At 40.3% G+C, this 72089-nt stretch overlaps 1 protein-coding gene across 2 annotated transcripts; it reads right to left on the bottom strand.

The window, feature by feature from the left end:
* Window positions 1–27268: 27268 nt before the first annotated feature.
* SLC17A8 (solute carrier family 17 member 8) lies at window positions 27269–70995 on the bottom strand. Of its 2 annotated transcripts, XM_055396059.2 has the most exons (12): window positions 69108–70995; window positions 62793–63045; window positions 55427–55545; window positions 53497–53611; window positions 51862–51949; window positions 45025–45111; window positions 44301–44440; window positions 44018–44167; window positions 42930–43062; window positions 38509–38619; window positions 32076–32203; window positions 27269–30249 (listed from the first exon to the last, which is right to left on the bottom strand). In XM_055396059.2, the coding sequence occupies exons 1-12, from the start codon at window positions 69206–69208 to the stop codon at window positions 29905–29907; spliced, it is 1770 nt and encodes a 589-aa protein (XP_055252034.2). In that variant the 5' UTR covers window positions 69209–70995; the 3' UTR covers window positions 27269–29904. The 2 variants fall into 2 exon arrangements, with proteins under 2 accessions (XP_055252034.2, XP_055252033.2); XM_055396058.2 differs by lacking the exon at window positions 69108–70995 and having other exon boundaries at window positions 62793–63905.
* Between the last annotated feature and the right edge of the window lie 1094 nt (window positions 70996–72089).

Genomic DNA, 72089 nt, shown 5'->3' with positions numbered 1-72089 from the left:
CATGTCCTTATTCTTTTTTCACAAAGAACTGTTCTGAAAAGCAGTGAATCCACATGACTGACCACTCAGGAGATTTCCCACATTAGCTAGCAATGTTTTCTTGAGAAGGCATACCTAAACTTGGCAATACACCAACTTCTGTTGTTTTCCCTCCTCTACTTTGTTCCTTTTTTCCCCTCTCGCCCATGACCTCATGATTGGATCCTTTTCTCCAATAAGTGTGTAAATTTTGCTTCATACTCTCTTTTCTAGAGACCATACACTAACAGAATTTGCTTAAAAATTTAAAAACACGTGTTATCCATCAATAACTAAAATACAAAATTTTTAAAATTAAAACCATAAAGTTTTATTAAAAAATTTTAGAAATACAATTTGAAAATTTTGTAAATATTATATAATGAGTTGGTTTGTTAGTGATTTTGCTTGCTTCTATGGAAAGGAAGACAAAGAAAGGCTAAGATCTGAGTCTTATGCCTTAAGAAGACACATTGGGTTTGTGACTGACTAAATGTGAAGGTTAAGGGATAAGGGATGTTAAAGTTTACACCTAGGTTTTTGTTTTGGGCAACTGAATGAGTGGCAATATCATTTGTTTCTTTAAAGCAGAAGGAGGTCTATGTGTGCAATAGGGCAGGACCTTGGGGTTTAGGCAAAGGACTGTCAGGGAAAATGATGAGTTTATGGAATCTGAGAAGTGTGAGACAGATGTCTTACAGGTATTTGCATAAATGGGACTAAACTTCATGAAGTAGATTAGGGTTGAAGATATTGATGTTGGGGTGCTATCCTTGACATTATTAATTAACCATCCAATGACCGCTCCCTCCCATCTTCCTTGCTATCAGAACTCTAATTTTATTCATGTAGTGATGTACTCAGTTCAAAGAATAAAACAAAAATTGTTAAGTTAATCCTTGTAGAAGGAAATGGCAACCCACTCCAGTACTCTTGCCTGGAAAGTTTCATGGATGGAGGAGCCTAGTGGGCTACAGTCCATGGGGTTGAAAAGAGTCAGACACAACTGAGCGACTTCACTTTCTTTCTTTCTATAGTTCCTTTTTGAGAGGGAAATGGCAACCCACTCCAATGTTCTTGCCTGGAGAATCCCATGGACGGAAGGGCCTGGTGGGCTGCAGTCTATGGGGTTGCAGATAGTAGGACACGACTAAACAACTAACACACACACACACACACTTCAATCCTGGTAACCCCATTTCTCTTTGTTGCTGGTATGATACATGACTTACTTCTAACGCAAGTGAAGTCCACTGAGGAAAGATTTTCCTTTCTTATAAAGCAGAGAGCAACATGAGAAGAGAGCCCTCCTCTGCCTTCAAAACCCACTTCCTTCCCACTTTAAAAGTATTATGAGAAACAGGTTTGGAGCTTCAGCTGCCATCTAGAAACTGGTAAGATGGCTCCGTGAATGCCAGAGCTGAAAGGTGTAAAGAACCTTGGTACCTGATGACATCTCTGAACTCCTGAGCCAACCCTGGAACACACTATCTCCAGATTTCTTGTCCTGTAAGGTATCTGATATCATCCTCTGATGCCACCAAAATCTCCCTAAATAAAACAGATATCACTTGCACATCCTGGTAACTGGAGCTATAGGTTGGATGAGACCAAAAGAAAAGACCTTGGGTAGAAGTCTAAAAAATACCAATGTTAAAAGGACAGACAGAGGAGAGTGGAAATAGCCACGAGGTATGGGAATGATTAGCTCAGGAAATGTTAATAATCCCATATAACAAAGGTAACAGGAGTCATAATCTAGCAGCACCACAAGGAAATAGATGAAAAGAAATGTAACTGAAAACTGTCAGTTTAGCTCTGTTATTGCAACTCTGTTCAAATATTTGGCCAAAGATAAGGTAGAAAATGGGAGCTGTAGGCTTTTATCTAAACAAAGGGTTTGTGTTTTTCTTTCCAAATTCTGGGAACTTCTTTCTTTTTTCACCACATTATCCCAATCTAGAATTTGTTTAGAGTCATTTATTGATAAAGCAAGCATCAAGTTCCATGCTTAAGAGTTTCCTGTGGGCTTGGGTCATGAAATTCACTTGCCCTGCCGAAATTATCACTTGTCAGCATGAAGCTAGCCTGATGAATAATTCTGACAACACTGCACAACAAATCAGAGAACTGGCCAACTTCAAATTTCTCTAGTAGCTCCTGTTTATGCCAAGTTTTTAATTGTGAATGCACATGATAAGGTTATCCCTCTCCCTTTGCACAGAATAAATATTTGTAGACTCACTGACATTACATTATCCATATAATCCATTTGTTCCTTCATTGTGCTATGGGTGATTTAAGGGACTAACACTCCATAGGACCACAGCATAAGAGATGAGGTCAGAGAATACTTCATATGAGATAACAGTGCAATTTTAGAAATGTTCAAGGTAAACTAAGTTAGCACTAGGAAGAAAAAAAGGTCATGGGAAAGAGCTCTGAAAGTCAAACAGAATTGGTATGAAATTTTGGCCCCACCACTTAGAAACTGTGAGAAATTAAGCAAGATGCTTATAAATACTTTCCGAATCTCAGTTTTCTCTCTGCCAGATTGGGGACAAATAATATCAACTTCAATTAGTCCTCTTACTCTGAGGACTAAATCATGTCTGCAAAGAATTAGCACAGTGACTGGATTATAAGTACATTTTTAATAAATATGTTGCAAAAACATTCTCCCAAGCAGTCATACATTTCTCAAATACAGTGTCTTTCTTTGGGTAAAATAATTTCTATTTTTCTGCAGTCAGGTCTATCCATTCTTTCTCTTCATGGTTCCTATGTTTATATTTTGCTTAGGAAAGTTGTTCTAATTTTCAAGATTTAAATACATTGTCACATATTTTTTCCTAATAATTTCTTAGTTAAACATATTCCATTAATCTGAGACTTGTGTTTAATAATGACCTAACTTTTTTCTTTTCCAAATCAATATTCAATAGTCTTTCTTTTCCAATGCTATTGAAATGATAATTTTACCATAAATTCCATAAATGTATGCCTATGTTTCTAAATGTTGTCTGCTCTTTCAATGATCAAATTATCTATTTCCACACTAAGTGTCACTTTATTTTAATTAATATCACCTTATGGTACATTTTAATATGTGGAAGGCAAGAACCTGATTCTTTCTTAAAAATTTTTTATTCCAGCCCAATTTTTTCCAATCAGATGAACTTTAAAAATCAGTTCATTAGTTTTCCTTTTAAAAACATCCAGCTGTAATTGCTATTGGGATTGAATTAAAGTGATACTTTTATGAAATTTATTCTTCCCATCTAGGTCTATTTATTCAAACCTTCTCTTGTGTCCTTTAATAGAACTTTTTGTACATTTTTAGGTTTATTTATATATATATTTATTGTTTTTATTCTCTACAAATCTTGTTATGTTTCTGATATACTTTTATACTTTTGTTGTAAGATAAGCAGGAGTTTTATATTTTCTAATTGGTCATCACTGATACACAGGAAAGACATGGTTTCTAGCTTTTCATATGATCATGTATGTATCCATCTGAATTTTTATATCAGTCTTACTAGTTTTTCCATTGTTTTTCTTGGATTTTTAAGAAGAGGACATCAGCCTTTTACCAAAAGTGATAATTTTATCTCTTCTACTCAAGTGTAAATATTTTCTTCTTTTTCTTATTAAGTTGTATTTTTAAGCCCTCCAGTTTAATGTTGAAATGAAGCAGTGATAATATGCCTCCTTGTCTTATTTCTGACTTTGGTAAAAATTTTTCTGATGTATCACCATTATATACAATGATGCTTTTCTAACTAGTTTTGTTAAGCAATTTTATCGGGAACAGACATTGACTTTCATCAAATGCTTTTTCAGAATCTACTTCCATCTGTTGATAAATAGCTTTCTGAGTTGAAGCTTCCTCGTATTCCTGCGATAAACCCTACTTTGCTGTGATATATTTTTTTTCTACATTGTTAGGTTTAATATGTTGATGTTTTTGGTTTTTTTTCATCCGTTTATAATATGGGATGAGTGTAAATTTTCCTTGTGTATGTGCTCTCTGAGCTCTCTCAGCTCCAGTTCAGTTCAGTTCAGTCGCTCAGTCGTGTCCGAATCTTTGCAACCCCATGAACAACAGCACACCAGACCTCCCTGTCCATCACCAACTCCCGGAGTCCACCCAAACCCATGTGCATTGAGTCGGTGATGCCATCGAACCATCTCATCCTCTGTCGTCCCCTTCTCCGCCTGCCTTCAATCTTTTCCAGCATCAGGGTCTTTTCCAATGAGTCAGTTCTTCACATCAGGTGGCCAAAGTATTGGAGTTTCAGCTTCAACATCAGTCCTTCCAATGAACACCCAGGACTGATCTCCTTTAGTATGGACTGGTTGGATCTCCTTGCAGTCCAAGGGACTCTCAAGAGTCTTCTCCAACACCACAGTTCAAAAGCATCAATTATTCTGTGCTCAGCTTTCTTTATAGTCTCAGCTTCAAGCCCACTCCTCTATATGTTGATTTGTGATGCTAGGATTGGAACTGCCCAAACCACATTTCTGCTTTGCCAACTGGCTTCTTCTTAGTCTCTGACTAACAAAGGAGATGGCAAGGCTAGAAGAGGAAGAAGGGATTTGCTCCTCCTGACAGCTTGCCATGATCTTGCCGTCTGCTTCCTTTTCCTGTGTATGGTATCCTAGCAACGCTTCTTCACCCAGCCAGGGCAGTTTCTTCTCAGAGAAACAGCTGAATCCAGTTTGTTGTTTTTCTGACACTTGCAGAAGCAGCCTCAGCAACCACTACATCCCTCCAACTCCCTACAAGGCTGATACACCAGCACAGGTATGGCAGCAGCCTCTCTTCAGAGATCTGAGTTTCAGCTCATGGGCACTCTTCTTCATATGTCTATATGTTTAATATGTTCAACTTCTTTACTCCTTCACCATGTAAACTGTTTTATGCAGCTGCTACAATTCTGACACCTTAGACTTCTCCTTTTATCCTTTTGGTTACCTGGGTAACAACTTTACGACCAGTTATCAATTCTTTTCATTATTTTCAACAATTAGCAAGATTTCTGTCTCTGACTGGACCTTCATTGGTCTTCTGTGCTTGTCTGACTTTGTTAACATGGTCTGGTAGCCTCTTAGAATGAATGAGAAAGCTTTTATAATCTTTTCACCTGTTCCTTGAAGTTCAATAGAACTTTCCTATAGATCCTTCTGGGCCGGGTGCCTTTTAATAGGTATATACTGAATTTAATTTTCAACTTCTATGAATACAGGTCTATTTGATTGTTCTATATCTCCCTGAGTCAATTTTTATTCATCTATATTTTCCAAGAAAATCGTCAATATCAACTTTATTTTCAAAGTTGTTCCTATTAAGCTGTCCACAGTATTCTCTTAAAATTTTACTATCACTCATATTCTAATTTGCTGGTTGTAGAATTTTAGATTCAAAATCAAATTCTTTCAGGCCTCTAAAAACTTGGTCTGCTATCTTTTAGCGTTCTGGCAATGAGAATCCTGTTCCTACTCGGCTTCTCTTTCTTTTATACAGAAAGCTTCCCTTTCTCTTTTCTTTTCCTCCCTTTGTAGAAGTTTTCCATTTTTTCCTTTATTGTTTTAGAGTTATGAATTTTCACAGGGTGGATGTGGTTGCATTCACTCTGCTTATAATTTCTTCAGCCACTTCAGTGTAAGAGAAAGTGTCTATTCAGTTCTATTTTTTTTTCCTCTTGCTTCAATAATCATTGATAATGTTCTCTCTGTATCTAGAAGTCTTATCAGTTGGATATTGGACCAGCTTATTCACTTTCACATGCTACCAACAATGATGGGATAACAGGGACTGAATTTAAGCTCTTACCTTAAACAACTAGAAAAGCAGACAAAATATATTAAATAAAGAGGTTTTTTTTAGACATTGGATAGTAGAATTCAGGATTATCATCCCTGAGAAAAGTGAAAGAAATGAGGTGAATCTTTTGACTGGCCCAGCTCCTGCATGGAGACAGTTTCCATGCCACAGGGCAGGGAGGATGCAGCCAAACAGAACTCACTTGGCAATCTTGCCAGTTGAGGAGACATAAGTCAGAGTATGTGAAGGTACCATTCTCAGCTATCAGACTGACAAAAGTTAAGAATTATGACTGCACTTTCTATTGACAGAATGTGGGAAAACAGACAGGCACCCTCACACATGCTGATGGCTATACAAACTGGTAAAACCCTTCATGAAGAAAATTTGGCAACACATTACAGTAAATACATGTGTACTTATTTGTTGAACCAACAATCCCGATTCTACAAATCTACCTTGAAGATACACCTTAACAATAAAAAGTATATATACAAATACTCATGTAGTTATCCATTGCATCATTGTTTACAACTGCAAAATACTGAATAATCTAAATGCTCAAATATAGGAGACTAGTCAGATAAACTATGACATATTCACACAATAAAATGTTATGCTGCTATAAATAAAGATGGGGAAGATTTCTATGAGCAGATACTATGGTCTCCAGGATATACTGTCAACTGAAAAAGAAGCCAAATACAAAAGAATGTATATAGTATGATACCTCTCCTGTAAGAAAGAAGTGTATGAGAAAACATATATGCTTCCATGCAAAAGAAATTCAGGAAATATAAACCAGGAACTAATGAGATTATTTTCTATGAGGAGTGGGTGGGATGAGATGGGAAGAATGGGGGAAGGGGCATGGGGTAGCAGGGATGAGGTGGGCAGTGATACTTCTCTGAACATACCTTTCAGACAGCCTTAACTCTTAGAATTATGGGAATGTTTCAAATGCCAAAATTAATCAGTTAACATCAAGTAAGATAAGGGTATGAATGGAAGCAGGGAGGCAGTGGGTGGGGAGGAGAGACCCAAATGGAATATAAATAATAAGTGAATCTAACTGTATTTCAGATGAATAATATACCCACACTTGCTGCAACCCTGCAAAGTCGAGTCAGAATCCAAACCATACAGCAAGGATTTACTATGCAAGTCTAAGACTGCCTTTTAGCCACAGACCTAACTTTGTCCTCATGCTTCATGCCCAAACCTCTGGAGCCCTCCAGTAGTTTTACTGGGTTCCAGTTATTTGTCATCATCCTAACTGACATGCTTGGCTAGCATCCAGAGAAGCTGTAAGTTTAGGAAAACGTTCATTGTTTTTAGATTTGGCCCCGGACCATGCCCTGCCAAATAGGGGGCAGAGAAGGGAATAGGGTTGGTGGAAAAGGAAATTCTTCTCCTATGAAATAAAAGGCACTGTGGTAGATGAAAAGATTTCATAATCACCAGTTTCTACATGACTTTCAAATGCTCTTCATGCTCATTAACACAGATTAATTATAGTTAGCCTTTTCAGTTTAATCAAAGTTGGAAGAGAAGTAGGCACTAGTTTTAAAAGCCTGGTGAGAAACTGAATAAGTGAGTGTTTAAATGACTCACCGTTGGGGACCTTAAACTCTCAACTTGTCATCAAAATGTGTCAGGTATAATGCTGAGAAATGATCAATTATCAAGAGCCATTTTTTTTAACCTTTAAAATACTGACTGCTGATTCTATGTTTAGCAATTTCTCGTGAGGAAATCATCAGTCACATACAAATATTTCCATGCAAAGATTGCAGCATTATTTTTCATAGCATGAAAACAGAAATGACATCCACAATAGAGCAACAGCTAAAGACATTATGCTACAGCTATACTGTACATGCATATGGTACATTATGCATCTATTAAAAATGTTTCCCAAACCATCTATTGACCTAGGGGAAAATATTCAGAATAGCAGAAAATAATGCTACAAGGAAGTTTGGTGGTATTATGGTGCTTGCTGACAGAGAAACGCTGAATATGAATAGTTCAAAGATATAATTAGGTTAAGAATTTTTTAAAAAGCAGGATAGGGACTTCCCTGGAGGTCCAGTGGTTAAGAATCTTCCTTGCAACACAGAGAACATGGGTTCGATCCTTGGTCGGGGAACTAAGATCCCACATGCCATGAAGAAACTAAGCCCACGCACCACAACTACTGAACCCGTGTGCCACAGCAAAAGACTCTGTGCACCACAGTGAAGATCCTGTGTGCCACAACTAAGATGTGACACAATCACATGAATGAATAGTTTTTAAAAAGCAGGATAAATATGTATTCTGTACAGAGAAGAAGAGAAGGGGACAACAGAGGATGAGATGGTTGGATGGCGTCATCGACTCAATGGATATGAGTTTGAGTGAACTCCACGAGTTGGTGACGGACAGTGAAGCTTGGCGTGCTGCAGTCCATGGGGTCACAAGAGTCGGACACAACTGAGCGACTGAACTGAACTGAATAGCTATAGTAATATATGTGTATGTGTATATACACTGCTGTATATGTGTACTTACATTTTGTATATATGAACATATACACACTCAGAGAAAGTACACCTAGAACAATTAACAAGGAAGAAAAAATTGACTGGATGGAAATACAGGGAAATGTTAGCCATGATGATCTTTAGGTAACAGAAACTCTGGAATATGACTGTTTTCTTAATTATATTTTAAATATTTTCCAGATATTCTGCATTAAACATGAGTTGTGTGTGTGTGTTTGGTCATTCAGTCAATGTCTGACTCTTTGCGACCCCATGGACTGCAGCCGGCCAGGCTCCTCTGTCCATGGGGATTGTCCAGACAATAATACTGGAGTGGGTTACCATGCCCTCTTCCAGGGGATCTTCCCAACCCAGAGATCGAACCCAGGTGTCCCACATTGCAGGTGGATTCTTAATCATCTGAGCCACCAGGAAAGCCCAAACATAAGTTACTTTTACTAATTCTACATTTTCTGTTGCTCAAGTCAATGATCCTGGGGTTATCTGGACCTTTTTTCTCTTAAGTCCCGTATCCAATACATCAGCAAACCTGACAACGCTACCTTCAAAAAAACTTCTGGATCTGTTTGCTCACTAACAACCTCCCCTTTTGAGGGTCCACATCATCATCACTGGCTGCCTGGATTTCTACCACAACTTTCCTTCTGGTCTTCTTGTTTCCATACTTGTACCCAACCCCTACCCCAGTCTCTAGAAGGACGAGAAGGAGAGGTTATAAGAGAAAATTACAGGGTATAAAACAGAGTGACATTTAGAGCAAGAAACTAAGTAGAAAAGAGGAGCATTTCTAACGGGGGAATTGCAGGAAAGGCTGATAATTTCAAGGGCATTGAGACATCGAGTATGAACTTAGGTTCCTACTCTGTGCTTAAATTACACACTCTATCTCCCATTATCCACACAAAACACATGATAAAAATCTCTTATCCATAGTAAGCTTGAGTAGTGGTGCTTGGGTTGCTTGTGGTAAATCCATTTAGATCTAGCACAAAAAATGTAGGAGACAAGATGACAAATGAAGAGCAAGAAAGAAACTGGAGTGAGAACTGACAAACAGGAATCATCAGAAAGCTTTTGTGCAGGGTGCTGAATTTCCCGCATGTGATGGAGGCTGGAAACATTTTATTCCTATATGAAGAGAAAGGGAGAGCTTAAAACTCTGGGGAACTTAGGACCACCCACTCAGGTATTTGTTACATTAACATAATGTCATTTTAGTCTTTTTATACAGTTCATGAGGTTCTCATGGCAAATATACTGGGGTGGTTTGCCATTCTCTCCTCCAATGGAAAAGAGGGTGTCAGAGGATGAGATGGCTGGATGACGTCATCAATGCAATAGACATGAACTTGGGCAAACTCTGGGAGATGATGAGGGACAGAGAGGCCTGGCGTGCTGCAGTCCATGGGGTCGCAAAGAGTCAGACATGACTGGGTGACTGAACAACAACAATATGATGTCAGGAAACAGATGGGCTGGACAGATGCCCTTCCTGCATTGCTTTCTAACTGGCTTCATGTGAATATCTCACTGATTAGAGGTAGTACCTCATTCATCTTTATATGCCCTCCACATACCACAAGACCCTTCACAAAATAGGTGTCAGGAAACAGCCCTAAAATGAATGGATTAGTGAGTTAGGAAGGAAGGAGGAAATGGAGGGATGGACGGAGGAGGAAAATGAATGAATGATATAATAAGAACAGCTAGTATTTCTGAAGCATTTTCTTACAGTTCTAAGGGTTTCCATGTATTAACTCATTGACTGGAGATTAGAATTCAGTTCCCCTCGACTTTATGCACCTTGTATATTTTCATTATCAGCTTCCCCCGCAATCAGATTCATGGTGCAAAGAAACTCTCTAATGAGATGGACAGAAAAAGCAGATGTCCTTAATTAAAAAGAGAATGCTCATCAAAGTTGTTCTTACATAAGTTGTCCAGGTGCTGCTGGCTTATGAAAAGGCATATGAGTACTAGAGGCTAGAAACTCTGAGGGAATGTCCTCATCATTCCATTATATGAACAATCAAAAGTGACAGGCTGAGTCAAAGCAAAGTAATTATCCTGTTAATTTAGGCCTCCCCCAAAGCTGCTTGTCTTGGCAGTTGTCTTACTTAATAATAAACCTAACTTAGACTTACAATTCCCACCCCCAAGGTCTTTGAGTACATTCTCTTCCATCTACTCATTTGAGTTTTCTGAGCACCTACAATGTCACCGGCACCATTCTAAGTGTGAGTCCAGCAGTTAACCAAACAAATCACTGCTTAGAGTTCACACTGTCTCATAACTGAGACAGCAGAACAGTGATCCCCATCTTACAGAAAAAGAACTTGGGGCTCAGAAAGATGAAGTAACTCTGACCATGATCACATAGGTAACAGCACTAGATTTCTGATTCTTGATACTTAAAAATATTGTGTCTTACACAGAGTGATTGTTTTGATGAAACAGTTTAAGTATTTTGGTTCCTCTTCACACTGAAAAATATTTTGCCACATGATGCACACATACCGTGAAGGTTCTTGAACCAACAGCCTTGCAGCAGAGTTGCTTAGAAGATTCAGTGGGGAGATGTCTTGTGAGAAGTCACAGGTATCCTTGATTCCTCTCTTTCTCTCAAATCCTTCAGCAAATCTTGTCCAGAACCCAATCATTTCTCTCTCCCTCCCTTGCTGCCACTCTGGTCTAAGCCATCACCATCGCTTGTCTATATATTTGAAGGAGGAATGTATCTGGTGTGGCCATCTTTCTCCCCTTTCACTTTCCTCAACACAACAGCCAGTGGGATCCTTTTAATGTGTAAAGTTGATTCTCCTCCCCAAGTCCTACAAAGACTCCCCCATTTCACTGAGAGTAAAAGCCAACCAATGTCTTAACTGTAACCTATGAGGCACAATCTGGCCCCTGTTCCACCTGACCTCACCACCCCCCTCCCCAACATTCTCTGCTTCCACTCTCACCATGGTTGTCACACTGACTATTCTTACTGTCTCTCAAACCCATAGGGCATGATCCCACCTCAGAGCCATTGCAATAGCTCTTCTCTCTTCATCAAACATTTCACTCCAGATAACTGTATCGCCAACTCCTTCGAGTATTACCTTCTGAGTGAAGTTGCCTGACCACTCTATTTGAACATGCCCCTTACTTTGCTCTATTTATTGTCCCCATCACATATATCACTTTGAAAAACTACATAAACTGTTTCTATATTATATTGATTGTCTTTTTTTCCCCACAAGGGCAGGAACTTTTCTTGCTTTTTAAAAACATACCCCAGAAGCTAGAATAATGTAGACACACAGTAAGTATGTGTTATAATCATCATCATCATTATTTGTGAATGTCAGGAGGTAGGAACCACAGATCTGTACTGAGATTTCCCACCTGGAGACACAAGACTTCAGAGAAAGAGACCAAAGATTTTCGTAACAGATCTGAATAAGGAGATTTGAATCCTAGCTCTGCCATTTACTTGAAGTTTGGGGTAAGTTAGCCTCTGTCAGTCTCAGATCTCTTGAAAGTAAAAGGAAAAGATAACTTCTATCTCAAAGGTCACACTACTGATGAAGTATGTGTATAGAATCTGTGTAGAGAAAATATCCAGTGTAATCAGAGTACAACTCAGATGAATTCTCTCAAATTACGACTAGTTTCATTTTGCTTTGGCAGATTCTTATTTTACAGTATGGCTTTAAAAACATTACTTCACCTTTTGGAGCCTCATTTCACACAGCTATGTAATAAAAAGATTCCTTGATGTTCTCTCTCACTGGCTCAGAAAGTTTCAAGAGGGCTCGTGGGAACCCTAGGCCTCACAAGACATTGCTTCACCCTGCTCCTGTTTGTACTGAGCCTTTTAAAAAGTCAACAGATAATAACGGGAGATAAATAAAACCTTTGTCACTTGCTGCTGCCTCAGTTTTACACAAGTGCTGCCAAAAAGAGTTGCAAGAGGAACCTTTGGACAGTAGACCAGTCAAATGGTACATGCTGATAAACGTTTGTTTAAAATGTAGCTTTTTTTCTTTCCTGGAATTCCTCAGTAATTAACCAACCGCATTAACCAACATCCTTTCAGATAGCCATTTAGAGTAGTTGTTCCCAAATTTCTTACCATGAGGCACTCCCTGTGTTCCCCACAGCCTCCCCCAGGAGAGACCCAGGTTTCTGAAGTTTTTTCTACCAAATAAACTGGTGTATCTGAGAGACAATGCCTGTATTTTTCTTTTACATTAGTCAAACTAATGAGTATAGTCAAAGACTTATGCTCTTAAGAACTTTCGATGAGCAGGAGTTAGACACACTTTCATACTGGTTATCCTATCAGTCAAAACACCACCCCCTCAAAAAAAATCTGTTATTTTAAATAGCCTAAGCAGCCTAACAGAGAAGGCAATGGCATCCCACTCCAGTACTCTTGCCTGGAAAATCCCATGGATGGAGGAGCCTGGTGGGCTGCAGTCCATGGGGTCGCTAAGAGTCGGACACAACTGAGCGACTTCACTTTCACTTTTCCCTTTTATGCATTGGAGAAGGAAATGGCAACCCACTCCAGTGTTCTTGCCTGGAGAATCCCAGGGACGGGGGAGCCTGATTGGCTGCCGTCTATGGGGTCACACAGAGTCGGACACGACTGAAGTGACACAGCAGCAGCAGCAAGCAGCCTAAATTGAAGTATATTCACTTATTCATTCTGCAAATATTTAACACCTATTATCTGGCAAATGCAATTCTAGGTGCTGGGGCTATATGGATGAACACAATGCATCAAATTTCTTACTCTTACAGAGTGTTCATTTTAATAAGAGAGACAATAAATAAGAAAATAAAATATATAGATAGAATAAGTTCTAAGTAAAATACAGCAAGAAGGGAGATGGGATATGCAAAGTACAGTGGGGGTACCAGGGTGTTCTTTTCAACTGTGAGATCAGAAAAGGTCTGAGCAAGGAGGTGACAGTGATCCATTGAGATCCCTGGGAGAAGAGGTGCAAGCAAGAACCAGAAGAGAAAGCCTGCCCAGTGCAGCTGAGTATCACCTAGAAGGCCAGGGCAGCTGAGACAAAGGGTGGGACAAGGAGACACAGAAAAACAGACTGAAGAGAGCCTTGGAGTTTGTACTCAGGATTGTCTTTTACTACAAGTGAGAAGGGAGTCATTGGAGCATTTTGAGAAAAGGAGTGGCTTGATCTTCCATTTTAATGGAAGATCTGTGTGAGCCAAAGGGATGCTTCTAGTAGTCCCCTTGAAACATTGAAAATAGCACATGAATGTAAAATGTAGTAAAAGCAATCTTAAAATGCAGGGTTTAAGCATTATTCATAAAAGCCAAAAAGTATAAATAACCCAAATAACTGATGAAGAGATAAATGTGGTATATCCATACAATGAAATATTATTCAGCCATAAAAAGGAATAAGGCGCTGATATCTGCTACCACGGGCTTCCCAGGTGGCTCAGTGGTAAAGAATCCTCCTGCCAGTGCAGGAGACACAGGAGAGGCAGGTTTGATGCCAGGATTGGGATGATCCCCTGGAAGAGGAAATGACAACACACTCCAGTATGCTTGCCTAGAGAATCCCATGAGCACAGGAGCCTGGCGGGCTACAGTGCATGGGGTCACAGAGGGTCAGACATGACTGAAAAACTGAGCATGCATGCCTGCATGTGCTACAACATGGATAAACCTTGAAGAAATGCTAAATGAAAGCAACCACAAAATACCATATATGATATGATTCCATGTATATGAAATGTTCACAATAGGCAAATCCATAGACAGAAAGTAGATTAGTGGTTGCCAAGAGATGGGGAAAGGGGAATGAGGAATGGTTGCTAATGAGTACAGGGTTCTTTCTGGGGTGATAAAAATGTTCTGGATTAGACAGTGATGTTGATTGCACAACCTCTGGAATATATGAAAAGTCGCTGAATTATACACTTTAAAAGAGTGAAGTGTATGGTATGTGAATTATATCTCAATTTAGAAACTAAAGGATTTAGGTTTTTGAAACGTGGTGCCAGGCTTTTTCTCTCTGCTCTTTGCCCTGTCATTCAGGTAACACACAGCATTACATGAATTTAATTCTGTGAAACTGATCAATATAAATGCTCACCAAAATAATTTAACCCATGAGGGTAAGGTCACCCTTCCCTCCTAACTGTTACACTACTGACCCATCATCATGACTTGTGACTTGCTTTTTTTCCCAAAATGCCTCTCACATCCACCCTTAACTTTATGTCCCCATCACCATGACCCTTATTCACTTCATGCGGATAAATACACCAGCATGGCTGGAGTACCTACCTCTTTCCTTTCCTTGCCTCTAATCTCCAATCTGTTCTTACAGAACAATCCTAAAATATCACTTTTATCACTCCTATGCCCCTAGTTAAGGATACAAAGTTGCTTTCTTAAATGACAAGATTTCTCATACCATAGTAGCTATTAGATTGGTGCAAATGTAATTACGGTTTTGGACTGTGAATTTTAAATCGTTATAACTAAGCTCAAACACATCATTATTAACCAAAAAGGGAACCGTTACAATCAACACATTTTCGCCAATGAGAAATAAGTTTGTTTATTACTCTAGTGTAAAAATCCATGCTTTGGGATTCAATGAACTCTTGGAAAGCATTTTCTGCCTCCTGCTAGTTATGGAAGCGTTTTCCCTGAAAAACGTCGTTAAGATGCTTGAAGAAGTGGTGGTCAGTTGGCGAGAGGTCAGGTGAATATGGTGGATGAAACAAAACCTCAAAGCTCAATTCATTCAGCTTTTGAAGCAGTTGATTGTGTGACGTGTGGTCCTGCATTGTTGTGAAGAATTGGGTCCTTTCTGTTGACCAGTGCCAGCTGTAGGCATTGCAGTTTTCGGTGCATCTCACTGATTTGCTGAGCATACTTCTCAGATGTAATGATTTCACTAGGATTCAGAAAACTGTAGTGGATCAGACTGACAGCAGACCACCAAACCGTGACCATGACCTTTTTTGGTGCAAATTTGGCTTTGGCTTTGGAGCTTCTTCTGCAACTCAGCTTTTGTATAAAATCCACTTCCCATTACACGTCACAGTTCAATCGAGAAATGGCTTGTCATTGTTGCATAGAATAAGAGAAGATTACACCTCAAAATGACAACTTTTTGATTTCCAGTCAGCTCACAAGGCACCCACTTATCAACCTTTTTCACCTTTCCAATTCCCTTCAAATGTCAAATGATGGAAAAATAGCTGACATTGAATTCTTTGGCAACTTTTCAATTGTAAGAGTATCAGCTTCCATGATGACTTTCTGCTGGTCGGTATCAACTTCTGATGGCCAACCACTACACTCATTATTTTCAAGGCTTTCATCTCCTTTGCAAAACTTCTTGAACCACCACTGCATTGTATGTTCATTAGCAGTTCCTGGGCCAAATGGCTGTTGATGTTGCAAATCGCCTCTGCTGCTTTATAACCTATTTTGAACTCAAACAAGAAAAGTGCTTGAATTTGCTTTTTGTCTAGCATTATTTCCCTAGTCTAAAATAAATATAAACAGTAAGTAATAAGCCATTAGCAAAAATGAAAGCAAGAAATGTGCATTAAAATGATGTATAACATAATCACATTTATTTAAAATATATTCCAATATCAAATGGCAAATTTCAACAATGCAAAAACCACAATTACTTTTGCACCAACCTAATATTTTCTAAAAAATATTCATCATTTAAAAAAAAAAGATTCATCATTTTACTATAATTTTGTGTTGCTTCTGCTTTAGAGTTGGAGTTTAGATGCTCAAATGTTAAAAGATGCATTGCTGATTTACACGGAAAATGGAACACAATATTTCAAATCAGCTAGTCTGGAAAATTCAGGAAGAATGGTCAATGTACCAACAGCTTATCAAATCAAGTTAACAAGCCGATTCCTGGCATTACTCATTCTGCAATATCTAGTTCCTTTCCCTGTTGCTCCTCCTACATCCTTTCTGAGAGGAAGGCTTTCTTCTTTGCCCCATGTCTCTAAATCTTGCCTTCTCTTTAAGACCTAGCCCTGGTTCCTGCTCTTCTCTGAGGTTTTCAGGCTAACCAGTGGTCCTTCCTTTTGGCTGCTCTTTGGGATCCTTTTGGCATTTCTAGTTGTCCGGAGTACAGCCTGGGCATCACCCCACACCCTCTAGAGCGTAGCCAAGGTTGAGGACCATTACAAAGACACCTTCTCATCCTTGAATAAATAGGAATAAACAAGACAGACAAAGCCTTAGCTCCCAAAGAACTTAAATTCCAGTGGGAAAATAAGCAGTAAGCATATTTTAAAGATAATTTAGAAAGTGATAAATAAAATAGATAAAAGCATACAAATGATAAAGAGTTGCTAAGAAAGTGGAAGAGGCAACTTAAGACATTCTGAGGGTTCTGTTATGTGGAATCTAAAACAGATAAACTCAGAACCTCCCCTCACCACCACTGGTGGGCCAGTGGTTAAGAAGACATTCTTCCACTGCAAGGGGCATGGGTTCAATCCTTGGTTGGGGAAGTAAGATCCCATGTGTTGCACAGTGTGACCAAAAAAAAAAAAGTGTCAAACTCGCAAAAGCAGAGTAGAATTGTGGTCACTGGGGTTAGGAAGCAAGGAAGGGATATGAGCAGGTGATGGTCAAATGGTACAAAATTCCAGTTATGCAAGATAAACTCTGGAGATCTACTGCACAGCATGGTGTCCAGCAAACAGTACTGTACTCAGTTGAGTACAGTACTCAAAATTGACTAAGTATAGATTTCATGTTCAATGTTTTCACCACACACTAATAATAATGGGAGGAAATCTTTGGGTGGTGATGGATGTGTCTATGACCTTGAACCGATGATGGTTTCATGGGTATGCACTTATTCCCAACCCCTTAGAGTTATATACATTAAATAAGCATAGTTTTTTAATGTGCCAGTCATACCTCAATAAAGTGTTTTTTAAAATATACTTTTAGTGACATTTAACTAAGACCTGAACGACAAGAAGGAGCCTAGATACAAAGAAGGAGCATTTGAAACATGGAGAACAACCAGGTGAGGTCATTTGAGCAACACAAAGGAGGGCAATGAATGAAGGGAAGCATGGAACAATACAAAATTGAAAAGGAAGTCAGAAGATGTAGGGACTTGGGAGCCATAGTGAAAATTTGGTTTTTATTTTAATTGAGATAAGAAGCTATGGGAGGTTTGCCTGCAAAGATGATCACTATAATCCTTGGAACCCAATATGGATGTCCCATTGCAATGTGATTTTGAGGCTCCTTCCATCAGGGGGTGAAACTTATCATCCCTCTCCTTGAACCGGGGATGGCTCTGGAACCAAAAAATGTGGAAGAAGTGACACTGTGAGGCATCTGAGGCTTGGCCTCAAGAGGCCCCTACTGCTTCCATTCTCTCCTTCTTATAACGTAAGAAGTACATTATATCTATTATATCTATAATGTCTATCATGTAATGAAGCTGGGTCAAGCCAGTCAGAGGATGTGAGGCCATGTGGTAGAGAACCAGGGCACCTCAGGCAACAGCTAGCATCAACAGCCAGTAAAACCATCTAGGTCATCCAAACCAAGTCGAGCACAAGTTGACTGCAGTCACAAGGGTGACCCCAGCAGAGAGCAGTAGAAGAACCACCTGGCTGAATCCAACTGAAATAGCCAACCCATAGAGGTGTGAGCCAGTACATAGTTTTGTGTCTCAAAGCCATAAAATCAGTGGTGATTTGCCCTGAAGTGATAGACAAGTAATACAGAAATCTCTGGGGTTTTTAATAGGAGTAAAATTAACATTTGCATATTTTAAATACCAGTTTCATCCTTAAACAATAATGAATCCATCCATAAAAGCTATGGTCTTCGATCTCTCTAAAAAAGAAAATATTATGACCTTCATCAGAGAGAGAGTGCAGCTCACAGGGATATATGCTGGACAACTGGTGCCTTAAACTTTTCTCTACAAAAAATGAAATCTTATCCTCGAGCATATTCAAACCGTGTGAAACCACAAACACTAGACAAAAAAGAGCCAAAAGTCATTTGACTCTTTACCCCATTTCAGCCAAAAATAGAGTGAGAGAAATTCTGATGAAAACCAGGATCACATTTTAGACCAAAACTCATTATAAAATGTGTTCCTAAAGAAGATTAAAAAGGAACTATCTGCAAACCTCAAACCATGGAATTTCCATTTTATGTTATATTGAAGTAATCAAGAAAGCATTACATCATTCTTAAAAATGTGATAGACTGAAAGATGATCTTTGAACATGAATCCTTGGGAACAACTTTAAAACAATCAGCACTATCAAAATATAAAAAGCTTTTTTGTGGGAAAAAAATTCTGTAATTAGTGAAAGCCAAGATGCTTGCTCTTGCTGTGCATAATTGTTTGATCTGCAGAGAAATGGGATTCACTTTAGTTATATAAATAGCATTATTTCTTAATGGTTCTTTAAGTGATAATATTTAACCAGGCTTTATGGCTATTTATTCACAGTACTTCATTGTATTTTCCATTAATTTATAGTTACATTCCAATCAAGGATGTTAACATTATCTTTCTGGGGTGTTTCTCATCACCCTTTAGTACATATTATGGTCAAACATCATGTAGCTTGAAAAGACACCATGCAAGAACTTTCAAAATGAGTTTATTTACTTAATGTCAATATTTTATAATCATTACTAGGAACAGTGTGAAAGATGATAAGTAAATTGGAGAAGTACCTGCCTACCTGATTGCCCCACCACTCCAAGCCAAGCTCCCCAGTGGATCTATTAAACAGTAGAGAAAGAAGAAAGAGGGTACGGAAAAGGATTGGAACGAAGACTGAAAGTGAAGGAAGGAGATGGGAACTATGATAGAAAATGAAGTTCCATGAAGAAAAAAGAAGATAGGACTATGAGAAGGCCAGGCACCTAAGCTAGAGAATCAGTCTTCCACAGAGTATATCAGGCAGTGACTACAATTTACTAGATTTCCTTCAATTTAGTACTGGTCAGTTCAGTCAGTTCAGTCGCTCAGTCGTGTCCGACTCTTTGCGACCCCATGAATCACACAGCACGCCAGGCCTCCCTGTCCATCACCAACTCCTGGAGTTCACTCAAACTCATGTCCATCTAATCAGTGATGCCATCCAGCCACCTCATTCTCTGCCGTCCCCTTCTCCTCCTGCCCCCAATCCCTCCTAGCATCAGAATCTTTTCCAGTGAGTCAACTTGTCACATGAGGTGGCCAAAGTATTGGAGTTTCAGCTTTAGCATCAGTCCTTCCAATGAACACCCAGGATTGATCTCCTCTAGAATGGACCAGTTGAATCTCCTTGCAGTCCATGGGACTCTCAAGAGTCTTCTCCAACACCACAGTTCAAAAGCATCAATCCTTTGGTGATCGGCTTTCTTCACAGTCCATTCTAGTCAAATCTTATTTTATTTTTTTGGCCATGCTGTGTGTCTTGCGGGATCTTAGTTCACTGACCAGGGATCCAACTAGTGCCCCATGGTAGTGCAAGTCCAGTGTCCTGACCACTGGACTGCCAAGGAATTCCCAATCTTAGACTCTTTTGGATCATGGAAACCTCTGGGACTATGACAGTAGCTGTAGAAGATTACAGATAAGTCTTCTCTCCAGATGACTTTTGGGAGAAGTCACAGCTTACCATCTGGTTCATATTTTCTTGGGTGTTCATAGACCTCATGTTGAGAAGTCTGCAGGTCTCCAGTACCTACACCTCACAACCATGACCCACAACATTAGTGGCTTTCACCTGCTTCAGGGGGCTTCCCTGGTAGCTCAGGTGGTAAAGAATCCGCCTGCAATGCAGGAGACCCCGGTTCCATTCCTGGGTCGGGAAGTTCCCCTGGAAAAGGAAAGAGCAACCCACTCCAGTATTCTTGGGCTTCCCTGGTGGCTCAGACCGTCAAGAATCCGCCTGCAGTGCAGGGGACCTGGGTTCGATCCCTGGGTTGGGAAGATCCCCCGGAGGAGGGCATGGCAACCCACTCCAGTATTCTTGCCTGGAGAATCCCATGGACAGAGGAGTCTGGCGGGCTGCAGTCCATGCGGTCGCAAAGAGTCAGACAGGACTAAGCGACTAAGCACACAGCCGGCTTCAGGATCTGTCTTCGCTCCTCCTTTCCTGTGAGACTGTATCTGTATGAAATTTGTGGCGAAGTTAATTTCATCAACAAATGTTCCCCTTCTTCGCCTCGTTTTCATACGGCAGGTTAGTTCTGCTCAGCCACAAGCCTGACTGAAACGTGGCTCCATCCTGCCCCACCAGATAAAGCTGAGGAAAAAAGAGAAGCAGATCCACCTGGCAGCAACTCTCTAGCCCGTTTGCCCGGATCCTACAGAAGTCATCATATAGATGGCCGAAAGGGTCAAAAGGCTCTCACCTCCATGGTATGTCTGAGTTATTTGACTTCAGCTTTACTTCAGGATCCAGACATCATCAGTAGGCCTGAGAAGGTTAACTCAACTTGTCAGGATCCCAAGATGGCCCCGCCCACTTCGCAAATCACACCTCAGTCCGCACTTGACAGAATACACCTGACCCTGAAATCTAACCCCAATCCATCCTCCAACTCGGCGTTGGTGAGCTCACCTCATCCTAGAAAATAGGACCTGCACGCCTTATTAGGACATCCTCGACCAAGCACACCCAGCTTCTGAGTTGTCTCTTCTAACATTTTGTAAAATTTTTCTCTTGCCCAAAATCGCTGGGAAGACTGCTTCACTGCTAGTAAGCATTAAACTACCCCTCCCTACCGCCCCTCAGACATGGGTTGTTTCCCTTAAACAAAGGACACCAAAGTCATTACTAAATTGTTTTAATTTTGTCATGTAATGGCAGAGAGAGAGAGAAGGGAGAGGAGAAGGGAGGAAAGGGGGAAAAGAAGAGAAAGAGGTTACTCTGTGCTGTTCCTGTTCCTGTGTTTGAAGAACTTTCCAGCCCTGGAGTCACAGTCACCTCCCAGACTCAAAATTCTATCTAGCCATATCTGCTTCTCTGGACATTTCTTCCTTAAAAAAAAAAAAAGAAACCTTTTTGTGTCATGCACGCAGTAGCTTTTCTTCTCTTTTAGATTAAGGTTTGTTCTACTCCCTGAGATGTTGGGTTTCCTCCAATTACCTTCCTCCCTGTCACCGTTGAGTCTGTCTTTAGTATTGGAAACTTTCCTGAACTCTCAGCAATCTTTGGCTGTCTATTCATATGTAAGAGGAAGACAGTAAAAAGTCCAGCCTTTGTGGAATACACTCCATCAGGCTTTTATCCTCACCACTACATTAAAATGATTCTTATCAAGGTCACCGGTGACCTCCATGCCGCCGATTCCAATGGCCCATTCTCAGCCCTCTTACTTCATTTAACAGCAGCTTTGATGCAACTGATTGTGTCCTGACCCTACGCTAACCATCACCCCTCCTTCAAGCCGTTCTTTCTTCACCTAGCAGCAGGATGCCATCCTCTCTGGGTCCCCTTCTCTAGCCTGCTCCCTCGCTTCTCCATATCCTCTGCTAATGCCTCCTTACCTCCTGACATCTCTCTCTGTTGGAGTGCTCCCAGGGCTCAATCATGTGCAAGTCTTGATGATCTCATCTGGGTCTCAAGGCTTTAACTACCATTGGTATGATGTGACAATGACTTATGAATGTACAGCTCCAGCTCTGACCTCTGCCCTGAATCCCAGACTGCCTTCCACTGCCCACTGGTATTGCTACCCAGCAATCAATAGGCAAATAAAATTCCCAAGTCAAACATGTCAAAAATTTTTGATCCTGGATTTCTCCCCCTACCAAGTCTGATCCTCCCCAGTCTTCTGCTTCTCAGCAAATGTTCTGTCTTCCTTCAAAATATGTCTAGAATCTGAACACTTTAAAAGACTTGGTGTTCTTTAAATATGTCAAGTGTATTCCCACTTCATGCACGGCCTTTGTACTTGCTTTTTCTTATTCCTGGAACCCTTGGCCCAAATAGGCTCCTGACTTGCTTCCTCACTGCCTTTAGGTCTCTGCTGAAAGTTCACTACATCCCTGAATATGCCAACCCCCTCACTCCCTATCCCCTTACCTTGTTCTATGTTTGTCTTAGCACTTATCACCCTCTCACATGCCATATACTGAATTTAATTATCAACCTGCTTACTTGCCGTGTCTGCCCTCTAGAATGTAACTCTATAAGAGCAGAGACTTATTTTGTTCACTTATTTTCTATTCCCAGTGCCTAGACCATTATAGGTGCTCAATGATTGAAATGCTCATTATAGATGATAAATAATTGTAGATTGAATGAATGAATGTTTATTCCCATTGGAAGGGCATGGTGGGTGGCCTCCACAGGAAAAGGTTGCACAGGGGTCTACTTATTTTGATGGGGAAACCCCCAAATGTCAATGACTGTAAGCCTTTGTCTTAGAAAGTGAGTTCCCACCCCTCACACTGTGAATCCTTAGGTCTCTTGTAAGGTTCAGACTGTCTGAACCAATATATACCAATATATAATAGGAAGTAACACATTAAAGAAAAATAAATGATCTTTATAGCAAGATTGCCAGGAGAAATATCAATAACCTCAGATATGCAGATGACACCACCCTTATGGCAGAAAGTGAAAAGGAACTCAAAAGCCTCTTGATGAAAGTGAAAGAGGAGAGTGAAAAGGTTGGCTTGAAGCTCAACATTCAGAAAACAAAGATCATGGCATCTGGTCCCATCACTTCATGGGAAATAGATGGGGAAACAGTGGAAACAGTGTCAGACTTTATTTTTGGGGGCTCCAAAATCACTGCAGATGCTGATTGCAGCCAGAGAATTAAAAGACGCTTACTCCTTGGAAGGAAAGTTATGACCAACCTAGATAGCATATTAAAAAGCAGAGACATTACTTTGCCAACCAAGGTGCGTCTAGTCAAGGCTATGGTTTTTCCTGTGGTCATGTATGGATGTGAGAGTTGGACTGTGAAGAAAGCTGATCGTCGAAGAATTGATACTTTTGAACTGTGGTGCTGGAGAAGACTCTTGAGAGTCCCTTGGACTGCAAGGAGATCCAATCAGTCCATTTTAAAGGAGATCAATCCTGGGTGTTCACTGGAAGAACTGATGCTAAAGCTGAAACTCCAATACTTTGGCCACCTCATACGACGAGTTGACTCACTGGAAAAGACTCTGATGCTGGGAGGGATTGGGGGTGGGAGGAGATGGGGACTACAGAGAATGAGGTGGCTGGATGGAATCACCGACTCAATGGACATGAGTTTGAGTGAACTCCAGGAGTTGGTGATGGACAGGGAGGCCTGGCGTGCTGTGATTCATGGGGTTGCAAAGAGTCAGACACAACTGAGCGACTGAACTGAACTGAACTGATCCTTATTTCATTCCCCAAATGTGGTTGTCTCTTCCTTTCTCCTTGTCCTGGAAAATTTTTGTGCTCTTTTATTCCTTTATTATAATCTTAGGAAGCAGACTTACATTTAACTTGCCATGTTTGACGAATCAACCTGAAAATCACCTCCAGCATAATCATCCTTAAATACATCAGATTTTGAAAAAATGTCTGTTGAGCCTCTATTCCACGCAGGGCATGTACTGAGCATCTGGACAGTGTTTGTGTTTCCATATCTTGGATGCCTGAGAGAAATTCAAACTTCTGGCAACCCCCTGCAACTCCCCACCACCACCACCACCACCACACACACACACACACACACATACACACACAGAGTAAGCGTTGGGTTCAGCCTTCCTATCGGGGTCACCAGGGAAAATTGGGAAAATAGAGGGGCCCCTGCTTCCCCTAGGGGTTTTCTTCCGTCTCACTCCAGTCCAGCAGTTGGTGAGAAGAGGGATCTCACCTGTTCATCTGGTTTTTCACCTGGCCCCGTATTGGGATCTGGATCAAACTACCAGAGCTCATTCCATCAGTTCGCTCACACCTTCCTGAAATTACTGGGCCATTGTCGTGACTTTAAGAATTACCATTGTCTGAAATTACTGCCACCAGGAGAAGAGGTGGAGAACAGATTAAACATCGAATAAAGATTACTATTTAGTTAAGATTAATATGATATTGTAAATCAATATATTTCAACTTTTAAAAAAGAATTAAGATTAAAATATGGCCATTAGAGTTCTTGAGTATAAGTTCTGCTCTGAAACACCATTTATATTTTAATAATATAGTTAAATACTTGGGAATAAATAGTTGAAATTTCCTCATTGAGTGGCCATGAGAGTTAAATCAGATCATATATGGAAAGGGCCTAGCACAAGGTCCAGGATCCAGGGAGAAATGAAATTTAAAGAAAATTTCAGCTTCCTTAGCTCTTCAAATTGGTCCGCATAGCTATTAAGGCCAGGTTTGAATCAGACCAAAATCTACTGTACTGTAATGACTTTTGATTCTAATAAAGATATCAATCTCTGTGGTTTCTCCTGTAAGGGTCCCAAATACCCCTTCCATACAAGATTTGCTCCCTACAACTTAATTCCAATCTCCCAGAATATCGTGTAGCACAATCACGGCATTTTTGGCACTCGGGGTTAGGAGAATCTTTCAATATGACCAGTGAGAGTTCACAAGACCCCTACCTAGTAGAGTTGAGTAACAGAAGCAACTAGTGCTCTCTCAGTAATTCACATGCTTTCCTTTATTCTGCACCCAAACTAGGAGCAGAAATAACACTGCATTTCCAGGAAAGGTAGTGAAAAGCCAGAGTGCCGCCTCCTCCCTCCCCACTTCTTTGTTCACGGTGATATCAAATCTTATAAAGAAGTGTGGTATATACATACAATGGAATACTACTCAACTATAAAAAAGACTGAAATATTGTCACGTGCAGCACCAGTGACAGATCAGAGATTCCCGTACAAGTGAAGTAAGTCACACTGAGAAAGACAAACATATGATATCACTTATATGTGGAATCTAAAAAATTATACAAATGAATCTACATACAAAAAAATAGACTCAGACGTAGAAAATAAAGTTACCAAAGGGGGGCAGGGGGAGGGGTGGATAAATTAAGAGTATGTGTTAAGAGATACACACGACCTCATATAAAATAAACAACAAGGACTGTTGCACAGGGAACAATATTCAATACCTTATAACAACCTGTAATTATTCTCAGCTTTCTTAAAGCTGAGCACTGAAGAATTGATGCTTTTGAACTGTGGTGTTGGAGAAGACTTTTAAGTCCCTTGGACTGCAAGATCAAACCAGTCAATCCTAAAGGAAATCAGTCCTGACTATTCATTGGAAGGACTGATGCTGAAGCTGAAACTCCAATAGTTTGGCCACCTGATGCGAAGAACTGACTCCTTAGAAAAAAGCCTGATGCTGGAAAAGGTTGAATTCATGAAAAGAAGGGGACAACAGAGGATAAGATGGTTGGATGGTATCACCAACTCCATGGACATGAGTTTGAGCAAGCTCTGGGAGTTGGTGATGGACAGGGAAGCCTGGTGTGCTGCAGTCCATGGGGTTGGAAAGAGTAGGATACGACTGAGCAACTGAACTGAACTGAACCTATAATGGAAACGTATATTTTAAAAATTGTTTATATGTTCCAAATTGTGAACTACAAAATGGTAAGTGGAGAAAAAATAAATGCCGGGTACCTGACTAACTGTTTAGTCCACCCAATCCAACCCACACTCAGCTAGTAACACAAGAGAGAAATAAACATTTGCTGATATTTGAGGTTTAATTTAATACCACAATAACCTTAGGGAAATAAATTAGTTCTAGAGAACTTGTAAAGATAAAATTAAAAGGGACTTCAGCATCCATTAATGGCAGACTAGGTAGTTCAGACCAACTCCACACTAGAAAAGACAAAAAAAATGTTTTTAATGTCTGCTCAAAAGCATTGTGGAACCATCAGAAGTGATGGTCAGAGTGCTACCCACAGACTAGCATCCATTCTGGGTTCTCAGAAAGAGCCTACAGTAAAAAAGGGGCCAAAAGCAGTATACTAAGAGAGAATAGCTGAAAAATTTCCAAAAGTGATGTAAGACACTGAGCTCCAGATTGAAAATAAAGTTAAGTGGACTTGGCAGGGAAGAGAGAAAAGGCTACTTTTTTTTAAAGTCAAAGATGACTCAAAGATTTAGCTCCAGTGAAAGGGTGATGTAATTAACTGAGATAAGAAACAGGGAGGGAGGAAAAGGTTTGTTGGGCTCAGAAGGAATCAGTGTGAAATAGAAACAGTAGGTTCCAATTTTTACTTTGAATTTAACACACAGGCAGGGATAATAAATGTGTCATTATTTCTTAAACAATTATTATTTTTCTTGTAATGTTCATGTTCCATAACTTTCACTTTCCAAAAAGTTCCAAAACTTTTTAAAAAGGACCAGTCAAACTTCCTTGTCTCAAGAATCTAGCACCTCAGGTCTCCTTCCCTTCTTGCTAGAATCCATAGTTTGCCTCTAAGAACTGACCTACAAATGAATATTTGCAGCAAAATGTACTGTAACTTGCAAACCATTCAATACACTTGCCTGATGTTCCAATATAATTATTTGTTCATTGCAACCTTCACTAAACCCAACACAACAAAATAATGTGTTTTCTAGTTTCTAACACCATGACTTAGGACCCCATTTTTTAAATACTGTAAGGACAAGGGACAGGTGCCCTAAGGGCTTTGATTTATCAAAGTAATTTATCAAATTTCTATATATGCTGCTGACTTCAAATGTTGGAGTAAGTACAACTTTGTGTCACAATCTGCAATATTGCCTTAAGGATTACCATGAGTTCTTAAAATAGTTATTGACTTCATGAACAGAAGAAAAAAAGAAAACACTGGCTACCATAAATTTCTCTCTTTTTTTTTTTTTACTTAGAAAATGGCACGACTTTCACAATAAATCTTGTCGAGTGAAAATGAAACAACATGCTTTCTTTTCAACCCAAAAAAGGTTAAAAGATGATAACGATGATGATAAGTAATGTTTATTGAGCACTTTCTATGTGCCAGGAACTGTTCTAAGTTACAGTTTCACTAAAGAGATTTAAATACATATAATAACATAAATGATACACCAATGACATAAATAATACTATTTGATAGAGAGTCAGGCATTTTCGCCCCAAAAGTATTCTTTTTATAAAATACATTACAATTCTGCTGATACAGTTAGGGACCAGAAATATATATATATGGGAGAAATTAGAAAAAAAAATCCTACAATAACAAACTACAAGTAAATCTACCATTTTTTCTATAATACTTTTTCTTCTGAAAGTAGAATTAAACTTTTCAAAACAATAAAAAGGAAAATAATTTTATTTTCAAGCAACATTTTTACATGCCAACATTGTTTTCAAATATCGTTAAATATTAAAATATATTTAGAGAGTATCCATGTTACTGCCTTAAAGATAAGCTTTTCAACACTAACTACAGATCTAATTGTCCCAGATGTTTACGTTCTAGTATTTCACTGTTTAACTACTGCTGTGTTATTGTGGTTTCCCTTAATATCATTCTGAGTAAGGTCATTAGGAATACTTCCATCATAATTTTGTCTAATTGATCAAACTTCCTAGTATCACCAGCCAAAACAGTAGACATACATTTTTTTAAAAAAATAGAGGACTCTTCTAAGAATTTTACCTAATAAAATGCATGAACCAACTTCTTAAATTACTAAATGTCTTAAGATTTACAAGTAATTTGGGACATTATTTAACCATATTCTTGACATTGTGATGGGTTTAAATCATATTTTTTAGCTCACACTACACAGTTTGTAGGAGCCTACTTTCCTGACCAGGGATTGAACTGGGCCCCCTGCAGTGGAATGGCAGAGTCCTAACCACAGGATGCCAGGAAATTCCCTGAAGAGGTGAAATTTAGTTTACTTCTTCTCAGCCATTCTGACCATCAGATTCCTGGAACTTTGTTATTTTGCTTAGTTTTTCATTTTTCCTCTTCTTTTTTTTAAACCTATTTGAATCTCTCATATAGTCTGTGGCTCTTGTTATTTAAAAAATATAAGAAAAGTATGAATTCATGTTATGAGCTTCCCTGCTGGCTCAGATGGTAAAGAGTCTGCCTGCAATGCAGGAGACCTGGGTTCAATCCCTGGGTCGGGAAGATCCCCTGGAGAAGGAAATAGCAACCAACTCTAGTATTCTTGCCTGGAAAAGCCCATGGATGGAGTTGCCTGGCAGGCTACAGTCCACAGGGTCGTAAAGAGTTGGATACAACTAAGCAACTTTCACATTCATATGAATTCACAGACTCATTTGGCTCTCAGATTACCTAGGGCCCTGCTGCTGCTGCTGCTGCTAAGTCACTTCAGTCGTGTCCGACTCTGTGTGACCCCATAGACGGAAGCCCACCAGGCTCCCCCTTCCCTGGGATTCTCCAGGCAAGAACACTGGAGTGGGTTGCCATTTCCTTCTCCAATGTGTGAAAGTGAAAAGTGAAAGTGAAGTCGCTCAGTCGTGTCCGACCCTTAGCAACCCCACGGCCTGCAGCCTACCAGGCTCCTCCATCCATGGGATTTTCTAGCAAGAGTACTGGAGTGGCTTGCCATTGCCTTCTCCGACCTAGGGCCCTAAGGATCTTTGAATCCAGTCCCCCATACAATGTTTGAATGTTCTCTGCCACATCAACCCAAATGTTTTCCATCCTCCATGCCTGCCAAGATAGGGAATTATCCACATGACAACCCACTCCATTTATAGTTTTCATTATTAAAAATATCTCTTCTAACCTGAAGCAAAACCTTCGTCTCCAAAACTGACATCTATTTTGGACTCCACCAATCTCAACACTTGGAGTAGGAAATGGCAACCCACTCCAGTATTCTTCTCTGGAAATCCCATGAACAGAAGGGCCTGAAGGGCTGAAGTCCATGGGGTTGCAAAGAGTCGGACATGGCTGAGCATGCATGCACACACGTATTCTCAGCACTGCCTCTGGCAGGATGACCCTGAGCAAGTCCATCTTTTGTTGCTTTCTTTTCCTCAGTTGTAAAATGGGGATAAGAAATGTATGTCATGGGGTGTGGAGATTAAATGAGAATATAATAAAGCATCTGGCACAATACAGGGCCTTTGAAAGCAGTGGCCTTTATTAGGAATAGGAAACCCACCTCTGCATGGCTGCTCTCAGAAATGTAGTAGCAGATATTTTTTTGTCTCCTCCAGGCCAAACATCCCCATTTCCTTCTATTTTTCTTTGAAAGACATGACATTTCATCTTATTCTTCCAATCATCCCTTCCTGAATAGTTTATTCTTTGAGAGCAGAATCAACTGCAAATCAAAAAACTTATAGCCATACATCTTATGAACTTAGAGCAAGTTGTTTCCTTACTGCTGAGTAAATCTCTCCCTGCTCCCCCACATGCAACATCCCTAGAGTTAACCCCCTGGCAAGCCAGCCTATGGAGAAGACAATGGGTATGGATACTTTCTGGTTCTAAAGTGCAGAGGAGCCGGAAGTGCCCCTCAGACATTAGGATGCATCTGAGAAGTTTTCCCCTTCGTTCTGGTAGGATGTCAGCTCTTCCTCGTTGAGGGTCACTCCTCTCTGTCCTCTCCATTCCTTTCTCTGGACTTCACAATTCTGGGTGGTGGCTCCATATGACATCTTCTTTCTGGGACTTGCAAAACTCTCATGGTTGACTTCTGTCTCCTCAGCTAATTCATCCTGGTCAATGATTCCACACTTCTCCTCAGAAAGGTTCTCGGGGTCTGCCCACTCCTGTTTCTCCCCCGAAGCAAAGACCCCATAGAAGATTACGCCACTGTAGTGCACCAAGGCAGCTATGAGGAACACATTCTGCCACTCCTCACGGGTCTGAACAAGGAAACAGTACCAATTAATATTTTAACCAAAAACAGAAATTAACAGTATCTTCTGGAGTCCTCCACTGGGACAAAAGCACTTAGTCACCCCAAAGCAATGCTGTGCTTCTTGGGAAGACATGTGGCAGATGCATGCCCAGGACCCAAACAGAATTTGAATGTTTAAAAAAATCAAAGTTAAGACTACAGTGAATATGCACTTTTTTAATTTAGAAAAATACTTTATAAAATAAACATCCTGTAGGATCCTTGCTGCAACATTTCATAGCTCTCCTAAATATACAAATGAGGTTAAATTAAATTTGCTTTAGGAACCCACCATTGTAAATATCAGAGGTCTCCTTCTTGCTTGCTTTGGATACATGACAATTCAAGTCACAAAAATGCTCAGTTTGGACTGCCAGTAGCTTATATATAATCATATTTTCTGTGAAAATATATTGTATAAAAAATAATGGGAATTTGTATTGAAAGATTTAATAACAGAATTAATAATCATGTTACCAATCCTATCGTCTCATGAATAGAGAGATAGTTTGGAGCCTCTGCCTGTAAAGTCACCAAAGCCCACCTTTTTTTTCTATCAAAAGATAAGAAATGTTATCCCACACTTTCTTCTCCAAGAAACTGGGAGAATTTCTGAAGTTATATTTGTAATAGGCAATCCAACAACAAAGAATAGTTGGGTAAAAATGCCATAGTATCAAACAACATTAATTTGCAGAAGGCAGCATATCTAAAACCCTTTCAAAGACAGAGATGAAGAAACCATGTGGCCTGTGGCTGAATTCTGGATGGATCTGGGATCCTCCTGTACTACCCACCTTAGTCTAAATACACAAACGTTCAGAAACGACCTGCTGCCACACCTGCGTAGGTTCTTCGGAAGGGTCATTAATGTCTTGTTTGTTTTCTTCATAATAAGGAAGTATAATTGCACTAATATTTTCATGCTGGAGCATGCTAAGCAATAATTGGAAATGACTATAAAGTCTGATTACTTGGAATTATAAAACAACCTTGGGTAATTTATTTATCCTGACTTGATTGCTCAGTTTCTTTTTTGTGTCTTTAAACAGTCTTTATGGTATTATCACTTCTACACACACACACACACACACACACACACACGCGCACACACACACACCCCCCTTCTATTTCTCAGTTTAAGAAACATAGAACCAAACATCAGTCAGGCCTGCTGCCATCAATAAATGATAATTTTTTAAAAGAAGACTACACACACACACACACACACACACCCCTTCTATTTCTCAGTTTAAGAAACATAGAACCAAACATCAGTCAGGCCTGCTGCCATCAATAAATGATAATTTTTTAAAAGAAGACTACACACACACACACACACACACACACCCCTTCTATTTCTCAGTTTAAGAAACATAGAACCAAACATCAGTCAGGCCTGCTGCCATCAATAAATGATAATTTTTTAAAAGAAGACTACACACACACACACACACCCCTTCTATTTCTCAGTTTAAGAAACATAGAACCAAACATCAGTCAGGCCTGCTGCCATCAATAAATGATAATTTTTTAAAAGAAGACTACACACACACACACACACCCCTTCTATTTCTCAGTTTAAGAAACATAGAACCAAACATCAGTCAGGCCTGCTGCCATCAATAATTGATAATTTTTTAAAAGAAGACGGAAAATTAAAAAGAAGCTCAAATGACTCAGCCAAGTCAAGGACATACACATTTACACAGGCTGGGAGAGGGCCCTGAGACTTTGTGCAGTATTTCGGTCCTCTCATACTGTAACCCACACCCCAAAGGAAAGCATTACCTTGTGCTTGGTCATTGCGCCCACAATAAGCGGACAGACCATTCCAGAGAGGGTTCCCACGCCATTTGAGATTCCCATGAGAATGCTGGCATAGCGAGGGGCAATATCCAAGTGGTTGACATTGAAACCTACAGTGAAGCCAAACATCTCAAAATCAGACTCAGGAACAGAATTCCAAATACATTTTGAAAAATATTTAGCTTTCCCCAACTCTCATCAATCTCTTTCCTCTACTAATGGATACCTTTACCAAAAGGGCTGGCTTGAGGATTGTCAGACTGTGTCTGCTCATAGCAGAAAACCATGCTGTGATTGATTAGTAATGGCTACAATGGGTTCTTCATGGGGAGAATTATGGCACATCTACCTTCTAGGCTTGAAACCCCAAAATAATGGTGTTTGGGGCAATACTGAAAAGCACAGCCTGGATCACATTTATTCAGAGTAAGCAAACACACAATCACATTGTTGTTGTTTAGTCCCTAAGTCGTGTTCGACTCTTTTACAACCCATAGACTGCAGCCCTCCAGGCTCCTCTGACCATGGGATTTCCCAGGCAAGAATACTGGAGTGGGTTGCCATTTCCTTCTCCAGAGGATCTTCTCAACCCTGCACTGCAGGCAGATTCTTTACCACTGAGCCACCAGGGAACCACCTGAGCCACCAGGTAAGCCCACACAATCACATACAGCGTGATTAAAACTAATCTTGCTTCATAATACCCTCCTTCCTAGCTCTCAGCTCACTCCCAAAAGGCCACCACAGGTAGGTCTGCCTTAGTACCACATGGCATATTATAAAGGGCTCATTTTGGATAAGAAAGATTTATACAAACATTTGCAGGATCCTCTGTAATTTACAAAACATTTCCACATACGTACTTGATTTGAAATTTATAAATCTGGATTCAAATCTTATTCTTATCTCTTTAAACAAGTCATCTTTAGGACTTTGTTTCCTCATCTCTATTTTGAGGGTCATATTACTCCTTAACTCATAAAGATGCTGTGAGATGAGGCTTAGGGGAAATATGTATGTGAGAGCTCTTGGCAAACAGCTGAGCTCTAGTAACTATCATGGTGCCAATATCAGCATCGCTGCTGTTGCTGCCACCATAAAACATATCTGTCTCTCTGAGGTCTTTTATGAATAGGTAATGCTGCAAGGAGTGGTAAAATAAAAAATCACCAGTACCTCACTATTCATCTGTTTTTCAGGAGAAAAGGATGGGTAGAATGAAGGAAGCAGGAAGGCAGGGGAAGGACAAGACTTTGAAAGAGAAGGCATCAGGTACTGGGAACCAATTCTGTCAGTGTAGCCCAGGGGTACATTTTAGAGTCAGACCTTGGATCTGGCTGTTTAATTGAGATACAAACCTGGACAAATTATTTAATCTTTCTGAACCTCAGCTTCTTCATCTATAAACTGGGATAATCATTCTTATAAAACTGTTGTAAGAATTAAGATAAATAATATATGTCTATTACATAGGTACAAAAGAGGTGAAAGCCAACATCAGGTTATTTACAGTACAACATCCATCTACGTGTTTACTTTCCTGAGCTGGCAAAGTATCTGGGGCATAGGAGGTACTCAATATATAATTGTTTAATTAATTACCAACTTGAACTCTGAAATTATAGCAGGAAGTCATACGTTTTATTTACTCATATTTTTATTTTCCCTTGTCTTGCTTTTTAATTCTCTATTTTGTACAAAGAACTAAAAATAGAATTTAAAAAACTTCTTTTTCTAATCCAGCCTATTGGCTGCTTGTTTTATTTCCTACCTCTGTTCAGAGAGAATTTTAAGGAAAGCTTTCTGGAATAAACACACCTTCTCTTTCAGATCAAAGTGGCAGAAAATCAGAATATAAAACAGCTGCAAGATTAATTAATCTTACTGTTGATTTGAATGTGATAAACACTTTATTAGAAAAGAACCCAGAGATAAGAAGCAATTAATATGATTGGTGAGTATTATATTCTGATACAAAGCCTGGACATCTGTGTTCAGCTAAAGATAATATGAGAAAAGCCATTTAGGTTTCTAGCTACACAATCCTGAGGTTTGGGGGAAAAATCACGGAGAAACTGAGATACTAACAACTTTTTTTTTTTTGAAGCATACACACAAAGCAAGTTACACACAAGTTGAGAGAGTCTGTCTTCTCTACACAGGACCTCTTCTAAAGCAGATATCACCCATTCTTTGTATCTTTCTAATCTCACCTGTCTCAGCTCTCCTATTTATAATCAGTTCCTAAACTGAGCAAGTCTCCCTTGGCATCCCTATTAACTCCTTATAAAGTTGACATACAGTTGACAGATCCTAAGGAATCATCCTCCCCATGACCATAGTGTTAAGTTGCTCAGTCGTGCCCAACTCTTTGAGACCCCATGGACTGTAGCCCACCAGGCTCCTCTGTCCATGAGATTTTCCAGGCAAGGATACTGGAGTGGGTTGTCATTTCCTTCTCCAGGGGGACTTCCCAACCCAGGGATTGAACCCATGCCTCCTGCACTGCAGGCAGATTCTTTACCAACTGAGCTACAAGGGAAGCCCATGACCATAGTCCTTCCTGTAGTCTCACTGTTGGATCAGATAAACCTTTATTCCAATTCTAATCACTTAATTTACCTGATAACTCTCCAAGCCTCAGTGTCCTCACTAGTAAAATGAACATAGCAATATCCTTCTCATCAGGCTGCTACAGGGATTAAATGAGTTCATACCTCAAAAGTGACCAGCACGGTGTAAATGCTGAAAAAAAAAATTTCTCTCCGTCTGATTGTCGCTTAAACTGGAAATCTGGGGACAATATGAGCCTGAATATTTATTTCAATATCTCTGTGGACAGGATATGAATCTCTTTTGCATTATAGGGCTATCAAAAGAAGATGTCCCTTAACATCCTGCTGGGACACAATTCATGACTGCTCTATCCATGCTACTCAAAGTGTGGACTATTGATCAGTGGCGTCAACTTCATTGGGGAGCCTGCTCGAAATGCAGGATCTCAGGCTCCACTCTACACTGGCTAAATCAGAATCTGCATTTTTGCAAGATCCTAAGGTGACTTGTATGCACCAGTAAATTTTGAGAAGTATTGGGCTAGATTGAATAATAATTGAACAATAATAATTGAATGTTTTTTAATTATTTTATGCATCTGGTACTGGGACTAAGATCTTCAAAAGCTTTATTTCCACTAGAATGTAAACTTTATAAGGACAGAAGCTTTTCTTTTTTCACTGCAGTATCTGCTGCGCCAAGAACAGTGTCTGACTCTTGGGAAGTGTGAAGGAATGAAAGAATGACCTCAGTTCATTGCAATCTCCCAACAGCCCTATGAAGTTGCCAGTATATCTCTCCAGTCTCTAGATAAGGAAACTAAGGCTTAGGATTTAAATAACTCAGCCTTTTTTTTTTTTGCCTTCTGTAAATAGTAAGTACTAAAGAGGGGCCTTACATCCAGGTCTTTGCATCCCTAAACCCAAGTTGTTAGCTTCAAGCTACTCTTAAGTGCAAACATTTTTTTCCAATTTAACTATTCATCAGCTCTATTTATAGTTGACCCTTGAACAAAGTGGGTTGGAGCTGCATGGGTCTAGTTACAGGCAGATTTGTTTCTCAGTAGTAAATACTACCGGAGAAGGCAATGGCACCCCACTCCAGTACTCTTGTCTGGAAAATCCCATGGACGGAGGAGCCTGGTAGGCTGCAGTCCATGGAGTCGCTAAGAGTCGAATACAACTGAGCGACTTCACTTTCACTTTTCACTTTCAAGCACTGGAGAAGGAAATGGCAACCCACTGCAGTATTCTTGCCTGGAGAATCCCAGGGACGGCAGAGCCTGGTGGCTGCCATCTATGGGGTTGCACAGAGTTGGACATGACTGAAGCAACTTAGCGGCAGCAGCAGCAGCAGCAGTAAATACTAAAGTATTGCAGGAGAAGCAGGAGACATGGGTTCAATCACTGAGTCAGAAAGATCTCTGCTGCTGCTGCTGCTAAGTCACTTCAGTCGTGTCCGACTCTGTGTGACCCCATAGACAGAAGCCCACCAGGCTCCCCCATCCCTGGGATTCTCCAGGCAAGAACACTTGAGTGGGTTGCCATTTCCTTCTCCAATGTGTGAAAGCGAAAAGTGAAGTCGCTCAGTCGTGTCCGACCCTTAGCGACCCCCCAGACTGCAGCCTACCAGGCTCCTCCATCCATGGGATTTTCTAGGCAATAGTACTGGAGTGGCTTGCCATTGCCTTCTCTGAAAGATCGCTGCTGCTGCTGCTGCTAAGTCACTTCAGTCATGTCCGACTCTGTGTGACCCCATAGACAGAAGCCCACCAGGCTCCCCCATCCCTGGGATTCTCCAGGCAAGAACACTTGAGTGGGTTGCCATTTCCTTCTCCAATGTGTGAAAGTGAAAAGTGAAGTCGCTCAATCATGTCCAACCCTTAGTGACCCCACAGACTGCAGCCTACCAGGCTCCTCCATCCATGGGATTTTCTAGGCAATAGTACTGGAGTGTCTTGCCATTGCCTTCTCTGAAAGATCGCTAGGAGGAGGAAATAGCAACCTGCTCCAGTATTCTTGTCTGGAAAATTCCATGGATGGAGGAGCTTGGCAGGGTATAGTTCACAAGGTCACAAAAAATCAGATAAGCAACTAAGCATGCAAGCACACATGCACAGGATCTGTGGTTGATTGACTGAATCCTCAGATGCAAAATCAAGGATACAACAAAACCCAGGATGCAGAGGAATACTTTATAGAGGAGGGTTTCCCTCATAGCTCAGTTGGTAAAGAATCTGCCTGCAATGCAGGAAACCCTGGTTTGATTCCTGGATTGGGAAGTTCCACTGGAGAAGGGATGGGCTACACACTGCAGTATTTTGGGCTTCTCTTGTGGCTCAGCTGGTAAAGAATCCACCTGCAATGTAGGAAACCCTGGTTTAATCCCTGGGTTGGGTAGATTCCCTGGAGAAGGGAAAGGCTACCCACTCCGGTATAGTCAGATTTTTGACTATGTGGGGTGGGGGATCAGCACCATAACCCCCACATCATTCAAGGGTCAGCTGTATTTTGAGGCCCTGCCTTAAGAGTAGTTTTGACCAGAGGTTGGGTGCTTTTCTGTTCTAGGATGTTATCACCCTGTTTGACCTTTAAGACAGCCCAGAATCATGGAAAGAGCTCAGGCATGAAGACCAGGCAGGACTGCACCTTAGTTCTTCCTTTGTCTCCAGTTGTGTAACAATAGGAAAGTCCTTCATTTTCCTGAGCTTTAAGTTATTCCTCAGTAAAATAATGGTAATATCATTTGCTTCCCAATGTTGTCAGAGATGCAACACATGTCAAGTGTTCCGTTAAATGACAGTTTTTAGTATTACAATCTCTTTTAAAGATAGGAAAAAAAATCTGTAAGTTTTACTTTTTCACCCAGTTTTGCACAGGGAACTTCTGAAGTCTGTAATATGCTAGCACTGTTACCTCTCATACAGTAGCTGGTTTCTGCTCCTATAAAATGGGGAGACTGAAGGCCCTAGGGTAGCTGTTAGAATTGCAGGGATTAATACACAGAGTGGGCTGTGAACAGCCCCCAGCACAGAGTTTGTGCCTGATCAATGTTAGCTCACATCATCATTACTATTCTTCTTAAGTCTTGCTGGCTTAGCAAGTCACATCACCTCTCTGGACCTGCATGTCCTTGTTTAGAAAATGAAAGCCATGGAGAAGACAGAAAACTAAAGAAAAATTCTATCCTTAAAACTTTCTGATTCTATGTGTGTGTATGCACATTCTCAGTCATGCCAGCTCTTTGCGACCTCATGGACTGTAGCCCACCAGGCTCCTCTGTCCTTGCAATTTTCCAGGCAAGAATACTGGAATGGGTTGCCATTTCCTCCTCCAGGTGATCTCCCCAACCCAGGGACTGAATCCACATTCCTGCCACCTTCTGCATTGGCAGACAGATTCTTTACCACTAGCGCCACCTGGGAAGCCCTTCTGATTCTATAACTTTATGTCAAATGACTACATCATTTGATTGTGAGTTAATGTTAGCAGTTCTCCTGTAGGAAGTGAGAATCAAAAAAGTCACAAGAGCCTCTGTTAGGTCAGGTGGCCTGGTGCTGAAGTATGAAGGTGCCACTTTCCCAGCAACACACATTCTGCCCATGCCCCAGAGAGGGCACCAGCATGTTGTCTTTCCCAGGATGGAGAAAGTAGTGATAATTCCAGCTTGGCTGGGCTCCTAAGCCCAGTTCTCAGTGATATTCAAAATCATCCCCACTAGATGAAAATCTCTAGCCAGTGGCCCTGATCCTTGGGAATGGTCTGGCTGCCAAAGGTAGATGCTCAATATCCTTTCTTTCCTTTCTCCCAAGTCTTGCTGAATCTATGGAAAAGATTTGGAAATCCAAAGGACACTTTACCTGAAATAGCAAAACCACTAAATCCTACAGCAAGCACCAGAAAGGAGATAGCCATTCCTTTGGTATGGGAAAAGCCAACCACGAGGAGCAGGGTTGCCTCCATGCCAAAACCTGTGAATGGAAACAGCAGGGGAAAATGTCATTTTCATGTCAGTCAGCCCAAGTTCATGAATGTATCAAAAAGAATCTATTTTCACGGACCCAAGCTTTTAGTACACATATTCTGGCACAATATTTACAATCTTATAGGGATATTTCTTGACTATACGACTTTGCTAATATTACGCAGGTGTTCTGTGAGCTTTCCAACAATTTCCTGGTGTGCCTTGAACACTGAATAATCCCAGGAGGTACAATGATACCCATGGGATGAGGAATGTTTATTACCAGTTGTTCATGGGTAGTTCCCCCTACCATTTCTAAGACCATCAGTGATTCTCCATTGATTACACAAGTGATGGTCTCTCACAGAAAATGAAACAAAAATAAAATTTAAAAATAAAATAGTATTATTATTGCCAAAAGTGATTAGAAAGCAGTAGTGAATATATGAAACAAAAAGCAGAGCCTCACCACCGGTAAAGCATAGGCAAAATTCTTCCTTTTCAGAAGTTTGCCAAGCTTTCAGGCCTCTTTACAATGCCATGAGATATTTGCACATGAAATACAGTAGGACAGAAATACTTTTTGCTCCTTTCATTCAAAATAAGTGAATCCAGCACAATAAAAAAGGGTAAGGAAATGATGAAGATCTTTCTCACCAACACACAAAAACACACACGTGTTCAGCTGATAGCAGATGGAAAGATGATATAAGTACTATTTCCAGGGACAGGAAGTACCCTGGGAGGTAGAAGACAGTGAAATAATGCTTCATCCCAGAGACTGTATACTGATTCCAGACATCACTACCCGATTGTCCTCTGAGTTACCTCAAAGATAACAGGCCCAAATCAAGTCTCTGTCCCCAGTATTCACTCAAAAACAGACCAAAAACCCACCACCACACTCTTCCTTCTTCTCTCAATTAATTTATCCGCCTGTGTTTAGAACCCAGACTTTATCAGATAGGCCTCCTTGGGTTCAGATTCCATCTCAAAATCACTAAGGGTGTGATCTTGGATGAGCACTTCATCTCTTAGATTCCTCATTCCTCCCCGCCAAAAGCTCATAATACAACCTCGGAGCATTGGAAGATTAAATGAAACTGGGTATATAAGGTGTTGAGCATGACTGCCAGCCATGGGCATGACTCAACAAATGGTAATCGAATGTTCAAAGCAGAAATCTCAGAATCAACTTGGACTTTTTTCTCTTCTTCAGTTTTCAGATAAGAATCCATGACAATGGCCTTAGAAATATCTGCTTTTCCTTCCCCTACCATTGTCTTAGTTCTGGACTCCACTACCTCTCACTCAGACAACTTCAAAAACCTCTTTACTGGTTTTCCCATCTCTTTTTCCTCTGATCCATTCTCTGGATCATTATTTTTAGAAACTACAAATCTGATAAGTTGTCCCTTTACTTAAAATGTTTGTCAGTGGTTCCATACTATAAGTACAGTGTCTATAATAAATTCCTCCTGCTGTCCCAGTTTCATTTTCTGTCACTCTTACCCCGTTGCTCACTATCCGAAGCCCATGGAAAGCCCTCTACTGTTGCACACATCTCTCTACCATTTCCTGATCACAACACTGTTTTGTGCCCGTACTGTATTTCCACAGAGTGTTCCTTCACCTGCAGTATTCTTCTCGTATCACTTACTTCTCATTTCTGGAGAAATCTTACTGTTCTTTAAAGTCCAGTTCAAATATTGCTTTACTTAGGAAGCTGACAACCCTGCCACTCACCAGCAGTGAAGCTGACATCTCCTTCTTCTTACTCATTTCACAGAATTTTTCAGCATTGCCCTGTAGTTTTTCATTTGTGTTTCTGCCTCCCCCAACAAAACTGTGGTATTATCCAGGGAAGGTACCATGGATATAGTACAGAGCCTGGCAAGTATATAGTGGGAACTTGATAATTAATGCAAAGGAAAGAAAGGAAAATCAAGATTAAAATACAAGCCAAGGCACTTTTTTGTAAGTTGCTTTTGTAAGCAACTTAATAAGTTGCTTACCTTTCTGAATCCATTCTTCAAAACTATTATAGAAATAGGGCAGCATCAATGATTGTTTTAGATGGTCATCTAAAGAGAATCAGTGAAATTATGGGCACAGAGGTGCTTTTTAAACTGTGAGCTTCACAGACTCACTGATGTAGAGAATAAATTACTGCTTGCCAGTGGGGGGATGGAGAGAGGGAGGAACAGTATACGGGTAGGGGAGTGGAAGATACAAACTACTGGGTGTAAGATAGGCTCAAGGATGTATTATACAACATGAAGAAAGTAGTCACTATTTTGTAACAATTCTAAATGGAACAAAAGCTTCAAAAATTGTATTTAAAAGTTTTTAAATTTTAATTAATCAATATTTTTTTTAAACTGTGGACTTTATACCATTACTGGGCATCCAGTGATGTCCCATCACCTCATGGCAAATAGATGGGGAAACAGTGACAGACTATATTTCCTAAGGCTCCAAAATCACTACATATGGTAACTACAGCCATGGAATTTTGCTCCTTGGAAGAAAAGCTATGACAAACCTAGACAGCATATTAAAAAGCAGAGACATTTCTTTGCTGACAAAGGACTGTCTAGCCTAAGCTATGATTTTTCCAGTAGTCATATATGGATGTGAAAGTTGGATCATAAAGAAAGCTAAGGACCAAAGAACTGTTGCTGTTGCTTTTGAACTGTGATGCCGGAGTCCCTTGGACAGCAAGATCAAATCAGTCAACCCTAAAGGAAATCCGTACTAAATATTCGTTGGAAGGACTGATGCTGAAGCTGAACCTCCCACCTGATGCAAAGAACTGACTCCTTAGAAAAGACCCTGATGCTAGGAAAGATTGAAGGCAGGAGGAGAGGGGGACGGCAGAGGATGAGATGGTTGGGTGGCATCACTGACTCAATGGAAATGAGTCTGAGCAAGTTCCAGGAGTTGGTGATGGACAAGGAAGACTGGAGTGCTGCAGTCCATGGGGTCGCAAAGAGTTAGACACAACTGAGCAACTGAAAAGAACCGTGCATCCATGCTCAGTCGCTTCAGTCATGTCCAACTCTTTGTGACCCCATGGACAGAAGCCCCCCAGGCTCCTTGGTCCACAGGATTATTCCAGCAAGAATACTAGAGTGGGTTGCCACTTCTTCCTTCAGGGGATCTTCCTGACCCAGGGATCAAACCTGTGTCTTTTGCGTCTCCTGCATTGGCAGGTTATTTTCCCCTGTATATAGTTTAAGTTATTGAAACAAAATTAATAACAAGTAGTAATGGTATAAGGGTGTCCCAGGTAGCTTAGTGGTAAAGAATCCGCCTGCTGATGCAGGAGAAGTGGGTTCAATCCTCGAGTCAGGAAGATCCCCTGGAGAAGGAAATGGCAACCCACTCCAGTATTCTTGCCTGGAAGATTCCATGGACAAAGGAGCCTGGCAGGCTATTGTCTAGGGAGTGGCAAAGAGTTGGACATGACTGAGAAAATACACACACACATACCATTGTATACTATTTGTGTTTTGGAACTGCCCTGTCTTACACAACAAGGCACATGGCTCAAACTTCCCTTAACACTATCAGAAAAGTGGAACCAGAAAGTTAATTCCCCCAAAAGAATTAGAATAAAGACATTGTGTGAAGAAAACCTATAAATGATACATTGATTCATCAATAAGAAAAAAAAAAGATTTTTGCCAAATAGTAGACTTTCAAAGAAAGAAAAATTATTTAACAGCATTAGTGACTCCTATCTACAGTGAAAATGCTAGGACTGAATGTTTCAGGAGCTGAAGGATAAAATTTAAACTTTATGGGTAATCAAGGGATCCTAGGAAGTGAAACTAGTCCAAGCTGACAAGAACTAGAATTGAAAGGTCTGAGAATTTTTTTCATTTCATATTAAAACAACGTGAAGTTCACATAGGCAACCAATTCAGCCAGACTAGGATTTTTTTTACCTCACTTTCCATCATCTATGTTGTTGTTCAGACACTCAGTCATATCCGATTCTTTGAGACCCCATGAATAGCAGCACGCCAGGTTTCCCTGTCATTCTTTTTAAAAAATATCTCTTTTTTGGCCACATGACCAAAATAGTACCCCACATCTTAGTGCCCCAACCAGGGATTGAACCCAGGCCCTTGTCAGTGAGAGCACAGAGTTCTAACCGCTGGAGCACCAAGGAATTCCCAAATTGTCATATCTCAGGTTGCACAAGTACAGGCTAAATGAGGTTAGACGTAACCTCAAAAATATGGCTTGCAATTCAGTTTCATCTCATTATATAAAAGCTGCTTAAGCCACCTATGAAATCCACAGTACCTCCGCAGTTCATGATTTTTCTGACAGCAGTTGTGGTCAAAATTTTTCTGCTTCTTAAATAATCAGCCAGTTGTCCTCCAATAGGCACAATGATCGTCATAACCATGTGTGGGACTGCTGACAAGAGACCCACCTAGAATGAAAAGAAACAGTGAGCTGTTTTTAGCTACTTCTGAGAGATGTACTTCTTTAACACCCTCACCATCTGCACTGAACCCCTCACCCTCACCGCCAAATTTAATCATCTAATTATACGGGACTGAGACAGGCCTGAATTTTGTAATGAATAAACAACGAATGAATGAACTTTAAGAACAGACCTACTCGTCTCCTCTACCAGATAGGAAGCTCCTTGAGATGGGTAGGTCTATTCTTAAAATCGTTCACAGAGGCCCCAGTACCCAGTGGGTGTTTAACAACCTGGCACATGGCAGTTAGACTCTTGGCACAGAGTGAGTGCTCCCTGATGGCAGCCACTACTGGTTGTGCTAGCTCTTCCATTGTCACCTCTGACAGTACCGTAGCTATGCATATATCTACCTCTACTATGCCTCTGTTCTTTGTCCTGTGGGAAGGAGACTTAATACTTTTAGGATGACAGCTTATGTTTTACCATCCACACTCTTCCTACCTGCAACACAGGCAACCTAATAGCAATGGTTGGGGACATTGAAAAAGGTTCTTTCTAAACCATAAAGTACTGGTCATTAGTGCTATGACTGTGATCTGCAAAATGAGCTCTCAGGTTCTTTCTGCTCCTCCCTGAATAATTTATAGGAAAAAAAAATCTCGCACCCTTAAATCTTTGATCCTTGCCTAATATGCAGTTCTTGAGTCAGCTTCAGAAACACTTTGAGAATGGGGAGAATATAAATCTTTAAAAGCATCTTAATACAGCTCTGATCCTTACTAAGAAGAAATTAGATAGCTATGTATATTGTGCGTAGAATGCATAACTTGTCTGACCTCCAGGGTATTAGGTGTCACAGAACTGTTGTGAATTTTGATCAGTAATGTAATTATTTTATCAAGCAAAGATTTTCGCAGTAGAAGCAAGAGATTTAAAGTTCAAGAATCTGTATGTTTACCTTACTTATTGCAAATCCAAAGACCTCTTCAAAGTAAGCAGGCTGACTTATTAACAGCAAATAAAATGTCCAGCTTCTGCAAAAATTGGCCACAATGATTGCATACACTGGCAATGACGTGAAAAATCTTTTCCATGGTGTATTAAATTTCTAGAAAGTGAAAATACAGTGAGATTTTTAGTGAATATACTGACAGATTATTTTTCTTATGAGGCTAACACAATAACTGAAAGAAATACTCATAAAAAAAGAGGGAAGTCTTCATCTCTCCCTCTCTACTTACACTGAGACTAACCAAGTTGGCTCCTTCTCCTATACTTGTCTCTATATAGGTCCTCTCCTCCTGGGATATTGATGGGTGAGCTGCTGGACACTCATAGGCCTGCAGCAGCCAAAACACATACCAAATAATCCCCAAAATACCTGCAATTGAAAAACAAAAGGCTTGATTTTCTTTCATCTCGAAATTTTGTCAAATTTCAAAGTATTCTCAAATGGCACTATATTCAGCTAGGAGAAAGCATTTGGTTGATTTTTCCTGTCATTATGTTATTAGCTGGTATTTAAAGAAAGATTATGTTCTGCTCATTAAGAAATTCAACTTTTATATACACATTAAATGAATCATCGTTAGACAAGTATTCCATTTACGTGATAAACTTGTCTTAGTGATCCCTATTTTCATACAGTAAACTCTTAAGCCAACCCCATTAGATAGTCAAATGCCATATCTATCAATTACCCATGTGTGCGTGTGTGCTCAGTCACTTCAGTCCTGTCCAACTCTTTGTGACCCTATGGATTGTAGCCCACCAGGTTCCTCTGTCCCTGGGATTCTCCAGGCAAGAATATTGAAGTGGATTGCCATTCCCTCCTCCAGGGGATCTTTCTGACCCAGGGATTAGACCTGCATTTCCTGCAGCTCCTGAATTGGCAGGGGATTCTTCACCACCGAGCCACCCGGGAAGCCCAGTTACCCATGGGAACTCATAAATCAAATCACTCACCATAAATATAAAAGACAGAGGCCCATCCAATGTACTGGACCAACACCCCAGCCAGCGGCATGGCAATCACTGCTCCTGCATAGGAACCTAGGACAAGGAAAGTTGAAGGAAACTTACCAGTCGTCAGGCAAGCCCATCCAACCCGTTTAGAGTTCAGCAGTCAACGTGAAGACCAATCACACTGATTGGGAGTTAGGATGCCTCTGTGCAGGGGAGCTGGCCAACTCCCACTGTGCCTAAAACAGGCTTCCAGGAGAGAAAGGTCTCCAGGATACCCTTTTAACTTCATCCAGACTCCATGGAAAGATTAGACAGAGATGGCTCAGGCACCTCGATTTGGATTTACAAGAAAATGGAATTAAAAAAATGAGAAAAATGTGACAGAACTCTGAAAAATTCAACCAGGCACAATATTGGGTGCTGAAGACAGAAAGTGAAGGAACAGGGACTTCCCTGGTGGTTCAGTGGTTAAGACTCCGTGCTTCCATTACAGGGGGCAGGGGTTCAATCCCGGGTCAGGAAATTAACATCCCACATGCTTCAGTTCAGTTCAGTTCAGTCACTCAGTCGTGTCTGACTCCTTGCGACCCCATGAATCACAGCACACCAGGCCTCCCTGTCCATCACCAACTCCCGGAGTTCACTCAAACTCATGTCCATCGAGTCGGTGATGCCATCCAGCCATCTCATTCTCTGTCATCCCCGTCTCCTCCCACCCTCAATCACATGCTTGGGGTACAGCCAATAAGTAAATAAATAGCCAGAACATTAAAAAGAAAGAAAGAAAGTGAAAGCATTCATGTATCTATCTCTCAGGGTTCACAATTCAGAAGGATTATCACCTAGGTCTTTATTTAAAATTTTTTTTCTTCTCCCAGTTTTATTGAGATATAATTATATTGATATATAATTCACCTAGGTCTTTAAATAAGGAACTTCAAACTATGAAAGGATCATGCTTTTTAGCATCTCAATTTTTTTTTTTAATACCAGAAAACTGTTAAATTTCAGGATGGCAGGATGACCAGGATAGCTACTGTCTTCATCTGCCTCCTAAATGGGTACATTTTTTAGTTTCTTACTTTGAAATACCTAACCTTGTAAATACTTACCTGTGTGTGGATGTTTATCTTGTCTGGACAAGATAACAAGGGTTAGAGGCAGTGACCTCACCTTCACTATCTCCTGAAGCTCTATGATATCTGGTGGAGAGACACGAGCCCCGCGAACTCCCAATAAATATTAACTGAATCAAAAAAATTACTATATGAAATTCCCTCTGGGTATGAGTGGAAAAAATTCTTGCTTCAGCACAAGTGAGCAGCAAAAGGAAATGCTGTATCCCATACCCAGTGCTAAGGTAGATCTTCAGGAAATGGGAGCTTGGAGAGCTTCCAGACAAAGAAATTAAATCCCGTCTTTCCAAGTTGGGCCCAGCTAGCTATGAAAGGCCTGACCTGGAATCCCGGATCTGAACATCAGAAGCCCTGAGGAAGTCTCTCAATTCCTCCAAATCATTTTTTTCAGATGGAAGTGAAATCTCTGTCTTACCAGGTTGTTTCGAGGAGCAAAGGTGCTCTAATTAAATGTTACATAAACACCAACTAGCATAGTGGTTATCACATCTGCTCTACACAGAGAAGGTCCTGGGTTTGAGTCCCAGTGGAACCAAGCCAAGAGGGCTGCTTTTTAGAGCTTCTCAGCTGGTGCTAGTAGTAAAAGAATCTGCCTGCAATGCAAGAAACGTGGGTTTGATCCCCGGATCAGGAAGATCCCCTGGAGAAGGAAATGGCAACCACTCCTGTATTCTTGCCTGGAGAACCCCATAGACAGAGGAGCCTGGTGGGCTACAGTCCATGGGATGGCAAAGAGTCAGACACGACTGAGGGACTAACACTTTCACTTTCAAACATCAACTATTACTGCTGCTATTGTATACAGAATGATAGAGCACTTTTAATTTTTTTAACCTCAGACTTCCTCAGACGGATAAGGCAAAGGTTCCAGGACATATTATCTATAAAGAAGAGCTACAGATCTGATTCCTCTGTGGGTGTGGAGAAGGCTTTCCTGGAGCAAATACCCTGGGAGTGGGAGGTGGGAGCTCCAGTTTAGATGATGCAAATGGGGAGGGTCAGGGGATAACCGTCTATTTAACTTATATGCAGAGTACATCATGAGAAACGCTGGGCTGGAAGAAGCACAAGCTGGAATCAAGATTGCCAGGAGAAATATCAATAACCTCAGATATGCAGATGACACCACCCTTATGGCAGAAAGTGAAGAAGAACTAAAGAACCTCTTGATGAAGTGAAAGAGGAGAGTGAAAAAGTTGGCTTAAAGCTCAACATTCAGAAAACTAAGATCATGACAGCCAGTCCCATCACTTCATGGCAAATAGATGGGGAAACAGTGGAAACAGTGTCAGACTTTATTTTGGGGGGCTCCAAAATCACTGCAGATGCTTATTGCAGCCATGAAATTAAAAGACGCTTACTCCTTGGAAGGAAAGTTATGACCAATCTAGATAGCATATTAAAAAGCAGAGACATTACTTTGCCAACAAAGGTCCATCTAGTCAAGGCTATGGTTTATTCAGTGGTCATGTATGGATGTGAGAGTTGGAATATAAAGAAAGCTGAGTGCAGAAGAATTGATGCTTTTGAATTGTGGTGTTGGAGAAGATTCTTGAGAGTCCCTTGGACTGCAAGGAGATCCAACCAGTCCATCCTAAAGGAGATCAGTCCTGGGTGTTCATTGGAAAGACTGATGTTGAAGCTGAAACTCCAATACTTTGGCCACCTGATGCGAAGAGCTGACTCATTTGAAAAGACTTTGATGCTGGGAAAGATTGAGAGCAGGAGGAGAAGGGGACGACAGAGGATGAGATAGTTGGATGGCATCACTGACTCAATGGACATGGATTTGGGTGGACTCCGGGAGTTAGTGATGGAGAGGGAGGCCTGGTGTGCTGCGATTCATGGGGTCACAAAGAGTTGGACATGACTGAGCGACTGAACTGAACTGAATAAAAGATGCATTGAGTTGCTTTCTGTGTGATTTCTAGCATTGTGCTGAGTACTCTGGACCCCTAATTTTATTTAACCTTTTTTTCAACCTGGTAACATTGGTACTGGTGTCATCCCCATTTTACAAGAATGCTTGGAATGGAAGGTAAATTTCCTGAGGTCACATGGTTGTGAGTGACCAGAATCTAGGTCTGCAGGAATCCAAAGCCATTAACCTTAACTGTTTAATAATTCAGTCCTACTTCTTCCATTCAACAATAGCCAATAATTCCTCATAGCAGGAAGCATTCTTCCATTGAGGAAATTTTACAGCTTGAAATTGTCCTCTCCTGTCTTTTAGACAACTTTTCCTCATCCTTCCAAACGTGGCTGAATGTGATCTCCTATCACACCCATCGGTCCTGAGCATACCCTATAGGGCTCTCCGCCCATATTGCCCTAACTGCACCTTGATCCCTCTGTGTGGTCACCACAGAGGAAGAGGAGGGGGCTTATTGAATGGCATAGACTGAGAGGAGTAGCTGAACTGGGGATGAGAGAGTCCGCAGTTCTGTCCGCAATTTCCATGAGAATTTATATCTTTTTTCCCCCTCCCTGAGCATCAGCCTCCTCTACTATAAAACAATGGAGTTAGAAAAAGAATTCAGATTTATGGCTATCAGAGGCAGGGGTGGGTAGAGGGGGAATCATATGAAAGCAATCAAAAAGTACAAATTGCCAAGTATACGTAAGTTCTAGGGGTGTATCATACAACATAATAAAGATAACTAACACTGATGTATGTTGTAAATGAAAGTTGGTAAGACAGTAAATCCTAAGAGTTCTCATCACAAGGAAAAAAGATTTTTTGCCTATTTCTTTGATGTTGTATCTGTGTGATATGATGACATTCACTAAACCTATTGTCACAAATATTTCATGATGTATGTAAGTCAAATCATTACATTGAACACCCGAAATGTAAACAGTGCTGTATGTCTCTTCCATCTCAATAAAACTAGGGGAAAACAAAACCAAAAAGCTATGTCTTTGAATAAAGCCAGCTTTATTTCTTTAAAAATTAAAATTAATTAAAAAAATAAAACAATGAATGTGACTAGATGTTTTCTAAAGACTCTTCCAACTGCAATACTTTTTAAGTATAAGAATCATTTATCCCCAAGCCTGGGTTCACTTCTAATGACATTTTTGCTGTGCTCTTCTTAGAAACCAAGGCCACACCTTAGGTGGGAAATGCAATAAAGCCTGTGACCTTGATCAGATAACTTTCCTTGAGCATCATATCATTTCTTAAATTAGCCATTTTAGGGCTATAAACACACTAAGAATGGGGAGTGGCTGCTAGTTGTTCTTATTTGCTGGCAAATCAAAATAAAAGGCCTTATAAGTAAATCATCGGAAGAAAATAGGTCAAGGTCAGGTGGGGCAGAATCTTACATTCTTCTAGAGTTGGTATAAGATCAGTAGGGGAGGTGGAGTTGATCTTGAACTGCAAGCAAGAGGACAAAAATGGTTCCTAAGGATGGCGGAGACTAAAGATGTAAAGGCATCTCAGCTGTGCGTGCATTTCCAAATGAGACACAAAATAGGCACATGGGTGAATGTTTCATGCCAAATTTCCTGGGATCTGTTATTTATTATTATTTATTTATTATCCTTTATTTATTATTTATTTATTATTATTATCCTTTATTTATTACTCCTATTGCTGCTGCTAGCACTACTACTACTTGTGCAGGTAAAGAAGAGAAAGTGAAAGTGTTAGTCACTTAACTGTGTTCAACTCTTTGTGACCCCATGATCCGTAGCCCACCAGGCTCCTCTGTCCATGGAATTCTCTAAGCAAGAATACTGGAGTGGGTTGCCATTTCCTTCCCCAGGGGATTTTCCCGACCCAGGGATCGAATCCAGGTCCCTGCATTGCAGGCAGATTCTTCAATGTCTGAGCTATCAGGGAAGCCCCAAAGAAGGAGAGGGAAAATAAATAAATATATTCAGAGAAGTAAAGATTCCTCCTTAACTAAAATGTACAGGTTAGCTTGTGTTAGGAAAGATATGCTAGCTTGAAAAACTAAGCAGATCTAAATTATGATCCTAATTCTGTGTGGGCCCATTGTTAACTTTTGTGGCCTAAGTCACTTTTGTCTTCTTTGGCCTCTTCCTGCATTAAAAAAATATTTGAAAATATTGGTGGCAGCACATGCTGTTCTTGTTCAAATATTGATGGGTACCTAGTAGAGTCTTCTGAACACTGATTACTCTCAGAGATTCATAGAGGGGCCAGTCCTAAAGGCATGGCTTCAAATGAGGCAACCTTAGCAAGGTGAAATTTGGAGATCCAGGAGTTAAAGTCACATCAGTACTTAAGGGCTATTAATTTGCTTTTGGGTAAAATGGATGATGTCCTCTTCATTTTTTTTTTTCTGGAAGATAATAGCAAAAGTTGATTAAGTGGTCTCTTTGACAGATCACTGCAGATGGTGACTACAGCCATGAAATTAAAAAATACTTGCTCCTTGGAAGAAAAGCTATGACCAACCTAGACAGCATATTAAAAGGCAGAGACGTTACTTTACCAACAAAGGACTGTCTAGTCAAAGCTATGGTTTTTCCAGTAGTCATGTATGGATGTGAGTGGTGGACTATAAGGAAAGCTGAGCACCAAAATATTGATGCTTTTAAACTGTGGTGTTGGAGAAGACTCTTGAGAGTCTCTTGGACTGAAAGGAGATCCAACCAGTCCATCCTAAAGGAAATCAGTCCTGAATATTCATTGGAAGGACTGATGTTGAAGCTGAAATTCCAATATTTTGGCCACCTGATGCAGAGAGCTGACTCATTTGAAAAGACCCTGATGCTGGGAAAGATTGAAGGTGGGAGGAGAAGGGGATGACAGAGGATGAGATGGTTGGATGGCATCACCGACTCAATGGACATGAGTTTGAGTAGGCTCCGGATGTTGGTGATGGGAGGACATGGACTGAGAGGCCTGGTGTGCGGCAGTCCATGGGATTGCAAAGAGTCGGACATGACTGAGCGACTGAACTGAACTGAACTGAACTGATGACAGTGTGTACAAAGTAGTGTGTGGTGAGGAAAGCTCTGAATCAAGAATCCAATGTTCTAGCTCCTGCTCCATTCTTTGGTAGCTATGTGATCTTGAGCAAGTCATTGGACTTCTGTTTTAGTTCAATGAAATGAGATTTTAAATTTTAGTTTTATTTTCTCCATTTGTAAAAAGAAGAGGACTGGGGCCTTAACTATTCTATATCTTCTACTTTCAACTTTGGGAAATATTTGTTGGCTAACCCTACAACCACTTCCAATGACTTTTTTCTTACTTTTCTCTATTAAAGATGTTAGAAAAGCTAGGCACTGGCTTTCCCAGCTTTCTCTGCAGTTAGTAAAGCCTGTGACACAGTTAGGACCAAGCAAATAAGAATGGAAGCCTGTTAGGGAGATTGGGAAAGCCTTTTCTTTCCTGATGAAAGGAATAGAGGTGGTTAGGACACCCATCCCCTCTTCTTTCTGCCTTTAGTGTGGACTTAATGCCTGGAACTGTGGTGGCCATTTAGGGAACATGAGGAATATGCATGAAGGCATGTTATCACTCTAAGGACAGTGGAGTAGAAACCTGGAACATGCACAGGCCCTGGATAGATTACAGGCCAGCAGAATCAACACAAGCAACCAACCATTCACCTTTGGACTTCTGTTATGTGAAAAAAATTAATTCTATTTAGCAAGGTCTTCACCTAAAGCCAAAAGCATTCCTATATAAAATTTGCTATTATTCCAATACACTCACCACAAAAGGAGGTTGTAGCCAGTCTGCTTCTCTCCAAAGGTGGTGCCCACTTACTCCACATCCCGTGACATGCTGGGTACGTCACACCCTGGCAAAACAGTTGAAAATGGATGATTTGATTTGACTCCCGTTTCTTTTCGTGTTTAGAACTTGGACTTTGCCTCTTTAACACTACAATATAAAAGCCCAACTCACAGAAACTAAATAATATATGTCAGCTATTTTGACTCACAGCAGAGATGCTAAAATTCAAATACTAGCTCAAAGGTAAGCAAGGTGGGGAATAGGGAAGTGGGTCTTCATATTTCATATTATTATTTAATATCAGTGTGGAAATGGATTTCCACAATCAGCTGATCCATGCTCTCGTTTAAAGATATGGAATCTGAGGCTGACAGCCATTAAGTGACTAGATTCTTGTCTTCAGGACTGCTAATATTATGTTCTTTCTACTGTGTTAGTATTTTCCAAAGTATGGTATATGTCCCTCCAGTGGGATAATAATTGGATTTAAAGTACTAAAGCAACCTACATTTTTTATTATCACTGTTACATATATATTCTAATATGCTTTAGAAAACTATAACTAGCACATTAAACCCATGATATCAAAAATATTGTTGCTTGTGATGAGGTTCTTTTATTTTGCTTTACTTTATTTTATTTATTTTTAATTTATTTATTTTAATTGGAGACTAATTACTTTACATTATTGTATTGGTTTAGCCATACATTGACATGAATCTGCCCCGGGTATACATGTGTTCCCCATCTTGTTTTTAAGTAAATTGACCAGGGAAAAACTATAGGCAAGTAACAGTATGAATCATAGTGTGAATATGACAAAAGTGACAATGGTTAGAGGTGAATGACTGAGTTTGGGAAACATTTCTCTACATCAGGTGGTAGCAAATTATGGCCAGATGTGGCCCATGATCTGTTTTTGTCCAGCCCTCAAGCAAAGAATGGTTTTTAAATTTTTAAGTGACCAGGAAAAAATTTTTTTAAAGAATTGCATTTCCTGGCATGCAAAAATCATATGAAATAAAAAATATCAGTGTCCAAAAAGTTTCACTGGAAAGTAGCCATGCCCACACATTTATATATCTCTGGCTGCTTTTGTAAACAATGGCAGAGTTAAGAAGTTGCAACAGACCACAGTATGGCCAGCAGAGTACAAAATATTTACCTTTTGGTTCTATATTATACTACCCACTTCATCAAGTTAAATCTCTGTGTAAGACTACATCCCTGGAAATTTACAGATTTATTAATAAATCCATTTAAATTGTTTTAGTGGAAAGAGCCTTGGTTATGTGAACTGAAGCCTTTGGGCTTCAGTTTCAAAATTTATTAAGCGGAAGTGGTTAGATTAAATTACCTCTAAGATCACTCCTGGCTCATCTGAAATTCTGCACTCTGTGAAATGATCCTTCATTGTGTATAAATTTGGAATCACACATGGAGTTTTAATTAAAGTATTCATAATTATAATCATAACCAGAAAGTTCAGATAGCCAGACAAGGTAGGAGAGAGGAAAACTGATAAAGGAGGTTTTCGTCAAAAATTAAAATTTCTAAAAGATCGTGTTGTCTCCAACAATATCAAAATTTGTTCGGAAAAGAGTCTCTTACCTCCACTAAACCTTGCAAAATCCTGACACACATGACACAGCCATAATGCACTCTGGCTGCAGATGGAATGAACATGTTCAAGGTCGATGTTAAGAAGATGGCAGCCCCAAAGACCCTGAGGGACCAAAACACCGTGTTACTGGGCAGGTCCACCATAGATATGGCACATTAGTTAAACATCAGGAACAAATCTACCAGTTCATGGAAGATCACTGTATAAATTAATAGAGAAATAGATGTGTTAGGGTCTGGTGTGTGCCGTGCTAGACTGTCGAGCTGCTTTGATTCCCAAGCTCCAGTCCTTGGGCCAATAATGGGAAGGTTTGGGGCAGTACAGGGTCGTTCTGCCTAGATAAGATCCAGAAGCTGGAGATTGACCTTCATGAGGTAAACTTATTGGAGACCCACCATTCTTCTAGATTCTCCCTGAATAATCCATTCTGACTACTACCTCATACTTCTGCACATTTGGGTTGTATCTCCTGTTTCCCAGTTCTGCCCTCATGTTAGCAGATGGGGATACCACTATCTGAGAAGCATACTGTGTCCTGGGACCAGTCAAGCACAGGACAGGCTGGGTACCTGTCTCAGCTCCCTAGCTTTCAGCCAAGTACCGTGTGTCTCCTCTTTGCCTGGATAGGAGTATCCCAGGAAAGAGAATGGCATCATTTTATTTCTTTCTCACACATGCTAATGATATTTCAGATCTTTTATATTCTGGGAAATCTTATTATATGTTATTTCCTTTTAGGGCAAAAGTATGAATAGTGACTTCAAAGACCATAGAAACCAGGATTTTATCACTTTTTAAGAAGAATACAACAGGCAAGTGACAATAAATAAAGGACACAAATTAGATAAGAACATAAGTCAAATATGAGTCATGCTCATAGAAATGACTTTACATATGGATATGACTTTCAGACTTTTTTTCCTTGATCCATAAATCAAAATAAATTTTATATTGCAACCCAACACACACTCATACACACAGATGTAACCAAAACAATTTCCAAAGTACGATTCCAAAATGTGTAATGAGCTAAGATATTTTCTATTCTATTTGATTATCTTTCCTTCTATTTCTCTCTCTTTTTAGAAAAATAGATATTGGTAAATCACTATTGATTTTGTTACCATCTAATGAGTTCTGTTTTAGAGTTTGAAAAGTACTGCTTTATAAAATATACACTTCACAAAATCCATATATGTTAAGTCAATTACAATGAGAAATGACCTGGAAATAACTAGCATACTCCTAGTACACTCCTTTTCTAGTACATATACATATCATATATCTCCCAAGTGGCCATCATATTTAGATTGAATACTTTTAGTAACAGAGAACTACTACTCCTTGAGGCAGCTCATTTTTTCTTGGACCTACTTTTATTTGCTCAAATACCTCCTATAGAATCACAAGGGTGTGAAAGACATCTTACAGTCCAGAGACAAGCCCCTCCCACTCACATGACAAAACCAGCATAGTACAGGATAATATCAACATAGTAAACAGCATCACAGAATGTCACTGGTCAAAGGGAACTCAGACACAATCTAATCCATGTTTCATTTCACAGATGAGGAAATGGAGGTCCAGGGAAAAGGAGGAACTCAGTAGAGGTTACCAAGTGAGTTACTGAGGGTCCAGAAACTGTTTCTCCAGACTCAGATGCAGTTGCTTTTTTTTTTAACTACATAATCAGTTAAAGAATTGTAAGATAGATTAGATTAAACAAAAAAGTAAACAAAAAGAGATTCTTAAGAACAGGATCATATAAGATCAATGTCTGTGAACCATATCTTTAGGAATGACTTCTATCTTTCATTCTGCACCCCTAAATTGAGAGTCAATTGTTCAGAATTGATAAAAACACACAAAGCCATATTATGATCTGTGTAGCACTCATGTTAAATCAATTTATCTTACCTGTTTGCAGCAAATTTATTTGAAATGAAACCACCTGGAATTTGTGTCACAATATAACCCCAGAAAAAAGATCCATGGATAAGGCCCACCGTCTCTGGATCCCAGTTAAATTGTGCTGTCTGGAAATGAGAAATCAGATACACTTGGTTTGTAAGAAAACACTTGCCTGTCATCACTCACTGATGATCCTATATAATAACCCTACAAAGTCTTTTCTTTCCCTCCTTTAAATTCAGCAAATATCTTTTTAGTTTTTTAATTTGTATTGGGGTATAGCAGATTAACAATGCTGTGATAGTTTCAGGTGAACAGTGAAGGTATACTCAGCAAATATTGATGGGGGGCCTCAATGACATCAGGGACCCAGCAAAGTCCTTGTTGTCATTGAGCTTAACTTCTAGTGAGAGAAAGAAGAGGCTATGAACAAGTTTAAAAAAAAAAATGATGAAGGCTAAGAAGAAAATAAAACAACTTGTAAAGAAAACAAAAGGTAAATTCTAGGTTTATTGGGTTATTTAGGTACCAGTTTAGTCAGAGCACTAAGGGAATGACAGTCATGCCTCTCATTTCTTTATGAAGATAACAAAACCTACCTACCCATAGGACGTCTGGGGATAAATGCCATGCATATTTCTAGTAGGTTATTCCTCTGCTTAGAGATTTTGCATTTAACACATTAGGATTATGCCTGGAGCACAGTGTAGACTCAGTAAATGTTAGCAGCTATTGTTGTCGTTAGGATGATGACAATGGCAACAAAACACCCTTACACAACTCTCAGACCATTGAAGCCTTTCCTCACTTTCTTTCCCAGCAAAGTAATTCACCCCTTTCAGATTTCTTACAAATCTTCCTCCTCTGAGGAAGCTCCTCAGCTACCCTGAATTGAAGTGGTCATTTTTCCTAAGCCGTGGTCCATAAACCTCTGTTCTTGCAGTCATGGCACTCACCCTGTTCTCAAACTAGCCTGTCACATGTTCATTTCCCACCTGAGGTGGCAGGTGACTCTAAGGTGGCAGCCGTGTCCTTTCAACTTTATAACCTCTGTACCTAAAACAAGTGTCTACAACATAGAAGATGCAAGTAAAGATTTGCCAAATTAATGAATGGCTTTGTAAAGCATTGGTATCAAAATCCAAGATGTTCCTATTATGGAGTAAGAGTTCTTAATTATCAACATAGTACCTTTTATGAATTTTCATCACATTCTGTTTTCCTATCACAAATGGTCATGTACTTATTTGCTCATTTATTCAATATGCCCCTTGTGCTTCCTGTGTGCCAGGTCAGGTGATAGTATAAATACAAACTCAAGTATTGCCTTTGCCTTCTAGGAGGTAATATTGTGCAAGTAATATTGGCCTATGCTCTGCACTGTAGTTCCCATTTTGCAGACTAGGAAGTTGAAGCTCAAGAGTAAAATGAAACTAACCATCATTCATTCCAATCAGTTCACCAAATTTTAATTTTACGCTACTATGTGCACACATTGCACTAGATACTGTGCATATAGCAGTGAACAACAACAGTAATTGCTGTTTTCACAAAGATGTCAGTGGGGATGGCAGGAAGTATATAGGTGTTTGCTGTGTTAGATAGTAATCGGTGAGGAAGAAAGAAATATGAACAGAGAAGGGGACAGAAAATGTCGGGTAGGAGTGAAGTAGGGAGATATTCTACATAGAGTGGTCAGGGAAGCTTTCACTGAAGAAATGACTTCTGAGTGAACTCCTAAAGGAAGAAAGGGAGCAAGTGATGCTTTTCCTTATCAGAAGAAATTGCTTTCTAGACAAAGAAATAGCAAGTGCAAAGGCCCTGAGATAAGGATGTGTCTTGTGTGTTAGAGGAACAGCCAGATGTCAGAGGAGTTGGAGGATGATGGATGAGGAAGAGAATAACAGGCATTAAAATAGGAGAGATTCAAGTGATGAAGGGCCTTCTAAGTCACCATAAGGACCTTGACTTTTACTCAAAGAGAGATGAAGCACTGAGCTGAAGAAGGACATGATTTTAAGTCACTTTCCATGTATTTCCTCTTTACAATACCTAGAGTTAATTACGTCATTTTCTATAGAAGAGGAAATTGAGATTAATTTACTTGCCCCAAGTCATAGAACCAGCTGTAAAGAAAGCCAAGACCAAGACCTCTTACCAAAAATCTATATTCCTTCCATTGCTGTGGAGACTTGACTTTCTCACTAAGATGTAGAGACTAGACTTCCTTGCCTTGAGTCACAGAATGCCCCCAAGAAACCAAAATCCAAGAGAGAGGGATCCACTTCATTCAACAACTAACTGTCAATCGCATGCTCCCTTGCTCATGTCTTTTCCTCTGACAGAGTGGTGCTTCTTTCCATTTGGACAAAGTTACCTGAAGAAAAGTACTTGTGCCTGCCAAGAACTGACTTTCACTATCATTGAGTCCATGAGAATCATAATGGTCCAATGTATGAATTCTTATAATAAGTCAGGTGCTATGTCAGAGATGGTATTAGGCTGAAAAAATGGTCCCCAAAGATACATGCACAAACCCCCCAGAATCTATCAGTTCAGTTCAGTCACTCAGTCATGTCCAACTCTTTGCAACCCCATGAATCACAGCAGGCCAGGCCTCCCTGTCCATCACCAGCTCCCAGAGTTCACTCAAACTCATGTCCATTGAGCTGGTGATGCCATCCAGCCATCTCATTCTCTGTTGTCCCTGTCTCCTCCCACCCCCAATCCCTCCCAGCATCAGAGTCTTTTCCAGTGAGTCAACTTGTCGCATGAATCTACAGATGCTGTCTTATTTGAGAAAAGTGTTTTGATGATGTGATAAAGTCAAGGATCTCAAGGTGAATTTTTCTGGATTATCTAACTGGGCCCTAAATCTGATGACAAGTGTCCCTGTAAGAGAAATGCAGGGGGAGACTTGAGACATAAGGGGAAAGAAGGCCATGTGAAGATGAAGGCAGAGACTAGAGTGATGCCGCTACAAGCCAAGGAACACTTGGAGCCGCCAAAGCTGGAAAAGGCAAAGACGGATTCTCCCCTGGAGCCTTTGGAGGGAGTGTGGCTCCCTCCAAAGTCGAGTTGATTTCTGGCTTCCCTGACTATGAGAGACTAAGTTCCCATTGTTTTTAAGCCACATGTTCATGCTCATTTGTTACAGCAGCCTTAGGAAAGTAATAGAGGTGTTTAATATATTGGTACCAGATTATCTCATTTGATCTGCAATCAGGCCTTTTATTCCCATTTCATAATACAGCAATGAGACTTGGTAAAGAATTTCTAGAAATGCCATTTCTTACCTCCCTGCTCACATTCTAAGAGGATTCTCCTCCTCCCCTCAGTGCCAAGGGCCTCTCCCCCGTAACTGTGGATGGACACCTGAATAGCGGGAGCCAACATATAGGCTGATGTCTGTCTCTCTCTCTTCTTTCTCTCTATCTCTCTAATCTGAACCCAGAGATTCTAGTTAGACAATACTGCACATTTGAAACAAGTTCTACTGGAGTCAGGGCCAGGTAAGTCAGCTCCCCAGCAAGGCAACGGCTTGAGGAACTTCAGCTTTGGAGAGCAGTGAGATACCATGGAAAAGAAAAAACAAAAAAGCAGTCCATGGAGAGACCTGGGAGAATGGAGCCGATTCAGAGAGAAGCAGATGCAAGACCCTGAAAGGCCAGCAAGTTGGAGAGTAAGCTGAGGATTTCCTAGTTCCCATGAGGTCCGGTTCCACTCTGCCCCTCCTGACTCCTTCTCCTCCCCACAGTGTGGTACAGCCTGGATCTCAGTCCCACCTCAGGCTGGCTCCCTCTTCTGGGGCACAGACTGCACAAGAATACACAGCAGATAGCTTTCCACCGTTCACTTTCCTGAGATCCCCTATAGCCCTACAGTCATTTCCTTTTTAACTTGAGCTGGTTTCCCATTTCTATTCTTTGCAACCAGCAATCCCTGACCAGGACAGAAGGGCAACTTGCTCAAGGTCCCAGAGCTAATAAACAACAGAGTCAAGTTTGAAACCAGGTCCAGCAGATTCCAAAGCCCGATTCTTCTTAACCCTACAGGGCTCATGATTCAGGAGAAGGAGTCTGGATTTTCCCTGAGGGTGAACTAATCTCCAAGTTTCTCACACTTCAGTCATTTATTGTTTACCACATGCCAGACACTGTTCTAAGTGATTCACACGTCTTAAAACTCATAATTATTAAACTAAAAAATGATTATGATTCACACAACTGAAGCTACCATTGATACGACTTGCAGAATATATGCCAGTTATTTGCAAGGCCTACCTATTTATACCTGGAATAGGAAATGGAACCCATTCCAATATCCTTGCCTGGAAAATTCCATGGACAGAGGAGCCTGGCAGGCTATACAGTGCACAGGACTGCAAATAGTCAGACCTGCCTGAGCAACCGAGCACACACACCTATTCATACTACTTACTTTTCTCCCTCTATTGAAAAAAAAGATTTAAAAATATCTCACTGAAAAATATCTAGTTTTTCTCCAATAAAGCCAACCGAACAAAATTACAAGCCATTGAGAGGGTTTCTTAATACAATTAGTGAAATCTTTGTCATTGGGTTGAACATGCTCAGATGATATCTAAGCTTTGTTCTGTCTGGATAAGAGAGAAATGGCCTGCTGTAAATTGGAACTTCCAAAATGCTACTAAACTCTTACTTATGAGGCCAGAGAAAATGATGTAAAGCATATTTTAGACCTTAATCAGTTTCTCTAAGACTCCAGAGGGCAACACCATAGAAACTAGAGAGCACACACCATTGTTCCTTAAGTTTATCAAAATGCCTTTTCCATTTGCCTCAAAGCAAATTCTGTTGACCTAGGCCTATCTTTTCATGCAACAAACAAATGCAAACCAGCATCTCATTTTGATCCAGGCCTTAGCAGACAACTTTAATTAGCTGCCTTTCCTCACAAAAGGCCGCCAGAATGCATGCGATATGTATCTGAGACCTCATTAATGTCCATCATTCTTTATTTTAAAAATGTATGACAGCCCTCTTACACCTCTCCTGCCCTCCCTTGTCCCTCCCCCAAAATAAACAACCAGGATATCCTTTTAAAAACAGATTCAACTGTGGCATAAAAAAGAGAATGGTTAGAAGAATCTCCATGGTACCCTTTTCTTCTGGTAGAATAATCTCTTAGTTAAAAAAGAAAAAGGGCGGGGGAATCTGCAGGCCAACTAAAGACTTCTTTTTAATGAACTAAAAACAAATTTTCACTAACCAGTATTTGGCAGAAACTGTTCCAGGTAATGCCGATAGACACAGCATGAAGGAAAGCATTCTGCAGTTAAGTCCAGGAAATAAAGCACACCACAGGCCCCTCTTGGAGATTCTTATGGGACACAGCACAGTAAAGGTTCCTAGTTCATATAACACCTTCTTCAAAGCACAGCCTATAGAACAGTGGTGTCCAGACACCAGTTTGGGAAACTCTGATCTAAATGTTTTCCCAAACATGGGCAGGGATTGGAGAACTATTAGAAGTCTCTCTGCAAGAAAGGAACCCTCCTGCACTCTTGGTGGGAATGTAAATTGGCACAGCCATTATGGAGAATAATATGGAGGTTCCTTAACAAACTAAACATAGAGCTACCTCTAAACATAGAGCAGGGTATCCTACTCCTGGGCATATATGTGGAGAAAAACATGATCTGAAAGGATACATACACCTCAATGTTCATGGCAGCAGTTTACAATAGCCAAGACACATGTGTGTGATGTGTGTGTGTGCTTTGTCCCTCAATCATGTCTGACTCTTTGCAACACCATGGACTGTAGCCCACCAGGCTCCTTTGTCAATGGGGATTCTCCAGGCAAGAATACTGGTGTGGGTTACCATGCCCTCCTTCAGGGGACCTACCCAACCCAGGGATTTAACCCAGGTCTCCCACATTACAGGCAGATTCTTTACCACCTGAGTCTCCACGGACGCCCCAGCCAAGACATGGAAGCAACCTAAATGTCCATCAACAGAAAAATGGATGAAGAAGATGTAGTACATATACATGATGAAATATTACTCAGCCATTAAAAAGAATGAAATAATGCTACATGTAGCAACAGGGATGGACCAAAAGAGTGTCACATTGAGTGACGTAAATCAGACCAGACAGAGAAGGAGAAATATATGATATCCCTTATACATGGACTCTAAAAAAAAAAAAGATACACATGAACTTACTTACGAAACAGAAAGAGACTTACAGACTTAGAAAACAAATTTATGGTTGTCAGGGCTCAGGGAGAAGGGATAGTAGGTACTTTGGGAAGGTTATGTACACAGTGCTAGAAGGCTCTCTGCAAACAGATGGATTTCCATATGAGTCACTCCAGTGTGTGCATTTAACACAATGAAACAGATATATTGGGTATCTACTGGGCATACGTTTTTGTTTTATTCTCCCATAATCTCAATACTTCTCAAGGCTTATCATTTAAGAAACAAACCAGATTTCATCTTTTCAGGGATTCATGAAAACAGTACTGTTTAAGTGACATCACTATAGGCTTGCTTATGACTACAAGAGCCTCTGAATGGGGCCTTCTGCTTCTATTCACTCAAGTCCTGATCCCCTGGGAGATGACTGGCTGGACAGTGAGCATCCTGGAGTATGGATCTGATGATACCATTTCTCTGCTTAAAGCCCATGCCTGACTCCCCTTAGACTTGCCGGGCTCTCCGCGGCCTAACCCCACTTTACCAGTTGCTTCCTTCTTAGATGCTTACCTCATCCTATCCATTTACCAGGATTCTTAACTGGAGTCTGTGGATGGAATTCTGTGGATCTACGAACTTGGACGGGGAAAAATCAGCATCTTTATTGCTACTAATAAAGCAGCATTTCCTACAATTGTGAATGTAGGCAACAAACCCCAGTCATATTATCAGGACTTGTGATTCTATTACTAGAGGAAATTGTAAATATGTTCCTATCCCATGATGGCTGTTGCCATTATCTCAAATTATTGCTTACCCTTCAAACACCAAAATTACAGAAATTACTAGACCCATTGCTGATATGTTTATAAAGAAACCCATATGTTTCTATATCACAAATTCAATTCTCAAATAGTTTGTTATCTGTATTTAAAATAATTGGTTTCCCTTGTGATCCTATGTGTTTTTATAAGCTTTATTTACTTATTTATTTAAGCTGCACCATGTGGCATGGGGGATCTTAGATCCCCGACCAGGGATCAAACCCTCATCTCCTGCAGTAGAAGTGCAGAGTCTTAACCACTGGACCATCAGGGAAGTCCCCTATGTATTTTACTTTAAGAATTTAAAACATTAATACAGCTGTTGCCAAAAGACACTGACACAGACGTAGACAGACACTGACCTGAATTTCCGGCTTTCCATCAACATATACAGTGCTGTTATTGACCATTTCCACAATGGCAACTCCAAGATTGCAGCGAATCCCAAAGGAAATGCAGAACCCCAGCCCACTCATGATAGCAATGATGTAGCGCTTAGGGACCCCACAGCAGTGGCAGTCACAGAGTGGGGGCCTCTGCCTGGACGTCTGCACTGGTCTCCCCTCTTCATTCAGCTCAATGTTACCTTCTTGCTCATTGGTCCCATCAATTTTCCTACAGTGGGCAAATGAACAGGGAAGAAAGACCAGGATTACAAAGTATACTAGGCAAGAAGAAAAAGTGTACCAAGAAAGAAAAAGGAAAACCCAGAGTAGGATGCATCCTGCATGTTTTAACATCATCATCATTATTACTAAAATAAATTATAGTGGCTAAAATTTACTGATATTCTGGATATGTATTGCACCCTTATAGACATTAATTTATTTTAATCTCATAACAGCTACACAAGGTAGATAGTGTTATCTTGTCCATTTATAGACAAAAAACTAAGTCCTCTGAGGTAGGATGCAAGTTCAAGTCCAGAGTTTGTATCCTCAACAATATGCCTTACTGAATATCTGAATATCCTGCTGAAAGAGTATCTATAGACTTCAGCCACATGGCATGACCCAGCTGACTATTATGTTTGACTTTAATTTTAATGTCACTTGAAGCCTGCTAAAAGATATACAGTAAAAAATCAATTTATTTTCATATTCTTTTTTCTTCTTTTTCTAAGTCTTAATAAAATACTAGGTAAGAAGGTACATTTTCTATCGCAGCACAAACCAGTTGGTTGTGTATCCATTCTTTCTTAAGTGGTTCTAAGGTGATTCTCTGGCACTTTTTAAACAGAGGGCATGATTTCTCATTGAGTCCCATAAATTCAGATTATGGTAGTCCATTGCAGTGAATTTACTCTCTTCTTTAAAAAAAAAAAGTAATTGGGCAAACTAAACACTATCAATAATAAAAGGAGTTGTTTCCATCATCACACATATCATAACCCTTCTGAAGATGCCTGATTAAGGTCCAAGTCTTTGTAAAAATAGCAAAGCTTATGTTTTCAAGAGTATCATATTCACTAATAACTAATACAATGTCTAACAGACTACATAGAAGCACAAATAATTTGCCCACCAATTCATAGCAGAGATAATCTTAGTAGCTTCTTATGAATCAAGCAAATGAGGTTAAAGCACAGGTAGAGAGATCAGGGACAGGGAAGCCTGGCATGCTGCACTCCATGGGGTTGGAAAGAGTTGGACACAACTGAGCAACTGAACTGAGAGAGAGCAAATGTACTGGATTTAATTCAGTTCATCAAATATTTACTGAGTGCCTACTGTATGTCAGGCACTATACTGAGTGTTATGGAAGAATAAAGAAAGTCACACGGTTTCTGATCTCCTTCAGCTCTTAGAGGAAGAAAGACACATAAACAGTTTTAATTGCTGGATGGTGCAGGTTTTCTTGAAATCAAAGTGAAATGCAGTGATAAAACAGGAAAGGAACTTTCAATTTTAATTTGTGAGGTCAGAATGGTAGCTTAAAAAACATGCAAGAATATGGCAGTAATCAGAAGAGAACATCATCAACCTCCCAATGCATTTTTGCAACCTACCTGCATGTATGCTGATGTCTGTGTTTTCTTCTATGATTGTCTTCCAAGCTTCTAGCCAAGGCCACCCTCTTTCCCTGGGCACTAGATCTCATTGCCTCTCATGTACTCAAGGAAATCCCTATCCACATATTTCATCAATTATTTTCTCCTCTCTACTAGAACATTCCTACTGTCTACAAATATGCCCTTATTTATCCCACATCAACATTTAAAATAAAAACACTTTCGCTTTCAGCTACCTGCCTATTTCTCACCTTCCTTTTATGTAAAAACTCAGAAGTCACTGTCTCACTTCCCTTTGTCCCATTCTCTCTTAGACACACTCCAAACAGGTATGTCCCCCCATCTGTCCACCAAAATTGCTCTTCTTGGACTGTCAATGCCCTCCACATGGTTCAGTTCAGTTTAGTCCCTCAGTCATGTCCGACTCTTCATAACCCCACAGATTGCAGCATGCCAGGCTTCCCTATCCATCACCAACTCCTGGAGCTTGCTCAAACTCATGTCCATTGAGTTGGTGATGCCATCCACCCACTCATCCTCAGTCATCCCCTTCTCTTCCTGCCTTCAATATTTCCCAGGATCAGGGTCTTTTCCAATGAGTCAACCATGAGCCCACATGGTTCAACCCAAAGGCTCTTTCCAGTCCTCATCTAGTTGACCCGTCAGCAGCACTTGGCACTACTGATTATTCTTTCTTCCTTGATGACTTTGATTCTTTCATGGATACCACACTCACTTGGTGGTCCTTCCAATCCCCTAAACACTCCTTCTGTTTTGTCTCTTAAGCTGATGTATTACTTCCTCAACCTGTAAGCACTGGGATGCCCAGAGCTCAGTTCACAGATCTCTTGTTTTCTGTCTGTACTTTCTAGGTGACCTCACTCATCTCTAGGCTTTAGACACCATGCAATGCTAACAGATTTCAATTTTCATTTCTAGATTTATTTGACATCTTTGTGGACACATGATCAGCATCTCAAACCTAACATATCCAGACTGAGTTCCTCTTAAAAAAAGTTAATTCCTGAAGCTTTTCGAATTCCAAGTAATGACAATTTTGTTCCTTTGGTTGCTCAGAAAAAAAACTTGGGTGACATCCTGGATGCATCTCTTCTCCAATCTCCATCCAATCTAGGCATTAGCGTCCCTTTATTTGAATTTTTACTCTTCCATTTACTTAGCTGTGTGACTTTGGCCTAGTTAACCTCTCTGAGCTTTCTTCCCAGGTGGCATTAGCGGTAAAAGAACCTGCTTGCAAATGCAAGAGATGTAAGAGACATGGGTTTGATCCATGAGTCAGGAAGATCCCTTGGAGGAGGGCAAGGCAAGCTATTCCAGTATTCTTGCCTGGAGTAGCCCATGGACAGGGGAGCCTGGTATGCTGCAGTCTATGGGGTCACAGAGAGTTGGACACAACTTAGCAACTAAACAACAACAGCATAGATCGTTTAGAACAGAACTTGACACATGTGCCAGTTATTTTTATTACATTAATCCTCATAACCACCTGAGTCCACTCTGCTAGGATGAGCATAAATGCCATTTATTGCCATTTATATTCATATCTAAGAGTTATTTAGATTATAAGACTCTTTATAATGTGCAACCCCAGTGGTATCTATGAATTTCTGGCATGAATGAATATAATACCTATCTTATAGAGCTGTGGTTAAGATTAAATGAATTTCTACCACCAGACAGTTGATTTGAGTGGTAGCACAGGGTAATGATTAAGAAAGATGGGCACAAAATGTCTGGTCTGAAACCCAGCTCTGCCACTCACAAGCTGTGTTGCCTTAGGCAAATTACTTAACCTCTCTGTGCCTCAGTTTTCTCATCTGTAAAACTGTGATTATAATTGGCCCTCCCTCATAGGGTTGTTAATAGAATTAATGGTACCTGGAACATAGTGTTTATTACTATCATTTACTGCTGCTGCTGCTGCTAAGTCGCTTCAGTCGTGTCTGACTCTGTGCGACCCCATAGACGGCAGCCCATCAGGCTTTCCCGTCCCTGGGATTCTCCAGGCAAGAATACTGGAGTGGGTTGCCATTTCCTTCTCCAATGCATGAAAGTGAAAAGTGAAAGTGAAGTCGCTCAGTCGTGTCCGACCTTAGCGACCCCATGGACTGCAGCCCACCAGGCTCCTCCGTCCATGGGAGTTTCCAGGCAAGAGCACTGGAGTGGGATGCCACTGCCTTCTCTGGCTATCATTTTCTACACATAAGCAATTAGAGAACATTCATCACTTAAGCTGAAAAAAGTCTCTATATCAGTTTCTGGACATTAATTTTCAAATGCAATGCCTTCTATCTGTTCCAATAGTGGACAGTAAGTGAATGCATTATCTTTCTTCCTACATTTCAAAAATATTAATGTACCTTTAGCTGATGAATTGCTCAGCTGCTTCTTATCAATGACTGCTCTCCAGGAAGACTAACAGTGGCTGGCTGTAATTAGCCCCATGTGTGAACTTCAGATACTTCTCTATGCACTTACCTCTCCCTTGACCATGAGGAATACCCCATAGTTCAAAAACATACAGAAAATTCCATTTAGATGATGATCTCAGTGGTAAACATTATTAGACATCTATGATTTATACTGATTGCTAAGTTAGAAAGTCGGGATTCTTAACTCCCCAATGTTCCTGCCCCTTACAAAACAGAAAACATTTCTTTATGACTTTTTTCTTACACTGGATCCTGTCAACTGGTTTTATGTAAAAATCCACAAGGGGAGGAAACATCCATTACATACCAAGTTCTGGGCAAAGCATTATATATATATATATATAATTATCTTACAGACTTGAGGTTAACACCAAGTGTTAAAACAGCAGAGCTGTTTTTGCTGGAGGAGCCCTAATGCTGGAGCTCTGCTCTAAGACCACTAGAGTTGAGGATCAGTTCAGATCGCCAGTCAGTTAATGCCTACCTCTGCCAATAATTTCTCTCTAGGGATCACTGAAAGATGAGGTATGAATTTGGCTTTATTCTAAAACCAATCATTCTATAATTACGACAACAATGATAACATCTAGCATGTATTTAGTGTGCTCTCTATCTAGAACTATGATAGCAGGGTTTTGTGGTTTTTTTTTTTAATTGTTCAGTGAGCCAATTCTGAGAAAACTCTTCAGAGTAATAGACACATAGCTTAATTTGGGGTTGAAATCGTACAACTTGGAAATTACTGATTTTCTTATATCCCTAGGCATACCAATCTGGTAAACAAAAGGATATTCAAGTGGATCATTCAATCAAACATAGTAAAACCAGCACTTAGGATTGAGAAAAGTGATTAAATTTTAAAAAGCAGCTAAAGTTGAAAAAGAACACTTCTAAGTGTTAATATAAAGCTAAATAGTTGTCATCACTTGAATATGCCAATTAAGCCACTGTGCTTCCTTTTGCATTTTTAATCAAATAAACACCACCATAAAAAGATGTTACCTGGGAGTGCTCGACAGAAGAATAAAACACTCTTAAAAGAGAAGGTTATTATAATCATTTCCTGTGTTTAGCTAGTTTATCCTGCTGTCACTGAGGTAGGTTTTCATTTATACATGATAATTCAGTGTAGTTCTGACTGAAACTTTTTGTTTTTAATTACCAAAGTAATAAAGTGCCCAATCCAGTTCTCTTGCTAAGCTCACCAAAGGGATACAGTAGAAAAATTAACACTGGCAGGAGCCTGTGTATTATAAAACACAAGAAGTGGAATGAATCTGTGGGCTAGTTTTTAAATTTATGAGAAAACATAGAAAAGTTAAAAGCAGATGCCAAGGGAAATTTCCATTCATCATAATTAGAAATAATGATAAAAATTTAATCAAAGTTATTTTCACATTTATTTACATCAAAGAAATTAAAAGAATCATTTACCTTGCACATAAGGACTGCTTATTCATTCATTTATAAAACCTAGGAAGGCATTTACTATGTTTATTTTAAAAATCAAAAATTAAATATCACATCAATTCATTCATTTATGGCAAATTCTCCTTCCAATAATAATATATTTTACTTTAAAAAAAGGTCTATTTTTTTGTTTAGACAAAAACATTCAATTCAATGACACCACTTAACACTTTCCCATTTAATCATGTAAGATTTTCTGCTTTAAATACTAATTTTTAAAGTTACTTTCTTCATACTATTGTGCAATAATCCTTCTCTTTGAAAACTACACAATCAAGAATCACTTCATACAATTTATATTACAAGCTATACAATTTGAAAATACCTAATTTTCATTTACAGTGAAAAATTCTTAAAAATTATTTCAACTCAAAGCATAACCATGTAAAGTGGTTCCTGGTTTTGTTGTTACTATTGAATTAACATAATATCCCCAAATATTTTCTAATTCAATGCCAAACACACAACTTGCAATATTACTGTGTCCAATAAGTGCTAATCTTGCTGCATAAACGGAGTGCTTGTCTTGGTGTTTTCCTAATTCAACCATATCCTTTGATGCATCTTCTTTTCCTCCAGGTATAGTCTGTTGGAGCTGGCAGGGGCTCCAGAAGCCCTTTATTCTGACCCTCCCACTCCTTTTTAAAATGTAGCTTTAAAAACATGAGGCAAATTCTTTAAAAACACCAGCAGCAATGTGAAGCTACTCTGAAATAAACCTAAAGTTTGCATTCAGACTTTACCTTTGTAAAATCCCCAACGAATCTCCCACAGCATTCTTCACTCCCTCCTTTCCAGGTTTCAAAATTTTTTCTTTGAAGGTATCAAATGCTTTAAAAGGCATTGTGAGACAGGGGTACCTCCAAGCCGTCAACAGTCAGTCTCAGGAACTCTCATCCTTCATTTCCAGCAAGGGGACCACTCTGCTTTCCTTGATGAACACCTGGAAGTCAGTTCTCAGGGAGGTGACTATTTACAATCAAAAAGGCATGAAACCCAGCCCAGATCTTTCCAGATGAGACACAACACCCGCCCCCCAAAACAGGAGAGGCCAGATGATCTGTGACTGGGAATTCAGCCCCTCTCAGCTCCCAGCTCAGCAGCAGCCTGTGGTGCTGTCTCAGGCAGCCACTCTCAGGCTGAGCGCAGCCCGGCTCCCTCCCTGGGCTGCAGCTGGAGAAGCTAAAGGGTGCTCCAGCCCACGAAGTGTCCTGCAACCAGCGAAAGCCTCTGCAGCCTATCTCCAGCCCCTCCTGCTGCTTCTGACCACATTCCCCTCCTGCCTCACTCAGCTCGGCTGTGGCTTTCACTGAGGGATCCTTTCCAAGGTGATGCCATAGTAACCGGCACAATACCTGTCCCTTGGCCGCTGGGCTTATTAACGGGCTCTCAGCCAGAGCAAGCACCCAGGGTGAGGTGTGTGAAACACCCACAAGTCCTCTGCTTTTCTGAGGTCTGGCCCCCAAGACAGGCTCTCAGTCACTGCATTAGGGCCCCTTATGCCTCTCTTGGGAGAGTTGAAGCAGTTTTTGCACCAGACACCAGTATGGATATGGTCCTTGGAGGAACATTTGCACTTGAGGAGGCTAAACACAAAACCCAAGCCATATGCCTCTAGGAAGGCATTTGTCTGATCAACATAGCAGGCTCACTCAGGGTGTAGCGTGTTAAGTGCCATTGAGACCATTGAACTGAAGGTAGCTGAGCCAGTCCTAGAACCTGCTTCGTGCTCTTCCCTAGTCTTGCCTTCAGAATAAACCTAAATTCTTTATCATGGCACAGAAGACTCGGTGTGATTCCAGCCCTGCTTCTTTTCATTCTGCTTTTTCTATCAGCTCTTCACTGAATTCTGCAATCTCCCTATCACTTCTGGGGTTTACTCAAGCTGTGCCTTCTGCCTGGGTAACTCTCCTCACCCTTCATCTGGGAAATGCCAAGGTAGTCTCAAGTCTCACAGAGACATCACTTCCTCTAGAAGCCCTCATACACAAGGTTAGGTGTCCCTCCTCTGTGCCCCCGAATCCACTGTCCTCCAAGCCAACAGGATCTGGCATGCAGCAGTGAAAAATCCTTGTTGGACTGGAGTAGAAACAGCACATGTTGCTCCCACATTGATAGCGGCAGGATGACCCTTCCACGAATGCTGCTGCCATGAAGAAACAGCTTGCATCTGTGAGGCTCCAGAGGTCCGGTCTCCCAACTTGCAGGGGACTGACCGACCCCGTGCTTTAGACTCTCAGACTCCCCTGGAGTCATTTCCACAAGATCAGTCCCTGTTTTCTGCAGCCGCAGTCCAAATCCTTCTCCAGGATTTGAATTAAGTTGATCTGAATGAGCTGGATCCTTGGCAGGTTAAATACTACCATCAATAATAATTATTATTATTATAATGGCTAATATTTATTGCTCTGTCTTTATGGTCCAAACTTTGTGTTAAGCACTGTTTACATATTATCACAATCTTTCCAACACTACTTTGTAGATAAGCTAGTTATTATTTTCCCCAACTTCACTGAAAGGAAACTGAGGCAAAGAGAGGTTTAGACTTGCTAGGTTTCAGATCCAAACAGCCTGACTTCATGTGGTCCTGTTCTCACACTCTCTCTCTCCTCCCTCTTTCTTTCTCCTCCTCCATCCTTCCATCCCCCCCAACCCATACTACCTCCTCCGAATTTACTGAGATATATTTTGCATATCATATACCTTACCCATTTCAAGTGGACAATCAATGATTTCTAGTAAATTTATCATGTTGTGCAAGCATCACCATAAAGCACAAAGCAGATAGAACATTTCTATCATCCCAATGAGAACCCTCATATCCACTATTAATCCTTGTCTCCCATCCCTCACACTGCACCAGACGACCATCAATCTTTCTATCTCTATAAATTTTCCTTTAACAGACCTTTTCTATAAATGGAATCAACACACTATATACCATACAGTATATTGTCTCTTGTGTCTGACATCTTCCATTTAATATGATGATTTCCAGATTTGTCCATGTTAGAACTTGTATCAGTAGTTTGTTCTTCCTCCACTGCTTTCAGTGAAATAGTTTATTGTATGGACATATCACATTGTACCTATCCATTGACCAGTTGATGGACATTTAGTTGCTTCTAATCTCTGGCTATTATGAATAAAATTGTTAAGGACTTCTATGTGCAAATCTTTCTTTGGACAAATCTTTTCATTTCTCTTGGGAAATACCTAGGATTGGAATTGGTGGATTGCGTGGTAAGCACGTTTTTAAGTAACTGCCAAATTACTTTCCACAGTGACAACTCTATTTTACATTCCTGGTAGCAGGTATGAGGGTCCCATTTCTGACATCGTCACCAATACTGATTGTCTTTATAGACTTTCACGTGGGTATGACGTGGCATATCACTGTGGTTTTACTTTGCATTTCCCTGCATTGATCATCTTGTCATGTGCTCGTTAGTCCCGTGTATACATTTTGGGTAAATTTTCTATTTAAACATTTCGTCCATTTTTAAAATGAATTTTTTCCTTATTAGTGAGGTGTATGAGTATATATTTTCAATACAAATTCTTCATCAGATAATAGGATTTGCAAATGTTTTCTCCCAGTCTACTGCTTGTGTTTTCATTTTCTTCATGCTGTATTTCAAAGTACAAACTTTCTTTGTTCATTCATTCATAGACTGTGCCTTTTTCATACACCTAAGACAGAAATCTTTGCCTAATTTGACATC

The sequence above is a fragment of the Moschus berezovskii genome, chromosome 6 (genome assembly GCF_049115385.1).
Source record: "Moschus berezovskii isolate FMDL1 chromosome 6, NW_MosBer_1.0, whole genome shotgun sequence".
NCBI classification, from domain to species: Eukaryota; Metazoa; Chordata; class Mammalia; order Artiodactyla; family Moschidae; genus Moschus; species Moschus berezovskii.
The sequence above is the reverse complement of the archived record's forward strand: the minus strand, read 5'-3'. Positions and strand labels throughout refer to the sequence as shown.

Coding starts and splice junctions, on each gene's coding strand:
- SLC17A8 (XM_055396058.2), bottom strand. CDS start 63,179: ATGATGATGATGTTAAAACATGCAGGATGCATCCTACTCTGGGTTTTC. Junction 55,546..62,792: donor ATGGAAAGCCGGAAATTCAG/GTCAGTGTCTGT, acceptor TCTCATTTCCAG/ACAGCACAATTTAACTGGGA. Junction 30,250..32,075: donor GCGCAATGACCAAGCACAAG/GTAATGCTTTCC, acceptor TTCCTTGTTCAG/ACCCGTGAGGAGTGGCAGAA.